General features: G+C 45.7%; 1 protein-coding gene across 2 annotated transcripts; it reads left to right on the plus strand.

The window, feature by feature from the left end:
- The first annotated feature begins 2,907 nt into the window (after positions 1–2,907).
- STMN1 (stathmin 1) lies at positions 2,908–33,541 on the plus strand. Of its 2 annotated transcripts, none has more exons than XM_019980896.2 (5): positions 2,908–3,050; positions 29,755–29,827; positions 30,330–30,502; positions 32,425–32,616; positions 33,018–33,541. In XM_019980896.2, exons 2-5 carry the CDS (start codon positions 29,815–29,817, stop codon positions 33,087–33,089), a joined length of 450 nt encoding a protein of 149 aa, XP_019836455.1. In that variant the 5' UTR covers positions 2,908–3,050; positions 29,755–29,814; the 3' UTR covers positions 33,090–33,541. The 2 variants fall into 2 exon arrangements, with proteins under 2 accessions (XP_019836455.1, XP_019836448.1); XM_019980889.2 differs by lacking the exon at positions 2,908–3,050 and adding an exon at positions 27,981–28,073.
- Positions 33,542–53,741: the final 20,200 nt, after the last annotated feature.

Consider the following 53,741-nt stretch of genomic DNA (forward strand, 5'->3'; position numbering starts at 1 on the left):
TTTAGAGAGGGGTACCATGAGCAACAATTAGAGCTAGAGAAGGTCCCCCAGTGGGAAGATGAAAAGGAAGCTACTAGAGTCGGGGGTGGAGGGGGATGTGCAGGGGAAACCAGATGCACAAGGCATGCGGGCGTATGTGAGTAGTTTAGCGCTTCCTACTCCAGGGGATCTTCTAGACCCAGGGATGGAACCTGCATCTCTGGAGTCTCCTGCATTGGCAGGCAGATTCCTGTCCTCTAGGAAGCTTATAGCCAGGGTATCAGAGCACAGATAGGAAAAGATATCTGTCTAATTAAACATGGCCTTGGGGGAAGCCAGGCAAATTAGGAAGTTAGGCAAATACTACTATGTCAAAGTGAAAGTCGCTCAGTCGTGTCCAACTCTTTGCAACCCCGTGGACTATAGAGTCCATGGACTTCTCCAGGCCAGAATACTGTAGTGGGTAGCCTTTCCCTTCTCCAGGGGATTTTCCCAACCTATGGATCGAACCCAGGTCTCCTGGATTGCAGGCGGATTCTTTACCAGCTGAGCCACAAGGGAAGCCCAAGAATATTGGAGTGGGTAGCCTATCCCTTCTTCAGCAGATCTATGTCAAAGGGAGAGGTCTATAAAGCTCTGAACACCTGCCTGACCCTCTGTGACCTTCTGAGAAAGGGTATCATCAAGATATTTTATATTTCAGTATTGTTAGAACTGGAAAGGCCATAGTAGGACTCCTGGATCCAGCCACAGGTCAGCAAAGAGCAGTGAGGAGCCTGAGGGAATGGAAAGGAGTAGGATGGGGGAAAACAACAGAATGGGAAAGACTAGCAAATTCTTCAAGAAAATTAGAGATACCAAGGGAACATTTCATGCAAAGATGGGCTCGATAAAGGACAGAAATGGTATGGACTAACAGAAGCAGAAGATAAGAAGAGGTGGCAAAAATACACAGAAGAACTATACAAAAAAGATCTTCACAACACAGATAACCATGATGGTGTGATCACTCACCTAGAGCCAGACATCCTGGAATGTGAAGTCAAGTAGGCCTTAGGAAGCATCACTATGAACAAAGCTAGTGGAGGTGATGGAATTCCAGCTGAGCTGTTTCAAATCCTAAAAGATGATGCTATGAAAGTGCTGCACTCAATATGTCAGCAAATTTGGAAAACTCAGCAGTGGCCACAGGACTGGAAAAGGGCAGTTTTCATTCCAATCCCAAAGAAAGGCAATGCCAAAGAATGTTCAAACTACTGCACAATAGCACTCATCTCACATGCTAGCAAAGTAATGTTCAAAATTCTCCAAGCCAGGCTTCAAGAGTAAGTGAATTGTTAACTTCCAGATGTTCAAGCTGGTTTTAGAAAAGAGAGGAACCAGATATCAAATTGCCAACACCTGTTGGATCATGGAAAAAGCAAGAGAGTTCCAGAAAAACATTTATTTTCTGCTTTGTTGACTATGCCAAAACCTTTGTGTGGATCACAAAAAACTGGAAAATTCTGAAAGAGATGGGAACACCGGACCACCTGACCTGTTTCTTGAGAAATCTTTATGCAGGTCAGGAAGCAGCAGTTAGGATTGGACATAGAACAGCAGACTGGTTCCAAATAGGGAAAGGAGTACATCAAGGCTGTATATTATCACCCTGCTTATTTGACTTATATGCAGAGTACATCATAAGAAACACTGGGCTGGAAGAAGCCCAAGCTGGAATCAAGATTGCTGGGAGAAATATCAATAACCTCAGATATGCAGATGACACCACTCTTATGGCAGAAAGTGAAGAAGAACTAAAGAGCCTCTTGATGAAAGTGAAAGAGGAGAGTGAAAACGTTGGCTTAAAACTCAACATTCAGAAAACTAAGATCATGGCATCTGGTCCCATCACTTCATGGCAAATAGATGGGGAAACAGTGGAAACAGTGAGAGACTTTATTTTTGGGGGCTCCAAAATCACTGCAGCCATGCAGTGCAGCCATGGTGACTGCAGCCATGAAACTAAAAGACGCTTACTCCTTGGAAGAAAAGTTATGACCAACCTAGACAGCATATTAAAAAGCAGAGATGTTACTTTGCCAACAAAGGTCTGTCTAGTCAAAGCTATGGTTTTTCCAGTAGTCACGTATGGATGTGAGAGTTGGACTATAAAGAAAGCTGAGCACTGAAAAATTGGTGCTTTTACTGTGGTGTTGGAGAAAAGTCTTGAAAGTCTCTTGGACTGCAAGGAGATCCAACCAGTCCATCCTAAAGGAAATCAGTCCTGAATATTCATTGGAAGGACTGATGCTGAAGCTGAAGCTCCAATATTTTGGCCACCTGATGCAAAGAACTGACTTATTTGAAAAGACTCTGATACTGGGAAAGATTGAAGGCAGGAGAGAAGGGGATAACAGAGGATGAAATGGTTGGATGGCATCACCGACTCAATGGATATGAGTTTGAGTAAACTCTGGGAGTTGGTGATGGACAGGGAGGCCTGGCATGCTGCAGTCCATGGGGTGGGAAAGAATCAGACTGAACTGAGTGACTGAACTGAACTGAGGATGGGGGAACCTCAGTGCAAGTGACCTGGCCCCCTAAGCCATCTGTTGCGAATCCCTACTAGCAGCCCAGGGCAACTAGGGAGAGGGACCGGGGCGTTTGAATGACAAATTACCAGCGATTACAAGGCCATTGGGCCTAAGGCTGCTTTTCCTCTCTCCAAGGGGATGAGGTTTATAAAGGATAAGTGGTGCGCTTTTTCTAGCTGGCCCAGGGTGCCTCCCACGCAATGGCTAGAGGATGCTGTTGGAGGCTCCTGGGAGTGTCAATGGACCGGCTTCCAGAAAGACGCATTAAAACCCAGCTCCGAGGTAAGCTCTAGAGCCTGGACACTGGCAAATCAGTCTTTGGCCTGGTTGCCATGGAGACAGACAGGCAGCAGCTGCGCGGGAAGAGGGAACAGCAGCTTCGCCGACATCCAGGATTGAGACAGCCCTGGTGGGGGAGGGGCTCGGCACCGCCCTTTCTCCCCCAGATACAGAGGCTCCTGTCTGCCCCCCAACGTCCGAGACTCCCAGGATCTGGTGAGTTGCCAGGGTCACAAAGGGAGACGTGGCAGTTCTGGCGCCTCAAGCCTCGATTTTCTGCTTCCAGGCCAGCGCCCTCCCGCTGCCCTGTTCAGCTTTTGGAGCAAACAGATCTTCCGGAGCTCCTGGGCCCCGGGAGGGTTCCCAAGCTCCCGCCTTGGAGGTGATAAGTCACTGGAGGTGAATCCCAGAGTGTTGGCCACCGGAGGCCAATTTGGCCCCGTGCTCTGTCGCGTCTCTCCGGAAAACCTGGCAGGGGCTCTGACCAGCCATTGTCTGGGAAGGGAGCTTGAAGCTGAGCCCAGAGACAACGCGGTAAATGATGGGGTTTATTGTTCCCGCATTTGATGCTACACTGATATCATTAATTTGTGGCTTCAAGCCCTGTCCTCCCTTGCCTGGCTCCTGTGGGTTATCTCTGGAGACTGAAGGTGGGAGAGAAGGGGCCTGGAATCCAGGTTGCCCGAGTCCCCTTTCGCAGCCGAGCTGCCAGAAGGCTGTGGCTCAGCATCTCGGGTTCCTCCTCTCTGGTAAGAGGAGAAACGAGGCTGAGGTCCTGGTGACATCCGGGGCTTTGGGCTACTGGGCGTTGCATGTCAACAAGGAGGTCACCTGAGAACACAGCCTTAGCGTGGAGGAAGAACAGAGAGCTGGGGAAATGCAGAGGCTACTGCCGAACAGACAGGCTTTTGATGTTGCTGCTATAATTATGAAGGTAGTTCACATGTGGGCGTAATTACAGAAAAAAACTCACTGTATATAGAGTAAATTGAGAAAATGACCCATCACCTTAAATCCCAGTCCCTCATCCCTGCTGGAAAGTACTGATAATTTTGTTGTGTATCTTTTCTGACTTTCTCTATGCTTGTACTTATCCTCCTATGTTATTACTGTTTTTTAACTACACAAATGATATAAAACATTTATAAAAGATGCAAATACCACAGATATACGTCGAGTCAAAAGCAAAGATAGTCTTTTAGTGTATTCCTTTTGCCAGAGAGAGCTATTGTTAACAATTTAATGCCCTTCATACATTAATGTCCAAACACACAGAGCTTCAGCTTTTCTTTTTTGTGCATAAATGCAGCCACAGCATCCATGTTGTTCTGCAAGTTGCTTTCCCTGCTATGATAATGTTAGTTACTCTGCAGGTTTTTGCATGTTGCTTTACCTACCCCATTCTCCATAACTGCTACTTCATATTCTGCATGATGGATGTTCTGTACTTGTTGAAGTCGTCTCCTTCCATAAACACTTGAGTTGTCTACCATCTTTTGTGATTAATAACACTTTGCAAACTTGTTCATCGATTTATGCAGGGTTTATTTCTAGAAGTAGAATTTGTGGGTTACTGTGTATGTCTTTAATTTTTCTAAGTACTAGGAGGTTTTATTCTTAAGTTTTTGTTTGTTTTTTTTTAAATGCCATTCAAGGCATAGATGCCCACTGCAAAAAACTGGAAAGGTATAAAAAGCTATCTGGGGAAACAAAATCACTTACAGTCCCTCCACACAGCAGTCCTGACTGTTCACTTTTTGGCAATTATTGTCTATGCCTGCTATTGTTACAGCGATCAGAGCATACTGCATAGATAATTTTCTACCTGGCTTTTTAAAAAAAACTTAACAGTATAAGCATCTTCCTACGTCACTAAGATATTTTTGTAGACATCCTTTTTATGATTTCACGATAGTATTATATGTACACACCATAATTTTTTCTCCATTGTTGGACTTCTAAGTTGCCTACATTTTTTCACTATGATAACCAGTGAATATCTTTCTGCATAAATCTTTGTCTGAAATCTGATAATTTCCTTAAGCTAGATTCTGAGAAGGAGAATTACTGGGTCTAGAGATAGAAATTTTGCTGAATCTGTTTAAGTTGAATTTTGAATTGCTAATATGTGCACATGATACAAAATTGCAAAAGCACTAAAGATTACACAGTGGAAAAAATGTGTCCCTCAGTTGTGGTTTTCCTTCTTACAAGCAACAATATCACCTGTCTTTTTGTGTATCTTTCCTAGGGAAAAAATATATGTACATGTATATATATATATATATATACACTCTTTTTTCATATAAAAACAGTAGTACATCATATACATACTTTTTTCTCTTTTCACTTAAAATTTCTTGATGATTGTTCCACATGTAAAATAGAAAACTGCCTTATTTTCTAGAAATAGTGCATAGAATTGCCTTAAATGGGTGTGCCGTGGTTAAACGAATCAATTCTATTGGTACATTTTTAGATGTCTCCCATCTGTTGCTATTCGAGCAGTGCAGTAATGAATGTCCTCACATATATGCCGTTTTGTCCATGTGTTACTGCATCCATCTGTAGAATACAGGCCTTTGGGTGGAACTGCTGGGTCCCAGGGAATATGCATTTTACATCTTGATAGCTATGGCTATCTCTATAGAGGGTGACCATTTCTTCCCTGAAGGGTGTGGACAGTTTTTTAAAGCTCTTGATTCAAATGGCCAAACTGCTCTCCGGAAAAGTGTTACCTGTTTCTACTCTCACCAGCAATACGGTGCCCTGTTCATTCCTCCCACTCAGTAGAAAGAGTATGGTGATGTTTGCAGTGTTCTCATTTTTTTTTTTTTTTTCCAAAAGGATCTGTGTAAGATCATCAAAAGTGAGCAAATAATTACTTTTTTAAATAAAAACACAGGATATGGAAGAAATTTCGAATCCCAGTGTTGCCCCTCTATAGGTGTGACCCCGGGGAAATTCCTCATCCCCTTTGAACCTGTCCTAAGAGTTGTCATGGGGAGGAAATGAGCTAATACACTTAGTACAGTGCTTGGCACATAGCAAGGTCTCAAAAGGTGGTAGCTAAGAAGAAAATTTTAAAGGGGAAAAAAAAAGAAAATGCCAGCCCTCTAAGTAATCCCAACCGGGAGAGGAAGGGAGCCTTCCAGGCTCTTGAAGTGACCTGGGCGGTGCCAGCTTTGTTCTTTTCCTCAAATTGTCCCACTGCTCTTTCCTGCCTTGGGGAGGAAAAGGGAAACCAGGCCACCAGGTCCTGGGGAGACACAACCCCACACCAGGACTGACCCTTAGGAAAGGCTTGGGGTCTGGGACCTCACCCAGCTTCACCGGACTCCACTCGGAGGGGCCCAGGCAGAGCTTAGTCGTCGCCCTCCCTGGAGGTCCCTGCTGCAGAGCTGACACCCTGATCGGAGGAGACTGGTTAGAGAGAAGTGTAGGTCCAGCCTTCCTCGTCTCCCGCAAAGCTAACGGCGGGCGGCGGCTGCCTGTGCTCCGGGATGGACCCTTTCGGAGCAGCCCCGGTGGGCGCGGCTGGGAGGTCCGCGAGAAATCGTCGTGCCGCTCTCGCCCCCTTCCAGCCCCTCCGGGCGCCGGCTGGAGGTGCTGCAAGGGGCTGGGAGGTGTCGCCAGGGCTGGTGCTGGATGCTGCGGTGCAGCTCGGATGCAGGGCGGCCACGGGGGGACCCCCACTCCCAGCGAGGCTCGGCCGCCCCCTCCTCCCAGAACAGAGCCGCTGCCTTGAAAAATCAGCTGCCAGAGACGCCATTTCTGGTCCCACCCTGAGTCGGCCGAGGAAGAGCCAATCACCACCCTGGGTGCAGCTCTGAAAGCCGCAGGTTGCAGCTGCTTTGGGTGGGAGCGCGGATCTGCGGGGTGAAGCCATTTTCTGGGAGGAATTTGCAGTCATTTCTACTCGCGGTCTAATCACCATGTTGAGAATTTTAGTCATCCTGCCCCACCCCCACCCCCACCCCCTTACACTGGGAGCTTTTCTGAATTTTCCATGGAGAGCTGACAAGGGGCAACGCAAAGTGATGCAAAACGTGTGTCTTGGGTGCCGGTTGAAGTGGGGTCTAAGCTTGGCCCTGTCCTTAACCTGCTCCGTGATTGCGAGAAAGCAGTACAGCCCCAGACTTCATTCTTCTCATTTTAAAAAATGCAGAGAAGGAATAAAAGCAGACCATATCAAGGACTGGTGAGGTTGTGGGGAAATGCATTCTCTCGATTTGCCCTTATCTAGTAAAACTGAAAATATTCATGCCCTGTGCCCCGACGATTCTCTTTCTTGGTTTCTACCCTGGAGAAATACTTGCACATGTATTCAAGAAGGCTGTCCATTGCAGGATCATACCTAGTAAGAAACCAGTGAAACAGCTCAATGGCCGTCAATAGGGAAAGTACAAATAAAATAGGGCCCGTATTCATAATGAGTAACTATATTGCAGTTAGAAGGAATAACTTAGATCCATACATGCAGAGACATGGATAGAGCTCAAAATCTATTAAATGAAAGCAAAGTTATAGGATAATGCATATAATGCAGTTTTTGCAACATATCAGAACTGTGGATTTTCTAGGATATCTTCAAACATATGTAAAAAAAATTTTTTTTTTAGTGAAAGGACTGTAAGATATACTCTTGGCTCAAGAGTGACTTTCTCTGGGGAGGAGGGGCAGGGAGTTGGGAGAGTGAGTAGAGGTGAACAGGAACTTCAACTTTCTTTGTAACTCCTAATTTTTTCTTTAAAAAAAAAATGACACTGCATTACTACCTTAAGGAATTTTAAACTGCACAGTCATAAAGAAAACACTGGAAACAAATGTCAAAATGTAAATGATGATTAATTCTAGGTGATGGGAAATATGAGTAACCGTTATTTTCTTCTTTGTACTTTTGGGGGTTTACTTTCGTGTTTTTTTTTTTTTTTTTAATGCAGGGATATTTGTACACAAGTGTCCATAGCACCATTATTCACAATAGCCAAAAGGTGGAAGCAGTCCAAATGTCCATCAATGGATGAATGGATAAACAAAATGTTGCAATGGAATATTTAACTCTGCCTTAAAAAGGAAGTAATTGCTGACATATGCTACAACATGGATGAGCCTTGAGGACATTATGCTTAGTGAAATCATGCAGCCACAAAAAGACAAATAGTGTATGATTTTGCTTATGTGAGGTACCAGGTAGTCAAAATCACAGAAACAGAAAATAGAATGATGGTTGCCAGGGGCTGGGGGAGAGGAGAGAGGTATTGTTTAATAGGGGTAGAGTTTCAGATGTACAAGAGTTTTGAGCATGGATGGTGCTGATGATGGTTTCCCAGGTGGCTCTGTGGTAAAGAATCTGCCTGCAATGCAGGAGAGGCAGGTTTGATCCCTGGGAGGGGGGAAGATCCCCTGGAGGAGGAAACAGCAACCCACTGCAGTGTTCTTTCCTGGAAAATCCCATGGACAGAGGAGCCTGGTGGGCTACAGTCCATGGGGTCACAAAAGAGTTGGACACGACTGAGCAACTAAACAACAGCAACAAATGGGGCCGATGCTTGCGCAACAGTTTACCTGTATTTATTTATTTATCGGCTGTGCCACAAGGCTTGCAGGGTCTTCGTTCCCTGACCAGGGATTCAACCCAGAGCCATGGCAGTGAAAGCACTTGGTCCTAAACACTGGACTGCCAGGGAATTCCAAATACACGTGTTTAGTACCACTGAACTGTACACTTAAAATGGGTTAAATGGTAAATTTTATGTTATGTGTATTTTAACAGAATAAAAAATTGTAAAAAAAAAATATAGTAGGAGACGATCCTATTTAACAAAACCCTGCTATTAGACAGTCCATCAATCTAGTACCATACATCACCAAATATAAGATGACGACTGCAGAATGCACCATTATTTTATGTAATACCAAGAAAGAAAAACTGGTACCAATTAAACTCTGATATCAACTGATTAAAAGACACTTTCTATTCCAAAGATGGTAATTTTTTAGATTCAAAAGAATATGGTAAGCAGTTTATACACTAAATGATCACCTTTAAAATCCACCCGCAAAGTTCAGATTGGTTGTTTTTTCTTCCATTTGGTTGTGCTGGGTCTTAGTTGTTGTGTGTGGGATCTAGTCTTAACCGCTTAACCAAGAGGGAAATCCCCAGATTGGTTTTTAATTGTAGCACACCTGTCCTTTGTTTTTTTAACAGATTGTGTTTGCATATCATCTCAGACAAATAAATGGTGATTTGTCTACCTAAAAAAGAGAAAAAAAAGCAGCAGTGGGGTTCAAGAGTGACTGTGTGTGTGTGTGTGTGTGTGTGTGTATGTGCGTGCGTGCGGGTTCATGCTAAGTGGCTTCAGTTGTGTCCCACTCTTTGCTACCCTATGGACTGTAGCTCTCCAGGCTCCTCTGTTCATGGGATTCTCCAGGCAAGAATACTGAAGTTGAGTTGCCATGCCCTTCTCCAGGGGATCTTCCCAACCCAGAGATTGAACCAATGTCTCTTATATCTCCCTGAATTGGCAGATGGGTTCTTTACCACTAGTGCCACCTGGGAAGCCCAAGAGTGACTGTGTGACCCATGAAATCCCCAAGGTCAGCCGTGGCAGGGATGATGAGAAAGTGGAGTTGCCCAGTGGGTGTGGTAATGTAGATGTCATTGGAGATCCTGGCAAGAACAGTGTCTGTAGACAGAGGTGGAGCGTGAGTCTGCATGAGGAGGATTTGAAGAGTCAGAGAAAGCAACAAAGACAGCCTTTTTGGAGAGCCTTGTTATAGGGGTGAGCAGAGAAATAGGGGATTCTGGAAGGAGTCATCAGACAGTTTAAGGCAGAATGAATTGCAGCCTGGAAACATACTAACGAAGGGAAGACTGATGCAGGAAAGAGATGTGACACAAGCGTGGGTCCCAGGTCCTCTTTTTTGTACCCCTACCCCTCCTCTTTCTCCGGCTTTGTTTCCCCGGGTTTTCTCTGACTTTCTTCTCCTTACCCCACTCTCTCTTCTTGTAATGAGCCATTATAATCAACCTTAAGATTATCAACCCTGAATATTCATTGGAAGGACTGATGCTGAAGCTGAAGCTTCAATACTTTGGCCACCTGATGCGAAGAGCCGATTCACTGGAAAAGACCCTGATGTTGGGCAAGATTGAAGGCAGGAGGAGAAGGGGGTGACAGGATGAGATGGTTGGATGGCATCACTGATTCAATGGACATGAGTTTGAACAAACTCTGAGAGATAGTGAAGGATGGGGAAGCCTGGCATGCTGCAGCCCTTGGGGTCACAAAGAGTTGGCCACGACTGAGCAACTGAACAGCAACATAGTCAACCTTATCTCTGTGAGCATGCAGCACAGCAATTTGCTCTTCCTGCAAAGATTTGCCAAGTTATCCTGACCTTTCTTCATATAAAGCAGTCCTTCAGGCCATTAAAATAGGATCTTTTCTGTCCCGGATGAGGATTTGTTGACTCAAGAAGACTCTTGACAGTCCCTTGGACTGCAAGGAGATCAAACCAGTCAATCCTAAAGGAAATCAACCCTGAATATTCACTTGAAGGACTGACACTGAAGCTGAAGCTCCAAACTTTGGCCTCCTAATGGGAAGAGCCGACTGACTCATTGGAAAAGACCCTGATGATGGGAAAGATTGAAGGCAGGAGGAGAAGGGGATGACAGAGGATGAGATGGTTGGATGGCATCACCGACTCAATGGACGTGAGTTTGAGCAAGGTCTGGGAGATGGTGAAGGACAGAGAAGCCTGACGTGATGCAGTCCATGGGGTCACATGACTTAGTGACTGAACAGCAACAATAACAATAGGCCCTAGTAGCCTCTTCTTCTGCTAGTTGTCAATACCACCAGTGTGGTTTGTCTTTTCTTTGGTGTGTATCTTATGAACCCAGCTGGACTGTAAGAACCTTAAGGACAGGGACTCCACATGATGTTTCTTCGGGTCCCCCATGATACTGATTGGCTGTGCAGAGTATTCATTTACTCCTTATTTACTGAGTACTTGCTGTGGGCTGGGATCTGTGCAAGGTGATCCAGATCAACAGTCCCTACCTTCAAAGAGTTCGTGGTCCAGACAGGAGGCAAACGGGTAATCAAATAATAGCAAATCAAATGTCAAGTGCTGTACTAGAGAAATGTAGGGTGCAGTGGAGGCTTAGAGAAGGAAGAGTATAACTCCTTGGGAATGAACAGGGAAGCTTTTGCTGGGGAAATGGGAGTGGGTGGCAATGACAGAGCACTTGAAAGACGGCCAGGAGTTTTCCGCTGGACTGGAGGAGAGAAGGCATCAGCAGAGGGAGGACGCAGAGTCGCAGAGGTGTGGAACAGCACGTGTGTTTGGAGAAGGGCAGGTCTTTTGATGTGGCGGTACGGTGGGTGGGGAAAACAATGGTAGGAGAAGATCCTGGAGAGACGGGAAAGAGTGGACTGGGGAGAGCCGCGTGTGCCAGGCTAGGGAACTTGGCTGTACACCCAGGGTTAAGGGGAAGGACGGGATCAGACTTTAGAGAGAACCCTGCGGTGACAGTGGACTAGAGGCTCACTTGCTTTTGGCAGTCATGGTTTTAGAAACAGTTTGAGTGTGAGCTAAGTCGCTTCAGTGGTGTCCGATTTTTTGTGACCCTATGGACTGTAGCCCTATAGGTTCCTCTGACTATGGGATTCTCTAGGCAAGAATAACTGGGGTGGGTTGCCACGCCCTCCTCCAGGGGATCTTCCTTGACCCAGGAATCCAACCGGCATCTCTTACATCTCCTGCATTGGTAGATGGGTTTTTTCTTTTATCCCTAGCACCACCTGGGAAACCCTAGAAACAGTTTGTGCCTGTGTGCATGCTAAATTGCTTTAGTCATGTCTGACTCTTTGCAACCCAGGCTCCTCTGTTCATGGGATTCTCCAGGCAAGAAGTCTGTTGCCATGCCCTCCTCCAGGGGATCTGCCTGACCCAGGGATCAAATTCATGTCTCTTACCTCTCCTGTGTTGGCAGGCAGGTTCTTTACCTAGGAAGCCCATAGAAACAGTTTACTTATATTTAATTAGGTGCTGATATTTTAAAATCAGGAAATTTCACAAGAAAGCCTAAATTCCAGCTTCTTGAGCCACACATTGTTCTAGGATAGACTTCAGCCAAAGCTATCTGTTAATGGAAGCTGTTATGAATTGAATTGGATCCCCGCCTCCCACCGAAATGTTGAAGTCCTACCTGTAACCTTGAACGTGACCTTATTTGTAAATTGGGTCTGTTCAGATAACCAGGAGAAGATAAGGTCATCAGGGTAGGCCCTCTTTTTTTTTGGCTGCACTGGTTCTTTGGTGCATAGCTCTGGCTTTCTTTTGTTGCCGGGGCATCTCTTGTTGCAGAGCGAGAGGCTCAGGCTTCAGTCATTGTGGCACCTGGCCTTGGTTGCCCTGCAGCACATGGGATCTTAGTCCCCAGACCAGGGATGGAACCCCTATCCCCTGCATTGGGAGGCGGATTCTTAACCACTGGACCACCAGGGAAGCCCCCAGGGGAGTCCTTAAGCCAGTACAACTGCTGTCCTTATATAAAGGGGAAGTTTGGACAGATAAATGCACAGAGAAGAAGATATGAGGATGTGGGCTCGGGGAGGGGGTTGCTATCTATAAGCCAAGCAACAGCTGAGGCTGCCAGAAGCTAGAAGAGAGCGTGGCGGATTCTCCCTCCCATCCCTCTGAAGTAACCTGCTGTCATCTAGATTTTGGGTTTCTGGGCCCTGGAACCATGAGAGAAGCATTTCTGTTGTTTGGGCCACCCGATTTATGGCACCTTGTTAAGGCAACCCCATGAAAGTAGTACACCCCATTCCTCCCCCTTAGATGGGGCCCCCATCCTCCAGTGGTTTGAGTTGTTAAATTTGAGTTGATGCCCTCGTTGGGAATGGATTCGAGGTAGGGGGCAGACTGAAGCCCATCTAGGCGGTGGTCTGTGGTGACCCAGTCAAGTGGTGGGAAGGGGGCAGTCATGAGCGCACCGCAGTGCTGGTGCTCACCGACTGATGTAAGGGCTTAGCAAGAAGCCCAGAAGGGCTGGAAATCAGCTCTGAGTTCCAGAGACACGGGCTTTTCTTTCACTTGTGTCTTTTCTCTTACACAGCATCCTCCTCCATCTGACACCCCAGCCACACCCTCCTCTTCCAGGCTTGAATGCTACTCCGTGAACATGTCCTCCTGGCCTCCGGGGTTGGGGGGGTGCGGTTCAGCAGCCTTGGTCTCAACTTCCTGTGACAGCTGTGACCTCTGTTCTCACTGAATTGCTAAGATTGCTGATAAGTGCCAACTGCTTGGAAGTTTTTATAAGTAACTGGGAACGTGTTTTGTGCCAGTCCACGGGAAAATGGGCTATGGAATGGCCCAGAAATTTAATGAATTAAAAGTAATGCTGTTTTTAGGCTCACGTGTGTCCATTCAAGAAAAAGACTAGGTCTCAGATGAAAATCATCCTTCCCTGTTCGAAACCCCAGCAGCCCAACAGAGGGCGAGTGCTGCTACCTCACCATCCCCATGCTCACATTTTGATTATTTGGAAAAGGATTCAAAGAAACATAGAAAGCAATCCAACCCTCCCATCCCCCCGGCCCCAGCCTCACCAGTAAAAGAAATGTCAATGGCTAAGGAAATAAGCAACCCCATGGTCTACAGCCTACCAGGCTCCTCCGTCCATGGGATTTTCCAGGCAAGAGTACTGGAGTGGGGTGCCATCGCCTTCTCCCTAAGGAAATAAGATGCTACATGCAAGGTGGTATCCTGAATAGGATCCTGGAACACAGAAAGAACCCCAATAGGCAACTGGGGAATCCAGGTAAAGCCAGTCACTTAGTTAATAGTATTGTGCCAGATTTAATCTTTTGGTGTGGATAAATGTACCATGATTATGTAAGATGTTAGCCTAGCAGGGAGCTGGCTGAAAGGTCTGTGGGAACTAGGTGTACTACCTTTGCAACTCTCTGGAAATCTAAAATGATTTCAAATTTAAAAGTTTAAAAAGAAGTTAAATATATATATTTTATAAATATATTTAAATGTCTCTGTGATAGTTGGTGCAGAATATATATATATATATACTTAGATTTATGCTGTTTGTCCCTCAGCCCTAAGTGTGGTTTAATGGCCAAAAAGACATCAACCAGATGGTTAACATTTGGTGAGTTCATGGCACTGTAGGGATACAAAGACAAAACCACATAGAATCCTGCCCTGAAGACGCTTACTCTCTACTGAGGAGAACAAACATACTTATGGATAGCTACAATACAGGACAGTGGATGGGGATCAGAAAGATTGATCAAGACCTTGAAGGTGGAAAGAATTTCAGTACACACAAAAACCAAGGGCTCAAGGCTGAGAGTTGCTGTCAGCAAAACACACAGGAGTGTGACTTTATAGGAAGTGACTCCATGGACTGTAACCTGCCAGGCCCCTCTGTCCGTGGGATTCTCCAGGCAAGAATACTGGAGTGGGTTGCCATTCCCTTCTCCAGGGGATCTTCCTGACCCAGGGATTGAATCTGGGTGTCCTGCATTACAGGCAGATTCTTTACTGTCTGAGCCACCAGGGGAGCCCTACAACAAGAGAGACCACAACAATGAGAACCCCATCTAGGACTAACCCTCCCCCACCTACCCTCCACCCCTGCGACTGGAGAAAATCCATGCACAGTCGCAAAGACCCAGTGAAGCAAAAAATAAATATTTTTAAAAAGTAAAGCACAGCTTCAGATTTTTGCTGTGACTTGAGTTAGTTGTGTGATCTTGGACAAATGTCTAAAGTTCTCTGTATGGCTTTTCTCCCCCATTGTAAAATAATAGGGTTAGGCTAATAAAACAGTTTAGAGTGATAGCTAAAAGCCTAGACTTGGAACCAGACTGCAAAACCTCTGTGCTCCCCTGTGGCATGGTTACTCACATGACTTAAATCTCTTTTCAGGCCTGCTGCTAGCATTTGTTAGACCTAAGGCAGGAGTATAAAAGGGAAGCCCACATATCTTATGTCTAAGTATTTAAGAGTTATAAGTCAAGCTAACAAACAGTTTTTTAAAAAATACGTGTTTTACCCTTGTACTGAGTTGGCCAGTACAATTTGGTATAGCACAATTGCCTGGTGTAACAGACAAATTTGGCCTTGGAGTACAGAATGAAGCAGGGCAGAGGCTAATAGAGTTTTGCCAAGAGAACACACTGGTCATAGCCAACACCCTCTTCCAACAACACAAGAGAAGACTCTACACATGGACATCACCAGATGGTCAACACTGAAACCAGACTGATTATATTCTTTGCAGCCAAAGGTGGAGAAGCTCTACAGTCAGCAAAAACAAGACCAGGAGCTGACTGTGGTTCAGATCATGAACTCTTTATTGCCAAATTCAGACTTAAATTGAGGAAAGTAGGGAAAACCACTAGACCATTCAGGTATGACCTAAATCAAATGTCTTATGATTGATTATACAGTGGAAGTGAGAAATAGATTTAAGGGACTAGATCTGATAGACAGAGTGCCTGATGAACTATGGATGGAGGTTTGTGACATTATGAAGGAGACAGGGATCAAGACCATCCCCAAGACAAAGAAATGGAAAACAGCAAAATGGCTGTCTGAGGAGCCTTTACAAATAGCTGTGAAAAGAAGAGAAGCGAAAAGCAAAGGAAAAAAGGAAAGATATACCCATCTGAATGCAGAGTTCCAAAGAAGAGCAAGAAGAGATTTAAAAAAGCCTTCCTCAGTGATCAATGCAAAGAAATAGAGGAAAACAATAGAATGGGAAAGACTAGGGATCTCTTCAAGAAAATTAGGGATACCAAGGGAACATTTCATGCAAAGATGGGCTCAATAAAGGACAGAAATGGTATGGACCTAACAGAAGCAGAAGATATTAAGAAGAGGTGGCAAGAATATACAGAAGAACTATACAAAAAAAGGTCTTCACAACCCAGATAACCATGATGGTGTGATCACTCACCTAGAGCCAGACATCCTGGAATGTGAAGTCAAGTAGGCCTTAGGAAGCATCACTATGAACAAAGCTAGTGGAGGTGATGGAATTCCAGCTGAGCTGTTTCAAATCCTAAAAGATGATGCTATGAAAGTGCTGCACTCAATATGTCAGCAAATTTAGAAAACTCAGCAGTGGCCACAGGGCTGGAAAAGGTCAGTTTTCATTCCAATCCCAAAGAAAGGCAATGCCAAAGAATGCTCAAACTACTGCACAATTGCACTCATCTCACACACTAGTAAAGTAATGTTCAAAATTCTCCAAGCCAGGCTTCAAGAGTAAGTAAATTGTTAACTTCCAGATGTTCAAGCTGGTTTTAGAAAAGAGAGGAACCAGATATCAAATTGCCAACATCCGTTGGATCATTGAAAAAGCAAGAGTTCCAGAAAAACATTTATTTCTGCTTTGTTGACTATGCCAAAGCCTTTGACTGTGTGGATCACAAAAAACTGGAAAATTCTGAAAGAGATGGGAATACCAGACCACCTGACCTGCAACTTGAGAAATCTGTATGCAGGTCAGGAAACAACAGTTAGAACTGGACATGGAACAACAGACTAGTTCCAAATAGTAAAAGGAGTTCGTCAAGGCTGTATATTGTCACCCTGCTCATTTGACTTATATGCAGAGTACATCATGAGAAATGCTGGGCTGGATGAAGATTGCTGGGAGAAATATCAATAACCTCAGATATGCAGATGACACCACCTTTATGGCAGAAAGTGAAGAAGAACTAAAGAGACTCTTGATGAAAGTGAAAGAGGAGAGTGAAAGAGTTGGCTTAAAACTCAACATTCAGAAAACAAAGATCACGGCATCCAGTCCCATCACTTCATGGCAAATAGATGGGGAAACAGTGCCATACTTCATTTTTTTAAATGGCTCCAAAATCACTGCAGATGGTGACTGCAGCCATGAAATTAAAAGACGCTTACTCCTTGGAAGGAAAGTTATGACCAACCTAGACAGCATATTAAAAAACAGAGGCATTACTTTGCCAACAAAGGTCCATCTAGTCAAAGCTATGGCTTTTCCAGTAGTCTTGTATGGATGTGAGAGTTGGACTATAAAGAAAGCTGAGCACCAAAGAATTGATGCTTTTGAACTGTGGTGTTGGAGAAGACTCTTGAGAGTCCCTTGGACTGCAAGGAGATCCAACCAGTCCATCCTAAAGGAAATAAGTCCTGAATATTCATTGGAAGGATTGATGCTGAAGCTGAAACTCCAATCTTTGGCCACCTGATGCAAAGAGCTGACTCATTGGAAAACACCCTGATACTGGGAAAGATGGAAGGCAGGAGGAGAAGGGGACGACAGAGGATGAGATGGTTGGATAACATCACCAACTCAATGGACATGAGTTTGAGTAAACTCCAGGAGTTGGCGATGGACAGGGAGGCCTGGTGTGCTGCAGTTCATGGGGTCTAAAAGAGTCAGACACGACTGAGTGATTCAACTGAACTGAACTGAGTTGGCCAAAAATTTCATTCGAGTTTTCCCATAAGGTGGTATGGAAAGACCCAACCGAACTTTTTGGCCAACCCAATACTTTGACAAATATACTTGCAAAGTAACCTAGAAACTGGGTTTTGAGTTGAGAATCCTTGAGTTCCTTGGAGTTCCAGGTCAGAATGTGGCTGAGCTAGATCCCTTCTCTTCCTATTTATGGCTCCTGTATGTACCTTCCACACCCCAGACCTCATGGCCAGAGTGTATCCACACCCGTTATGAGTAGCCAGCCCTGGGTATAGGGTGTACTCAATGGCAGGGAAGTTTGCCCTTGGGAGGACAGAGCCAGGGAAGAGGTTGGTACAGTTGCTGAAAGTGGACCCTGGCTATTTGGACAGGGCGTTCTGGAGTCCTGGTTCTCACAGTGTAGTCTAGACCCATTCTCAGGGTGGGCATGGCTCCTTGGACCCAGGGGACTCCTTGCCTATGAAAATGTGCACAGCAGGAAATGGGTCAGAGTGAATCCCTTGGAAGTGCAGAGCCTAGGACAAGGACCCTGTTGACATGTCTAGGAAGATGCTGTCTCTTTGGGCCTCAGTTATTTTTAGAGGGACCCACTCACTAGGGTTTACCCAAGGCTTTCATGGTTGTGGCACCGAAAGTCCTGAATTCTAGGAAAAACCCTTAGTCCCAGGCAAACTGGGACAACTGGTTACCCTCACTTCCTCATCTTTACAATTCAAGTTAATAAATCTCATAAGATTGTTGTGGGGTTAGCATGAGTTAACAAACTTGGAGTGTTCAGACCAGTACCTGCCATGTGGTCAGTGGTCTATGACTATGTTAAGGCTATTAACATATTTTTTCAGATTTTTTTATTGTAGTAAAACATACATAACATAAAAAGTACCATCATGACCATTTTATACAGTTCAGTGATATTAAATACATTCATAATGTTGTGCAACCATCACCACCATCCATCTCCATAACTCTTTTCATCTTAGGAGACTGAAACTCTATCCTCATTAAACAGTATCCCTCATTCGCTCTTCTCCACCAGCTCCTGGCAGAGGTATTCCCAGAACTGTACTTGCTGGAACATAGACTATGTCTGCTTTTGTTTTTGGTTTTTGGCTGTGCTGGGTCTTCGTTGCTGAGCATGGGCTTTCTCTAGTTGCTGTGAGCAGGGGTTATTCTTCATTGCAGTGCACAGGCTTCTCACTGAGGTGGTTTCTCTTGTGGAGCACAGGCTCTAAAGCACAAGCTTCAGTAGTTGCTGCAAATGGGCTCAGTAGTTGTGGAGCATGGGCTTTCGTTGCTCTGCGGCACGTGGAATCTTCCTGGACCAGGGATCAGACCTGCGTCCTCTGCGCTGGCAGGCGGATTCCTATCCGCTGTACCACCAGTCCATGATAGTTCCCTTTTTAATTTTAGGGTGAACCTCCATACTGTTTTCCACAGCAACTGTGCCATCTTACATTCTCACCAACAGTGCACAAAGGCTTCAATTTCTCTACACCCTAACCAACACTTGCTATGTACTGGATTTTTGATAGTAGTCATCCTCATTTTGATTTGCATTTACCCAATGACTAGTAAACCGTGAACTTCCTGATGTTCAAGCTGGTTTTAGAAAAGGCAGAGGAACCAGAGATCAATTTGCCAGCATCCGCTGGATCATAGAAAAAGCAAGAGAGTTCCAGAAAAACATCTATTTCTGCTTTATTGACTATGCCAAAGCCTTTGACTGTGTGGATCACAATAAACTGTGGAAAATTCTGAAAGAGATGGGAATACCAGACCACCTGATCTGCCTCTTGAGAAATTTGTATGCAGGTCAGGAAGCAACAGTTAGAACTGGACATGGAACAGACTGGTTCCAAATAGGAAAAGGAGTTCGTCAAGGCTGTATATTGTCACCCTGTTTATTTAACTTATATGCAGAGTACATCATGAGAAACGCTGGACTGGAAGAAACACAAACTGGAATCAAGATTGCCGGGAGAAATATCAATAACCTCAGATATGCAGATGACACCACCCTTATGGCAGAAAGTGAAGAGGAACTCAAAAGCCTCTTGATGAAAGTGAAAGTGGAGAGTGAAAAAGTTGGCTTAAAGCTCAACATTCAGAAAACTAAGATCATGGCATCTGGTCCCACCACTTCATGGGAAATAGATGGGGAAACAGTGGAAACAGTGTCAGACTTTATTTTTCTGGGCTCCAAAATCACTGCAGATGGTGACTGCAGCCATGAAATTAAAAGACACTTACTCCTTGGAAGGAAAGTTATGACCAACCTAGATAGCATATTCAAAAGCAGAGACATTACTTTGCCAACAAAGGTCCATCTAGTCAAGGCTATGGTTTTTCCTGTGGTCATGTATGGATGTGAGAGTTGGACTGTGAAGAAGGCTGAGCACCGAAGAATTGATGCTTTTGAACTGTGGTGTTGGAGAAGACTCTTGAGAGTCCCTTGGACTGCAAGGAGATCCAACCAGTCCATTCTGAAGGAGATCAGCCCTGGGATTTCTTTGGAGGGAATGATGCTAAAGCTGAAACTCCAGTACTTTGGCCACCTCATGCGAAGAGTTGACTCATTGGAAAAGAGTCTGATGCTGGGAGGGATTGGGGGCAGGAGGAGAAGGGGACGACAGAGGATGAGATGGCTGTATGGCATCACTGACTCGATGGACGTGAGTCTGGGTGAACTCCGGGAGTTGGTGATGGACAGGGAGGCCTGGCGTGCTGCGATTCATGGGGTCACAAAGAGTCGGACACGACTGAGCGACTGATCTCTGATCTGATCTGATGTAGCAAAATCATTACCAGAATAACATCTAATTAATATCTGTCACTCTGTATGTCACAAAATTTTGTCTTCTTGTGATGAAGACTTTTTAAGATTTACTTTCTTAGCAACTTTCAAGTGTGCAATGCAATATTATTAACTCTAGGCTCCATGCCGTACATTACATCTCCATGACTCATTTATTTTACGACTGAAAGTTTATATCTTTTGACCCCTTTCACCCGTTTCACCCACTCACCCCACCCCCTCTACTCCAGCAACTACCAGGCTTTTTCTGTATCTATGAGCTTGTTTCTTTTTTGGGGGGAGTGGTTGTTTTAGATTCTACATACAAGTAGGGAATTTGTCTTTCTTTGTCTGACTTATTTCACTTAGCATAATGCCCTCAGTGTGATATTAATGCCTTATCAGATATATAATTTGAAAATATTTTCTTACATTCTATGGGTTGCCTTTTTACTCTGTTGATAATGTATTTTGACACACAAAATTTTTAATTTTCCCGAAGTTCAATTTGTCTGTGTTTTCCTTTTGCTGGCTGGTGTCACATCTAAGAAATCATTGCTAAATCCAGTGTTATGAAGCTTTTTTCCTATGTTTTCTTCTAAGAGTTTTATAGTTTTAGTTTTTATATTTAGATCTTTGATTGATTTTGAGTTAATTTTTTTGTATATGGTGTGAGGTAAGAGTTCAGCTTCATTTCTTTGCATGAGGCCATCCAGCTTCCCAGCACTATCATTTGAAAAGACTGTCCTTTCCCCCACTGAATGGATCTTAGCGCTCTTGTCAAAAATCATTTGACCATATATGCAAGTGTTTATTTCTAGGCTCGACACTCTGTTCTATTGGTCTGTATGTCTATCTTTATGCCAGTACCTCATTGTGCTGACTCCTGTAACTTTGCGGCAAGTTTCAAAATCAAGCTTCATTCTTTTAGTTACTATCATTTTAAATGTTCCATTGTATTAGAAGGGCTTCTCTTGTGGCTCAACTGGGTAAACAATCTGCCTGCAATGAGGGAGACCTGGGTTCAATCCCTGGGTTGGGAAGATCCCCTGGAGAAGGGAAAGGCTACCCACTCCAGTAATCTGGCCTGGGGAGTTCCATGGTCCAGGGGGTCACAAAGAGTCAGACACAACTATTATGCCAGTACCACACGTTTTGATTCCTGTAACTTTGCTGCAAGTTTCAAAATCAAGAAGTATGAGTCCTCCAGCTCCATTCTTTTAGTTACTATCATTTTAAATGTTCCATTGTATTAGAAAATGCTGTTTCTATAAGTGGAAGCTTACAGAACGAGGGAAGAGTTGACTGTCTTTTTGAGGGCCCTGGGTTTCGTTGCTGGGCACAGGCTTTCTATAGTTGGGGAAAGCAGGGGCTACTCTCTAGTTAGTGTGTGGGCTTCTCACTGTGCTGGCGTCTCCTGTTGCAGAGCTTGGGCTCTATGTGCAGGGGCTTCAGTAGTTGTGGTGCACAGGCTTTACTGCCTCGAGGCACGTGGGATCTTCCCGGACCAGGGATCAAATCCTTGTCCCTTGCATTGGCAGGTGGATTCCCAACCACTGAACCACCAGGGAAGTCCATTTGTGTGTCTGTTTTTAAAAAATTTTGGTTGTGCTGGGTCTTTATTGTGGTACATGGGCTTTCTCTAGTGGTGGCATCTGGGAGCTTCTCTTTAGTTGCAGTGTGTAGGCTTAGTTGCTCTGCTGCATGTGGGATCTTAATTCTTTGACCAGGGTTCAAACCTCCATCCCCTGCATTGGGAGGCGAATTCTTAATGGACCATCAGGGAAGTTCTGGAAGAGTTGAATTTGACTGAAGTTTTAGGCCTGAAGGGTGAGAGCCTACCAAAGCCTCTAACAGAATGGAGAAATGAGATATGGGTGATGGGAAGATATTAGTTCAGTGTGGGGGTCATATCAAATTTGAGGGCTTTATGGAGCATCCATGAGGAGGTGTCCTTTAGGTAGCTGGAAATGTTTTTTTAGAGTTCAGGGGAGAGATGGCAGCTCAAGAAGGCATCCCCATAAAAAGGAATCATTAGAAGACGGCATGGACTTAGATAAGAGGGATGAAGGTTAGAACACAGAGTGAGAAGATGGCAGGGGCAGTGACATCTTGGCCCCATTCCACTCACATTTAATGTGTGTTCAGTTTAGTTCAGTATCTCAGTCATGTCCGACTCTTTGCATACCCATGAATCGCAGCATGCCAGGCCTCCCTGTCCATCACCAACTCCCGGAGTTCACTCAAACTCACGTCCATCGAGTTGGTGATGCCATCCAGCCATCTCCTCCTCTGTCGTCCCCTTCTCCTCTTGCCCCCAATCCCTCCCAGCATTAGAGTCTTTTCCAATGAGTCGACTCTTCGCATGAGGTGGCCAAAGTACTGGAGTTTCAGCTTTAGCATCATTCCTTCCAAAGAACACCCAGGGCTGATCTCCTTTAGAATGGACTGGTTGGATCTCCTTGCAGTCCAAGGGACTCTCAAGAGTCTTCTCCAAAACCACAGTTCAAAAGCATCAATTCTTCAGCGCTCAGCTTTCTTCACAGTCCAACTCTCACATCCATACATGACCACTGGAAAAACCATAGCCTTGACTAGATGGATCTTTGTTGGCAAAGCAATGTCTCTGCTTTTGAATATGCTATCTAGGTTGGTCATAACTTTCCTTCCAAGGAGTAAGCGTCTTTTAATTTCATGGCTGCAGTCACCATTTGCAGTGATTTTGGAGCCCAGAATAATAAAGTCTGACACTGTTTCCCCATCTATTTCCCATGAAGTGATGGGACCAGATGCCACGATCTTCGTTTTCTGAATGTTGAGCTTTAAGCCAACTTTTTCACTCTCCACTTTCACTTTCATCAAGAGGCTTTTGAGTTCCTCTTCACTTTCTGCCATAAGGGTGGTGTCATCTGCATATCTGAGGTTATTGATATTTCTCCCGGCAATCTTGATTCCAGTTTGTGTTTCTTCCAGTCCAGCGTTTCTCATGATGTACTCTGCATATAAGTTAAATAAGCAGGGTGACAATATACAGCCTTGATGTACTCCTTTTCGTATTTGGCACAAGTCTGTTGTTCCATGTCCAGTTCTAACTGTTGCTTCCTGACCTGCATGCAGGTCTCTCAAGAGGCAGGTCAGGTGGTCTGGTATTCCCATGTCTTTCAGAATTTTCCCCAGTTGATTGTGATCCACACAGTCAAAGGCTTTGGTGTAGTCAATATGTATGTACTTTACCATATTTTGTTGAGTCAGAAATCCCATTTATTTTTAAGATGTTATTTTATGTGCCACTAAGAAAATATGCTGTTGGCAATTATGAAATGGTATTCATGGACTTGAGCACACTGATTTTAAAGACACACAAATCCGGGGACAACATACATCTTAGAACTGATTAAATACGATATGTGCCAGCCACTGTGTCAGGCATCATGGAGGGGGGAGTGGGATACAGCTATGAAAAAGACTCTGCCTTCAAAAAGCTTCCAATCTCATGATGACACTTGCAGATACTTCTCCCACAAGACTGAGACACTGATACAGTGTAGGCAGGCACCGAGCTGCTCTAAGATCAGGTGCTGCTTATCAAGTGTTTATAGGCATTATTAACACAGACAAAACTGACAGCGTGTCTTTCTCGGAATTTCTAGTCCTCCCCCTCCTTTTCCCTAATGCCTGAAATTTCTGGGGACAAAACCTTTCAAATCATTTTTGAATGAACTGAGATAATGAACTAAAATACCACATGGTAGGTGTTGAACTGGTACAACTCCTATGAAAGGCAGTTTGGCACTATCCAAATTACAAATGTGTTTGTCCTTTGACTTAGCAATACTACTCTAGGAATATATCTTTCAGATATACTTCAGTCGCTCAATCGTGTCCAACTCTTTGTGACCCCATGGACTGTGGCTCATCAGACTTCCCTGTTCATCACCAACTCCCAGAGCTTACTCAAATTCATGTCCACTGAGCTGGTGATGCCATCCAACCATCTCATCCTCTGTCGTCCCCTTCTCCTCCCACCTTCAATCTTTCCCAGCATCAGGGTCTTTTCCAATGAGTCAGTTCTTCGCATCAGGTGGCCACAGTGTTGGAGTTTCAGCTATACTTACCCCTCGGATATACTTACCCAGATGGAAAACACCATCTATATTAGCTTGTTCATTACAGCATTGTTTGAAATAGCAAATATTAACCTAAGGGCCATAGACAGGGCACTGGTTAACTGGATTATGGAGCGTTCATACATTGGATCCCAGATCCAAGAAATGCTTGATATATGAATATGGAAAAGATCCCTGATATGTGTTCTGAAGTGAAAAAACGCTAAGTGCAGAACAGTTACAGTAGACTGACATTTTCTTATGAAGGGGGATTAAGACTATGTGGCCACACATTTGCTACCATACATGTAAGCAAAACTGCTTACGAGAAGAAAACCCTAGACACACAAGAAACTAGTAACAAAGGTTAAAGTAGGGGAAGGGTAAGTAGAGGATTTGGCAGATGGGGATAGATGAGGGAGGGAAGGAGAAGGAATTTTCATACTTTATTTCTCAACTGTGTGAATGTGTTTATTTATTCAAAATGTTAAATTAATTGAATTTTAAAAAATACTCCATGGGAAAAGAGTTAACCCAGAGACTATGATTTCCACCCAAAGGAGAAAGTCTACTAGTCATCATTCATTCATTTATTCAGTAACCTATAGCAATCAAGAAACTTCTCTAGCAATAATGGTTAACAAATCAGCACTGAGAGGGGCCAGGCATCGTGCTAAGCACTTTCACATACATTATCTGACTTAATCCTCACCACCTCTGCTAGTGCAGGTGTCAAGCATCACAGAAGTGGAAGCTGAGGATGGGTGAGGTGGTTCTTGCCTAAAGTCATCTGCAACCAACCAGGCCCCACCCTCCAGGGCCAGCTTCCGTTCTGGGCAGGTACAACGGATACCAGAGACACAACTCCTGCCTTCTTAGGCTTAGTTGTCTAGTGAGGGAGACAAGCAAGTAAAATAGCAGATTCACAGAGAGGTTTTGAACAGGGAAGGGAGTGTTAGAGCATGATGCCTAAGGATTAGGGGACAAAGGGAACAGCGAGGCTGGGGACAAGGAGAAAACCTCTCCCACGACACCTTCGGCCAAGGACAGGCCCTGTAAACAGCAGTGGAACTCAGTGGCGCCTCTGTGGGAGACAACCCTGCAGCCTCAGAACCAACAATGAACAAAGGCAGCCGGTGCTCTGTAAGAACAGAGCAGATCTGACAACAGCCCGACTTGTTTGATCAGCGTAGACATCCTTTTGGACTTTGAAGCCTGAAGGGCTCTCCTTTAGCTGTCTACACAGATCAAATAAGCTGGATGGCTGCCATATCTCAACTTCACTTTGTGTTAATCCATAGTCACAGCCAGCTCCCCAGCAATTCGACCAAACCATCTGAGCAGAGGCAAAAATAATTCTCATCGGCAAAGACAGATAATCCCAAGATGCAAATGTTAACTCCTTGCTGCCACTTCAGGAGGGAGTGGATTTTGAAGTTAGTTCTTGGAACCTTCCAAGAAAGGAGCTTCTGCCCCTTTCCAAAGTGAGATGGCAAAGCTGTTTTCTCTCTCACAGTTGAAAGCCATTCCGATTCCAAAGCTCATTCATGAACACTCAGAAGAACTGACAATACATAGCTGTGGTCTAGCTCTCAGAAAGGCAGCCCCACCCCAAAGCCCCACCAAACCCTTTTTTATTCATAGGATCATTCTTGGGGAAACCCGACTCCAGTCTCCTCAGTCCTCAAGCAGCAGTGGGGATCTCAGGAAATCCTCGTCACAGAGACTGTCAGGACCAAGCATCTAACAACAAACCCAGAAGCCAAGTGGCATCGTTAAAAAAGATGAAAAATCTACATGAGTTCTAACATCTTCGTTCCTAGCCATGGTTTCCATGGAAATAGACATCTGCTCTAGGGAGAAAGAAAAGGTGGGGGGGGGGGGGGCGGGTGCGGTGGGAAGCAGTATAAGTGCTTTAAAATAATCAGTGTTTTGAAAGATTTATTTTTTTTTTCTGTCATAACATTAATAGTCAGAAAGGTGAGATTTTTGTGGCAATTTCTTGTATTAAAAAAAAAAAATGCATCAAATGGGTGGGACCTTCCTCTGCAAACCTCCAGATCAAGTACAAAGACTTCTAGATAAAGCATGGTTCAGGGTATAACAGACTTCTCAGCCTTGAGTTTCTTGCTCGTGTGTGTTGCCTATTAATCTGTCACTTTTCAGTGAGGTCTTATCCCGACTCCCCTCCAGTCTTCCTGACGAATTCTGAGATTTCGCTCAGAAAACTGACAGATGGAAACACCGGATTGTTTGGTGGCTAAGTTTGGTCTGAGAAGGAGAAGGTTCTCAGGGCTCAGAATCTGAATTATTGCTGGTCCCGCTCACATGCTAAGGGAAAACCACTTAGATTGGGGGCGGGGGAGAGGCCGACCCCACACAAGGGCAATTGTTGGAGAAAATGCTGCAACAAGCATATCTCAGGCAACAGTGTATTGCTAATTGTTTGCTTTGTGTGGTGTGTCTGCTGCCTGTATAATCCAGTTTTCCTTGTCTCAAGCACCTATGAATTATATTTAACTCCTGCATATCCATAGTAAATAGCAGAACATGGGGAGTCTTTAAATGAGGACTCCTGCTCCATCAAAGAAGGTCATGTTTGTTTCTTGGTTTTGGGGAGGTGGAGCCCATCGAGCAGTAAAATGACCGTGTCCTTCTACCTTGTCAGTATCTCAAGGCAGGTGCTTTGGTGTAATGACCACCACCAAGGACAGAGCTTTGACTGGGGGAATGGGAGAAGGGGCTTGGGAACCATGTTCATTTTATTTATTTTTCCTCTGGCCTTTCTGTGTTTAAGAATGAGGCCAGCTGTTCTAAGATAGCCAGGGTCAGAGCAATTTTCTTTGTGTTTCTGCTGTGCATCCCATCTATCCAGGGCAGGGGGAACCGTGACCTTGTGGCTTCTTTTGTTTTGATTCTTTATAATGACCCAGCACCGATGTGGGAGCACGTGCTTCAAGAACAAAAGCAACACTTAACTGCAGTCTGTGTAGTCTAGAACTGCAATTGAGCTTCCTTCCCTATCGTCCGGTAAAAGGCTTGGCAGAACAGATGGAGTCTGCATTTAAGCCCAGTGACTTTGTTAGACCAGAGGAGATCAAATTCCAGATCCTTTTGCTTTTCCCCCACAGGTCTCTATAGAGGGTCACCAGCTGGGGGACCCTAAGACGGTAGGGAGAACGCACACAATGAGTTAAGGGCCACGCCCGTGCCCTGTTGGGCAGAATGGGTTAGATTATGATGATGTCACAATACAGGTGACAGGTGGAGGCATGAAGTGGCATTGTCCCGTCACAAGGGCTTGGGCGTCTTAGGTGGCTGCACCGAGGGGGCTCCGGAAGGGCAATGCGCTGTCCCAAGGGAGGGCTGCCCTTGGGGTGTGATGTGGGGCAAGGGGCTCCACAGAGGTGGAGTCCAGGGGGACCACTGTCTTGAGAGGTGGAAAGGGACCTTGCCCCACCCTTTTCCTAAGAAGGGGAGAACTGGTTCAAACCCAGGCGGGGGCTCACCGCATCACCCCCTTCCCCTGCCAGATGACCGTCCCGGCCCCCCGGCTCATACCTGGAGAACCCCCCGCCCCAAATCAGCCCTCACCCCTGGCATTGTCCGCTGGTCCCACCAGCCTGAACTACACTTCCCGAGGTGCTCCGGGGTCCCCAGAGGCGGGGTCCACTTGGGCTGTGGTTGGGGGGGGTGGGAAGGGGTCGGCACGTGCCGCCGCTCCCAGCCAATGCGGAGCCCGGCGGGGAGGTCACGTGTCGCTGTTTGGCGCTTTTGTGCGCGCCCGGGTCTGTTGGTGCTCAGAGTGTGGCCAGGCGGCTCGGACGGAGCAGGTGGGTGTGGGACTCTCGGGAGGAGGCGGCGGCGGTCGGCCGGGGGCAGTGAGAGGGACGCGGCGAGCGGGAGGGGCCGGCCCTGGGGCAGCGACCCCCTGCTGGAGGCCGGCGGGCGGGGCAGCGGGCCGTAAAGGGGCTGGAGGGCGGGGTGGGGGGTCGCTCCGCTTTGTGTGTGGCTCGGGCGGAGCCTGGCTTTGTCCCTGGCTCCCTGGGGGCGCGGCTGTGGTGGGGAGGGGGTGCGGCCAGCTGGGCGAGCCCGCCGAGGTAGCCCCGAGATACCTTCGAGGAGACAATAGGGGGCGTAGGCCCACCCTCCCCCGCCTCCCTGCAGGCGCGGCCCCCGCTGGGGTCCCCATTGTTTGAAGGGGCGGGGCGGCGCCCCCAGGGAGCGACCTGAGGGCCAGACTGCGGGGCCGGAAAGGGCAGCGCCCCCGCTCAGTGTTCGTGAGGCTGCCCACGGAAGGCTGACACCCCCACGAGAGCTGTCCTCTCGGCTCAGGGGCGCGGACGGCTTTGGGTGGCGGAAGACTGGGAGCGAAGGAAAGAGGTGGCGAGCCGATGGCGGGTACCCCACGGTTTCCTCCCGAGTACTAGCGCCTCCCGGCCAGCTGCGGCGGGGCTGGGGGCGAGGGGGGCGGGGGCCCGCCTCAAGGTGTTTTTGGCGGGAGTTGATGGGGGGCTACTCCGCGCGGGGAGAGCCCGGGGTGGGCGGAGTTACCCGGATGGGACCGTTAGCCCCGCCCACCCCTCCCCTTCCCACGCGCGCGGGCTCCGGGGTGTTGAGAGTTCGGGGAGATTCGAAAAGGCGCGGGGAGGAAGGGGCGGGGCCCGGGGCCGGAGTGCAGGGCGGGCTCTGATTGGCCGGGGGGCGGCCTGCCGCTATTCCTCGCCCGGACCAGGGCCACGCCCATCCTGGTTCTGGTGCGGGGAGTCCCATGCTCGTCCGACGGGCTTAGACAGTTTCCCTGTTTCCGATTTTAAGTTCCCGCTGTTGAGAACTTGTATTCCTACGTGTTTGACACTAGACTTGGGCCTGCAGGAATCATGACCTTTGAAAAGATCAAGGAATGTAGTTTTTTTTTCGTGGAAAAATACTGCACAAGGTAGCAAATAGGTGTAACCTGAGACCTAAAGCTTCATAAAATTGTTGATAATTCATGTTAACCCGCTGTTGAATGAGGACCTTAAACCGCAGGAACAATAGGAGTGAGACATTATTGGTTAATACTAGTTTGGGCGTTTTGTTTTCCACATGGCAGACACAGACAAAGCAGGGGTGGGTATTTCTCGTTTGCACAATGAGTGGTAGGCAGTGTTAAGATGGCTCCGGTCTCACTAGGCGTTGAATCTGCACTATCTTCTCACCAGGAGGAGACTATACTGAGGGGCGGGGACCTTGTGATTTAAATCCCTGTCTAATTTTAAAAATCTTAAGTATATTTTGAACGGGCAAGCTCACTTAACCTCTTCTACAACCAACATTCTATTCAATTCAGGTTTCCCAGTGTTTGAGTATTTTATGATTTTTAAATAATTTTCTAACTAATGATGTCATTTAATTCCACAGTAGTGGGGTTTTTTTGACATTGATTTATATGGATGTGATTTGAGATCCCTTTGAATCAATGACATGGAAATGCAAAGAAATTGATTGCATGCTTTTGAAAATCGTTTTCAGGGTTTTCCTTGCCAGTGAATCGTGTAGAGTACACTGCCAGTCTCTTGTCTTCTCTTCACCATGGCTTCTTCTGGTAGGTGATCTATGTGGAAAAGCTAAAATTGTGACGGGCTTCTAATTTTAGATAGGAGATGGCTCAGGTCTTAAGCCATCTTAATTTGGCACTTGTGTTTTGGTCTTACCAAAAAAAATCTTACTTTATAAATTGGAGAGCAACTAAAGCAGAAAAATTACCACTTGAATGTACTGAGAGTACATAGTTAATTGTTTCATTATTAGACGATTTGGTTTGGTCTAAAGCAAAATGTGGAGTTTTGCATGTTTTTGTTCTGTTCAGGGAAATGATTGTCAAATACTGATGTCTCAGAATGGTATTTATCAATCCAAAAATGTTGAGCTTTGCTTTTCTGGGACATGGTATTTAGATAATAATTTCTTGCCTGTAAACACAGCTGCTTCACCAGCCCTCATTCTATTCATTAAATTGATTTGGTTTTTAGAAAACGATAGAACAGTTTATTAGAATAGGAAAAACTCCATTTTTCTGAATATATTATAAATATGATCAAATCCAGATATCCAGGTGAAGGAACTGGAGAAGCGTGCCTCAGGCCAGGCTTTTGAGCTGATTCTCAGCCCTCGATCAAAAGAATCTGTCCCAGAATTTCCCCTTTCCCCTCCTAAGAAGAAGGATCTTTCCCTGGAGGAAATTCAGAAGAAATTAGAAGCTGCAGAAGAAAGACGCAAGGTAAACACCAATTTACAGAAAACCAGATATTTATTAATGTAACATGGCCAGTCTGCTTTGTAAGAGGAGGAAAACAGAATTGTAGCTAGGTGGTGACTATAACTATGAAAATTACAGCGCCAGTGGTGGGGAGAGAATACCAGCCATCATTTATTGAGCTCCTATTGTGTACCATCTCCTTTAACTTATATAGTTCTCCTTTCTACTTTGACCCTAGAGGGTAGGTGTTGTCTGAGATACTGGATTAGAAAATGTTCTCAGGAAAGTTAAATCATTTTCCTGAGTCATACAGTTAGTGAGTACTGGAGCTAGAGTTTAAGCCCAGTTCTGTCTGAAACCAAAATTCATACTTTTCATGCTTTCTCTTTGGAAAATAGATTGTTGTTGATTCATTTTTTTGTCTCTTAAGGTTTTGGGGTTTGGTTTTTTAAGTTTGTGTGTAAGTCTGTGGTTTTTTAGTTTTTGTTTTGTTTTTTGAGAGCGGTACAATAAAAACATTTTAAATTGCTAGTGACATGATTGTGTTGCTCAGCTGTCATACTGGTATTATGGTAGCTTTTATCTAGTACTTCTATATTGAAGTAGGTATCTTTAAAAAAAACTAATCAGAAAAGTCAGCAAATATTAATATGCTTGTTATAGAAAAACTGAGAACCACAGAAGTTTATAAATAAATTAGAAAATTCATATCCTACTTCGCAGAAATAACTATTGGTAACATTTTGGTGTATTTCTCTCTTCAGCGTCCTTCTAGTTGTTAAGAATGATACATAAATTCTCATTTAGTCCCTCTTTCTAGCAACTCTTGATTGGGGTGCATGGGTCTAATTTTAAAATTAGAGAAATGAAGGCACAAAAAGGTGAAGTGGTCAACGTGCCTGCAACCAGCACAGTTTGGTGCTTTGAAGTCTGGTACCTTTAACCCCACACATGCATTTTGGGGCCCTGTTGAGCTGCCGTAGCGTGTGCTGGGCACGTTTCAGTGCCACGAGTGTTCTGTGTGTGCGCTGACCCACTGTCAACAGTGAATTACCTCCCCAGGAAGAGTGGCTGTATTTGCAACAGTTTTTCATCTGCTACCTGCTCTTCTATTTAGTCCAAGTTGATGCATTCCATGTAGTTTGAGTTTGTGGAAGAGATGCAGCTGAAGGCAGGACAGAATTTTTTTTTAAGGAATCAACACTGGCCCTGTAGTCATTAGCCAGAGCTTTACATAGTTATTGGCTAAATATAGTGAAACTCTTATCATGACTGGGATTTTGAAGAAGAGAATTAACAGAACCAATGGCAGATGCTCTGAAGTTTTCCTGCAAGTTGATGCTTCCAAAGACATCGGAATCTGGTAATAAGCTATTCTGAGTCTGTTGAAGGAGGCACACCATGGTAACAGAGCTCCACTGGTCTCGGAAGTTAACGCAGTGTCCATAGAAAAACGCTAATAAGCTTTTCCTTAAAACAAATCCTTTGGCTTAAATAGTAATCTGGAGGTTTAATCTTAAATTTTCTATGATATCTGTGGATTTTCTTTTTATCAATACGGTTACATTTTTTACAAGGAACTCATTTTCTTTAGGTAGCCTTTGAAGTTAAAAAATCAAAATTCTTTACAATAAAGTGCCATTTCTAAGTATATATCACTCAAATCATCTTGATACCATTATGCGGTAAATCTTACAAAGATTTCCTTAAGGAGTAATTGGGCAAGAATCTCTGAACAAATATGAGCAGTTTTCCAAAGTAAATAAAAACACTAGAAAATATAATTTTTACAGTATTCTGATACGGATAATTCAGGTCCTGACTTCAGTATTATTTAAAGGGATCTAACTTTCTATCTTCAGTCCTCTCAATAATTTCTTCTGTGATTTGACCTAATTCTGTATAACATTTCAGAGAGCCTAGCCTATTAAACTTTTTTCCAGTCCCATGAAGCTGAGGTCTTGAAGCAGCTTGCTGAGAAACGGGAGCACGAGAAAGAAGTGCTTCAGAAGGCGATAGAGGAGAACAACAACTTCAGTAAGATGGCGGAAGAGAAGCTGACCCACAAGATGGAGGCCAACAAAGAGAACCGAGAGGCGCAGATGGCCGCCAAGCTGGAGCGCTTGCGGGAGAAGGTCGGTGCCGAGGCGCGGGAGCCGGGGTGTGATGCGCCACTGAGACGGCGTGAGCTCTGCCTTGATCACGAGTGCTTGGTGTCTTTGTCATTCATTTTGTGGTTAACAAGTTAAATCAGAGATGTCTTATTTTTAAGTAAGGAATATTCACTAATTTGCAGCAGAGTTGCATGTTCTTGGGAAGAGCAGTAGAAGGCTGAATCATTAGGTTCAATGAGTGACCTAGGAAGTTTGAAGATGATGACTTTGAACTCTAATTACGTGATTCCCATAATATATATAATAATAGTATATTATTACACATGTCATATAATGTATGTACTAATGCTGATTTGGGCCTCTTGGGGGCATGACCTTGTAGGCTTTTTCACTTGACTGGTGGATATACTATTTCTTTACAGGACAAGCACATTGAAGAAGTGCGGAAGAACAAAGAATCCAAAGATCCTGCTGATGAGACTGAAGCCGACTAATTTGCTCTGAGAACTGACTTTCTCCCCCTCCCCTTCCTAAATATCCAAAGACTGTACTGGCCAGTGTCATTTTACTTTTGCCCTCCTGACAAATATTCTAGAAGCTGATGTAGGACTGTATAGGTAGATCCAGACGGTATGATGTTGTTTTAGGGGCTGAAGGGGAGAAACGCAAAGTGTTTTACTCTTTTTCTAAAGTGTTGAAGTCTTTCTAATGTAGCTATTTTTCTTGTTGCATCTTTTCTACTTCAGTACACCTGGTGTGCTGGGTTAATGGCTAGTACTGTATTGGCTCCGTGGAAACATGTCTGTGAAAAGAGTATGTAGTGGCTTCTTTCAAATTGTTAGATGCTGAATATGTTCACTTTTAAATCCCAATTCTGTCCCGATCTTACAGACGCTACTGTACTTGAATGGTTAATAAAACTGCACAGTGCTGTTGGTGGCAGTGACTTCTTTCTGTCCAGGTGATAAGTTGTCCAGTGACAGAGACCCTCTAGTTTGTATTTGCTCCAGATGGGGCCTCGAGGGGGCCTCGAGGCTGCTGGAAACACCCCGCGCACACACCACCGGAGTTCTCTGCCCTGGAGTTTCTTGCTCCGGAGTTGTTTGCATTGTCCTCTTCCACAATCCTCACTTTGTTGTGATGCCTCAGCCCAGATCAGCTGTTATGATAGTCTTTCAGATGTTTATTTGCAAACAAGCATTTTTTGTTTTCTGTGTCCCCATTAAAAAGGCAGACTGAAAGGCGCAAACGCTGTTTCTAGAGAATAGTTTAGAGAAACCTTAAGATCCTAGTTAGAGATATCGGATGCTTTATTTGCTTTACGTTACAGGCTGGGGTTGGGGGTGAATCCTAACACTTGCCTGCCTTAGGAACCGTTTCTCAAGAATCAAAAGATTAGTAAAACTTTCTGTACCCCTCTAGCAAGCTCTGTAACTGATGGAGGGAACCTGTTTTCTGGAGCAGCACTGACTTGGGCGGTGAAGGTTGTGGTTGCTTCGTCTCGCGTCCAGAGGCTACAGGGTTACGGTTTTCACCGGCTTGCCTCTGAATTCCGGGAAAGCCTTTGGCAGCTCTCCTAGGCTATTTGGGAAATAGCCTTAATTACATATGATTATTTGCTTCTCAGACTATCTGCAGAAAAGCTCTTGGAAGCCACACACTTCCAGTGAAAGAGTTTCCAGGATGACTGCTAATACTGCAGTGGGGTCAGCATGTTGCCACACTTATGCCTCTGCAGCTCTTGATTTGGGTTTTATCAAACTTATAAGGATAGCCTATCAACCTTCCTATGTTGCTAGGATTAAAGGAATATGTGTGTGTGTGTGTGTCTGTACAGTAGAGCACACTTAAAACTATTTAGTATATATATATATCACTAATAATGATAACCGTTTTTAACCAAAGGCTAGTGAGGGAGCTAATAAGTTTATATTGAGTTGCAAATGACTGCAGCTTTTAAGTGGCTTGAACTGACTTAGAAATTTATAAGGTGATCAATTGTAGGGGTTCTGAAAGAAGATCGAATTTAAAGAGTCATGGCTGTATAGGGCAAACAGGAAAAAGATCAAGTGTAGTTAAGTATAATGATGGCAATACCTAAACACATAGGCCGAAGTGAAGCTTGTGTGCAGAAATGCACCACTGTCCATCTTTGATCTGTCCTATAGTAGGTATTAGAGGTTTGCGTGGGTGAGATGGTACCCATGGGAACCTTTAAAGCACCAGTTGTGAGTAGCTTGGATATAAAGATGGCCTGAAAGTAGAAATTCATCAGAGTTACGATACTAGATGTCCTACAGAGAGCAGTAGGTTTTTGTTCCTGTGGGACATGTGGGGAACGGAACAGAGATCAGGAAAAAGAAGAGGGTCTAAGATATGCCTGAGGAGGGATCCCCCAGTTGGTTACAGCCAACCCCATGGTGGCCCTGACAGTGTCAAAAGTTCCCACCTTGTGATAGCAGTTGTCACAGGGAACTGAAGGAGATCCATCTTGCCCATAAAATCAGACGCCCTGGCTTTTCTATTTTACCTCTGACCTTCGGAGAGGTACTAGTCCTGGGCCTCAGTTTTCTCAAACATAAAAAGAGAAGATTGAATTAGGTTAAATAATTGCCACTTAAATTCTTTGCCTATGACTTGGAAGGAGGGCTTCCCAGATGGCTTAGTGGTAAAGAATCCACCTGCCAATGCAGGAGACTCAGGTTTGATCCCCTGGAGGAGAAAATGGTAACCCACTCCAGTATGCCCGCCTGGAGAATCCCATGGACAGAGGAACCTGTCCTCTGGGGGTCTCAAAGAGTTGGGCATGACTGAGCAACTGAGCATACACACATGTGCACAGCTTGGAGGAAAGGAAGAGTGGGTGTCCAGGAGCTCCTGGGGATTGTCAGAGCCCTGGGCCGAAGGACTCGGTCCTGTCTTGAGTGAGCCAGGTCAGCCTCTCCTGGCAGCTCTTCTGTCAGAGGTCAGAAGTGGTTTGACTGCAGCCTGGGGGCTGTCGCCATAGAACACACTCTTTCCTTTGACTTGAGTGGAAAATGAGGTGCATCCCTTCCTCTTGAGGCTTTTGTACTTGGACATGGTGATTGGCCTCGGCAGAAAGGAGGGGCTTGAGGGATGGGAAGAAAGCCCTTAAATCCACATTTAACAAACAGCTAGAACGTGCCCAACTTTGAGCTATGTGCTAGGGACGCAAAGATGAAATGGGGTCCCCGCGCATCTTGTGTTTATGCCTGAAGCAGGCAGGGGGTTGTGGAACGCCTTGGTGAGAATATGGCCTCAACCCCATGCTTGTACTCGGCCAAGTGTGTTTCGGTGGAGGGTGTAACCACAGGATTCAGTGGTCTGGGAAGCTTAACAGCGGAGAGAAGACTTGAGCCAGTCCTCTGAGAAATCAGATATGGACTTGATAACACTTCACTGGGAGGCTTTTGCAGAAACTAATCTGCGATTTGTTATATGAGTGAATTTTTAAACTGGTCAATAACGTTCGGGTAACAAAGGACATTAATATGTCTCTGGTGAGTAGGTTGTTAACATGTACTTAATGAGGACCTTTCATGGTTACTGGATCACGGCAGGCTCTCATAGAGATGCCCTCTCCATTCCCTTTATCCTGAGCAGTGGGGGCTTCAGAACACGGAACAGGCGTGTTCTGTGAACAAAGCCATTCTGAGGGAGAGAATGGAGGCGTGGGGCAGGGTGAATTGGAGAGAAGGTCACTGAGACCACAGTGTGAGGCTGTGGAAGCACCACGGGGGTGAGGTGATGAGCCTCTGAGCTGGATGGGGCCACTGGGCTCTGGAGACACCGTACCAAGGAACTGGGAGACTACTGACAGTGGGCAACGGGAAGAGAAATAAAGCACTCCAGGGCTGGCTGGGGAGTGGTGCTGCCCATCTGAGGCTACTGTGGGGTGAGCAGTTCCTTTCGGGCATTGTGACGTCTCCTCGGGTCCAAACGTGTGAGGTGGGTGCTGCTACAGGACAGAGAAGTAAACAGGTCTAGGAAGGTGAGGGAACGGCCACAGGTCTCAGCTGGTCAGGGTCTAACGGGCACTGAGTCCAGGCGCTTCCTGGGAAGGCGGCTGCTCTGGCATTTCGGCATCCCCTCTGCCCCAGATTCAGCCAGTGCTGCCGCCCTCAAAAAGGCCACGAGTGACCATCTTCTGTTACTCTAAGGAAGAAAGATCTCACCCCCACCGCCAGGCCTTTATAGAGGTGTTGCTTGCTTCTGTGTTTTCTTCCCTATGAAGAGTTCGGATTTCCAGCAACGTGTTAGCACTGCTTTGCCCTCCCAGATAACCGCTTGGCCCCCTTACTGTTAGTTGGGTTTCTGAATCACTGTTGAAAGTGATTTGCTTGTGAACAAGAAGATAAGGCCAGGCTCCTTAGAGAGGAGCTTCCCGCTTTGAATAGGAGGTTGGAATAGGTACCCTGGAAATTACCGTCCACGTTCAAGCCTAATTCCAGGTCTTCTCTACCCGATTAGATCAGGGATCCTATCTTGGCTATTGAGGGTTCCTCCACTGAGCTGAACTTGAAGGCACCAGAGGCATTACTGGCACTTAAGTCTCTTGCCATCTGCCTTCCTCTTTGCCCAGGTCAAGTATAAGGTCCACAGTGTCCCAGTGACTGAGGTCCCTGCCAGTGGAAGCTAGCATTCTGCACTTTGGTGGCACAAGGAAGGTTTTCTACCTCATTTTATACAGGCACCCAAATTTGTAATACTTAATTGTAGAATTTGATGAGCTCTGAGATGCGGCAGTCTCAGTGGGAGGGGCTCTGGCCAATGGTGGGAAAGGCCTAGCCTTCTCCCAGTGAGATCAAGGGCAGTACCTTCCTTGGGCACCAAATCCTACCAGGGGCAAGTGCGGGAGATTACCCAGATGCCCATGGCTGCCACAGCAGAATGGAGAGCACACGGGCGACTAAGCCCTGGGGGTGCAGCAGTCCCTGGGCCCAGGCTTCCAACCTGTGGCCTCACACCTATCGGGGGAGAAGCTTCTGGGATTGGGGAGGGGCCTGATGGGGTTCTCTGAGAAGCCTATGCTCCCTCTTAATGCTCTTTACAGCTCTCTCTACTTTGTGGCCATGACTAATAATTATTTGCATGATCTCATGGGATTCCCCAAGACAACCCTGTGACAGTATCATGCCCATTTCACAGGTAGGAAAGGAGGCCACTGAGACAGATTAGGGTATTTGCCAGAAGTGACATAGCTGACCAAGGGTGGAATCAGGAATCCAACCCCAACCTTGTGCTATACCGCAGCTCCTCATGTTTCACAGTGAATTTATTGTCGTGATTATTTGTTTCAACCGTGTGTCTCCAGTTAGAAGGAAGTGTTCCCCCAGAGCAGGAGCTGTGCCTGTCACGTCACTGGGTCTCCAGCACTGAGCCTGGCACATAGTGGGAGCTTAATATGTGCTGAATTATATGACTATGAGTGGGTGGTGACTCCTCTGGGCACCTGAGTTGTTCCTGTCCTGTGTGGACCTGTGGGGAGTCAACCCGATTTTCTAGAAGCAAAGGCTGGCTCTGTCCTGGCTTTGCAGACGGGCCTTGAAGGTACGCAGTCCTTAACATCATTCTCAGATTCAAGATTCGAACGCACCAACTGCTGGCCTTCTGCCAGAGTCAGTCCACAGGCTTGTTGGCTTCACTCTGTGCCGTGCTTTAAATTTTTTACAATTAGTTGACAATTAATTACAGTTGAAAATGTGATTTCAGTCTTATCTTCAAACCCAGAAAATCCTGCAAGCCTGTGCTCAGTCCCACCCAGAGGCGATCAGCAAGCTCTGAGCAGCTGCTGCCCCCGTGAGGTGGTGCTTGCACACTGCAGCGCTTCTGTGCCTCTGGCCCACCCACTTCTGTCCTTACGATGCCGGCCCCAGATACAAATACAGGCCAGAGTTCGCAGGGGTTTTTTTTGGGCACCGTGGCATGTGGGAGCTTTGTTCCCCAACCAGGGATTGAACCTGTGCCCCGCGCATTGGAAGCACAGAATCTTAACCAATGGACAGCCAGGGAAGTCCCTGCAGTTCTTGACATAAATGATAGCCATTTTATCAGTCCATCAGATTTTTTTTTTTAAGTCAAAAGTCCAATTGGTACAAAAGGATAGATAAAAGTGACACTCCCTTCTAACGTCCTCCAGGCTGGAGGTCCCTGTGTTCCCTTCTTCAGGCGTGCTGCATTACGGCCACCAAACCACTCACTGGTACCTCTCACGGGCCAGACACCAACTGGGCATCAGAGTCACACGGCACTTTTTCAAAATACAGAGACTCAGGAGGCTCATCAGACCTTTGCAGGTAGACTTTCTAAACTGGAGCCCAGGTGTCCAGATGTTTCAAAAACCCACCATGATTTCTTTTGCTCCGCCAAGCAGAGACCACTGTATTCAGACACAAACACAAGTCCCACTCTGCAGTCCCCACAGCCTGGTGGAGATTGTGCCCAGAGTCCCAGCCATCAAGGCAGCTTCTCAGAGCTGTGCAGACTATACCCTGTGCACAGGAGCACCTAACCAAGACCTGAAATCTAGCCAAGCCCTCAAACTAAGGCCCACCCCACCCCACCCCACCCCAGAGGAGTAGGCACTACTTTCAGATTTTCCATGTCAACCATTCAATGAGATTACGTGCAGGAAGACTGTGCAGGGACACAGATAGGGGCTCCTCAGTTCTGCTGTGAGCCCAGGATGACTTCCTGTAGCAGGTGATGCTTGGGCCAAGTTGGCTGTAGGAGTTAGAAGCAAAGAAGGCCAACTTTACTTCTCTCGTGTAGTTCACCCCACTCCTTCCCCTACCTCACAACTCCCTATGCCTATCAGGGGCCCCCAACAGGGGCACTTTATTTGTAATGCACATCAAGAAGACCCTGTGAGACAGACTAGGGTGGAAGGAGGGGTCCAGGCATGAGTCAGATCAGTGGCCTGGGGCTGCTTGGGGTTGGCTGGCTTGGTATCCAGAAGTTTCTGCTTGAGAAGCAGCGTGTACAGAAATGTTCCTTCTGGAAGGTCTCCTGAGAGACTGCAAAACCAGAGTCCACCTCTGAGCAGCCTGAATCAGTTCTATCAAAGAGCAGCCCTGGGACTGCTACCAGTCCATAAAACGTTACTGGTCTGCAATGAGATAAGAACAGAAATTGAAAGTAAGCATTTAGGAACTTTTATAACAGCCTTACAAGGTCTGTTGAAGACTATCCAAGTTGAGGCCAGCATTTTTTTTTTTTATTTCATCAAAAAATGTTTATTGTAAAATATACATAACATAAAATGTACCATACTAATCATTTTAATCATTAAGAACATTCACAATGTTCTGTAACCATTACCACTATTGAGTATATTTAATTTTATAAAAAATCTAAGTTCTTAGATTAAAAACCTTTTTTTTTAGTTGGAGAAGCCCTGATCTAAATCTTGACCTGTGGGCTCCCCAAAGCCTTAAAGATTTGGGGCAAATTGAAGGGCTTAATTCATTGTTTGGTTTTGTTTCCCCAGACCGTTGAGATTTGCCCCGGAGAGTGATGGGGGCTGAGGCCCAGGCTCCCTGGGCTGGAGGTGGGGGGGATGGGCCCCACCCTGGGAGGGAGAGGAGGTGGCATTGTGCTGCCCGGGCCAGGGCAGGACGAGGGGCTCTCCCTGGGCAGGGCTGCCCAGTGCTCCGGGGCAGGAAGGCCAGAGGAGAGCTGCGGGGTGTGTGGCAGGCCTTCCTCCTGCCTCAGCCGGGGGAGGCTGTTGTTCAGAATTCTAAGAATGTCAGCTCCAGCTGGAAGGGCCCTCAGTGACCAGTGCCTACCCTCCTTGTTTAGAGGAAGAGCTTGAGGCTGAAGAGAAAGGATTGCCCAAGGTTACAGCCTTAGTTTTGGTCCCACATCCCAGGCAGAAGCGCTGTGCAGCTTTTTGGAATCGCACAGTATGGAGCCCTGTTAGCTCTTCAGGGGCCGGGGGCTTCTGTGCCCTCACCTGTGAAATGAGGGTAATCCCTCGCAGGATGGATGAGTATTGAGTCTGTGCTGGGTTAAGTGAAGCGCCTAGCGCAGGGCATGGGCAGGATCAAGTCAGTCCCCTGCCCCTCCCCGTCCCTTCTTGCCCAGTGACCCTCTTCTCAGTCTGCCATTTTCTCTCGCTGTGGCCGAGGGGACAGAGGAGGCCTGGCCCTCTCCCTCTGGACGTCGGAGAACAGGAAACATAAACCACTGCCCCGGCCCCCCTGCGCGACTCCTCCCCAGCTTGCTGTCCCTCCGCGCAGGGTTCTTCTGCTGACTCTCTGGGCATCTTAGAGACATTTTTGTTCCTTCTGGGGCTCAGAACATTTGTAAAAGGAGAGTGTTTAACCAGAAGGACTCAAGTCAGTTTCGGAGAGTGGGTACTCCAGTTTTGGGTGCTTTATATTTCTGTATCTTTTGTGGGAGAGTCAAACTCCCAGCGGGCCAGATTGGGCTGTCCCTGGTTTACAGCTGCCTGCCTCTTTTGATTGTCATCTCTTTCTTTTTGGATTTTCTGACCCTTTCTGACTCTTTCCTATCTCTCTTTCCTCCTTTTGTGGTTAAGGAGTTTTGAGCGCGTACTATTTGCTCCACACTGTATAAGCGTTTTGCATTTTCCATTTTACTGAATCCTTAATAATAAATATTATTATTCCATTTCCATGGGAGGAAACTGAGGTTCAGGGGGCTTCCAGTCACCGACCCAAGAGCTGGTTAGTGGCTGAGCCAGCAGGGGGCGCTCTCAACATTATTCCCCAGATGGTGAGGTCATCTGGCCAGAATAGAGCAGGCTCCACATGGTGTCTGCTGCTGCTGCTGCTAAGTCGCTTCAGTCATGTCTGACTCTGTGCGACCCCATAGACGGCAGCCCACCAGGCTCCCCCGTCCCTGGGATTCTCCAGGCAAGAACAATGGAGTGGGTTGCCATTTCCTTTTGTGCTCATCTCCCTCCCGTTTTCCCCAAACAGGCTCTCACTCCCACCCCAGAGACACTGCCTGGCAGGATCACTTGGGCAGTCAGTTCAGTTCAATCGCTCAGTCATGTCCAACTCTTTGCAACCCCATGGACTGTAGCACGTCAAGCTTCCCTGTCCATCGCCAACTCCTGGAGTTTACTCAAACTCATGTCCATTGAGTCGGTGATGCCATCCAGCCATCTCATCCTCTGTCATTCCCTTTTCCTCCTGCCCTCAATCTTTCCCAGCATCAGGGTCTTTTCCAGTGAGTCAGTTCTTTGTAACAAGTGGCCAAAGTATTGGAGTTTCAGCTTCAACATCAGTCCTTCCAATGAATATTCAGGACTGATTTCCTTTAGGTTAGACTGGGATCTCCTTGCAGTCCAAGAGATTCTCAAGAGTCTTCTCCAACACCACAGTTCAAAAGCATCAATTCTTTGGTGCTCAGCTTTCTTTATAGTCCAACACTCACATCCATATATGACTACTGGAAAATCATAGCCTTGACTAGACGGACCTTTGTTAGGAAAGTAATGTCTCTGCTTTTTAATATGCTGTCTAAGTTGGAAGTCAGCGGGAAGGGTTTGGATGTTGGTGGAAAGATGGTCACTCATTGGTTCCTGTTTCTGACTTGAATCTCAGGTTATCACGTTCCCTACCCTCAATCTCCTTCCTCTCCTTATTATTTAGATGTCTAAGAGCCGAAATGTCCTCTAAGGGAACACCCAAACAAACCTCTCCATTTATTCATTCATTCATTCATTTATTCACTGAACAAATACTGAATCCTCTGCCATGCCAGGCAGTCTTAGGCCTTAGGGATATGGCTGTGCAGAAGGCAGACGGGGTCCCTGCCCTCAAGAGCTTACATTCTGGTGGAGGAGAAAGACAATAGGAGAGCTTATGAGGGGTGCATAGAGAAAATGAAAGGGGTGATGTCATAGGCAGTGACCCGTGGCAGAGGGTGAGGAGCCTCCTCGTATGGATGGGCAGGGGATAGTGCATTCCTGGCACATGAAACAGCTCGTGCAAAGGTCCAAAGGCAAGAGCCCGCAGGTGTGAGGAAAGGGCGTGCAAAAGGCCTGCTCAGCTAGATAGGGTGAGCAAGAGGGTCTGCTGCAGGGAGGCAGTCAGGGCCCAGCCATGCAAGCCTGTGGGCCAGGGTGTAGGGGTGCAGTATATATATTCTGCATAATGTGAAGCCTCTAGGGGCTCTAGGGATGTGATGGGGTTATGTCTGTAAAAGAGCCTTGAACCACTGTGAAGAAGAGAATGGATGTAGAGTGATCAGGAGTGCAGGAGAGAGAGAGGAGGGAAGTTTGGCCTAAGGTGGGGTCAACAGGCTGGAGAGAGGCAAAGTTGGGTTCAGGATCCATGTCACAGTGGAGACAGAAGGACCCTGATGGGCTGGATGCGGGCTGTGGAGTAAGGGATGGCCCCTGAGATTTTCACCTGGGCAGCTGAGTGGAGGTGTCATCTACTCCAGTGAAGAAGTCTGGAGATGGAACATACGTGGGGGCTGTGGGCTGGGAAGAACCAACGATTCCGTCTAGCCATCATAGCAGACCTTGCTGACTGCCTGTCAGTACCCATTCTCTCTTTCCTTGTAACAGAAACCTGATGAACTTTTCTTTAAGTACCGATCTTTTGCCCTTTTCCCATCCTCCTCCTTCCTGCCTGGAATGGAAACATCACACTAGAGATACAATATCCACCTTGTGACCATGAGGGTAAAAGCCACATGATAAGATGGCTGGAGCCAAGTGGTAGATGGAGCCCGAGTCTGTGGTTATACTCATGAGCTGACATACCAGTTTTGGACTGTCCGCCCCCGAGTTCTTAGTCTGTGAAATAAGTTAATCCTTTTACTAGTTCAAGCCACTGTTTTGTGGCTTTTCACTGTGTGTCACTGAATACAACTAGAGCTAATGGAGTCAGGTTGAGTTTGAACACACCCAGCCCAGGAGGAGGACAGGTAATTAATATGCATCACAGTGTGATGGATGTTAGTTATCCGAGGAGTCAACAAAAGCGCAGAAAAGGGAACCAAGTCAGACTGGTGTAATCTGTCTGGGGATCAGTCAGGGAGGGCTTCCTGGAAGAGTTCACATCTGAGCTGAGGATCAGAGAAGTAGGAGTTGGGCAGGGTAAAAAAAAAAAAGCAGCAATGAGTGTTTCAGACAAAGGAGCAGCACATGGAGGACTGAGTGAGATGGCAATGTGAGGGTGATTGGACTGTAGATGGAGGGGCACTAGGGAGGCAGGGGTCTGGGAGGCCGTGCAAGGTGTTGTCAGTCGGGACATGGGGTTTGGGCTTGACTGGGGAGCCACTGATGGATGGCAAGTAGGGTGGGTCCAGGTCAGACTTGTCTGGGCACCCCATAAACACTTGTTGATGGAATGAACCAGGGGAAGAAGGAATGAACCAGGGGAAGAAGGAATGACGACTGTGGGCTTCCATGCAGGGAGGGAGCGGTTGAATGGCCTGACAGCGGAAGGACAAGCCAGGCAGACACCTGGATGCCAGACCACCACTTCTCTCACCTCCTCTTCCACGACTCCCCGACCAGACCAGCACCATCAGTCTCCAGGATCCTTCGGGGAGCCTCCACACCAGCCCCCTACAACTACTGCCCCAGCCCCTCTACAGAGTGCCCTCCAGGGCAGCCCCATGACCCCTGGAGTCAGATTCTTCATCCCGGCGCCTTTGCCACCTCAGTTGCATCCACATGGAAGAAGCCACTGCTGTCTGGCCCTTCACCCTCACATGCAAAGCTGGCTTTAGCAGGAATGATGCCCCAGAGTGTTGCGATGAACATGGGACAGAACGGATATATGAGCGATGAACTCAGAGCAGGAGAATCGTCCTGACCCTGAAGGGCTCCCTCGACCTGGGCTGACAAAGAGGAAGATCCGGCATCATCCCCTGTCCCGTGGCTTCACATTGCTCTCAAGCTCTGAGACCAAGAGAGAAAATGACCCAGGTCAGGCATGAGATGTCCAACATCCCCTCGCAGGTGCTACTGCCCAGGTGGTGCCCTGCCAGGAGCCTCTGTCCAGGCCACCAGGATGGCCGCGGGCTCCGGAGCAGTGCCAACCACATGGGGCCCAGAGTGAGAGCTAGTCCCGCCCCCGCCAGTGTCTGGGCTTGATTGGCAGTGACTCGGGAGATACCTCATAGAGGTTCGACAAGAAGAGGCTACGACTTCACTCCCTCAGCTGGGAGGGAACTGGTGCTTGATGTTGGGGGGAGCAGGGGGTGGGGGCACTGAGTTGGACCCGGGGCAGGAGAAGGCCTGCTGTGTCCTCAGTCTCCTTCCTGGAGAAGGGCTGAGCTTCTGATGGAAAGGAGGTCGCCCTTGGTAACGTGAGGTCCAGTTGTTTAGCAGGAAACCCTCTGATCCCATCACCTACTCTTCTCCTGCTGTCCTCAACATGCCAGCCAAGGCCCTGCTTCAGGGATTTTGTACCGAAGTCCCCTCTTATCTGTGGGGGATATGTCCCAAGACCCCCAGTGGATGCTTGAAATCTCAGTATGGAACCCTATCTACACAGTTGATGTTTTATCTTTTATCCTACATATACATACAGACATATGATAAAGTATAACTTATCAGTTAGGCATCGTAAGAGATTAACAACAATAAAAATAAAATAGAACAATTATGGGCTTCCTGGGTGGCTTAGTGGTGAACAATCCGCATGCCAAAATAAGAGCACCCAGTTTGCTCCCTGGGTGAGGAATATCCACCGGAGGAGGAAATGGCAACCTATCCTAATATTCTGGCCTGGGAAATCCCATGGAGAGGAGAGCTTGGCGGGCTACAGTCCATGGGGTCCCAAAGAGTCAGACATGACTTAGCTTCTAAACAATAACAAGAACAATCGTAACAATATATGGTAATAAGTTATGTGAATGTTGTTTCTCTGTCTCAAAAGTTCCTTTTGTACAAATTCAATGCCTTTTCCATGTTTTGTGGCTGTGCCATGGGGTATGTAGGATCTCAGTTCCCCGACAAGGGATCAAACCTGTGCCCCTTGCACTGGAAGTGCAGAGTCTTAACCTCTGGGCTGCCAGGCAAGTCCCATGCCTTTTTCCTATTAATTAAGCATTTATCACGCCCAGTACCCGTAACGTTTGCAATTTGAGGCACGATGGCAGAACTAGCACAAATTTATTCACCTTCTTCACAATTTCATGGAGAGAAGATCCAGTCGGCCTCAGCATAGAATTTTTTTTTCTTTCCTTAAGCCCACAACTTTTACCCTTTCAGTTAAAGGAAGCACTTGTCTCTCTGGCATATCTGAATTGTCAGCATCACTACTCTTGCGCTTTGGGGCCATTACTACGTAAAATAATGGTGACTTGAACACAAACACTGCATCACCCAACAATCTTTCTATAACCCAAATGGCTACTGAGTGAGTAACTGGCGGGATGTGCTGGACAAAGGGATGATTCTAGGCCTGGCCAGGACCAAACTGGACCGCACAAGGATTTCGTCATGTGACCCAGAACCTCACATGATTTAAAACGTATGAGTTGTTTATTTTTGTAATTTGTTATTAAAAAAAATTATTTACAAATTTATCTGGTTGGTCGTGGTTGTGATGGGTAACTGAAACAGGAAAGGGAAACCGTGGATAATTGGCAACTGTTGTACTTGCTGTTCCCTTGGTAATCTCACAAATGTTGCTTCACCCACAGCAAGGCCTTCTCTGTCACCCTCCCTAAAACAGCCGCCTCCCTGCCCCCAGAACCACAGTCTTTTCTTTACCTTCCCTCATTGTATTCACAACATTCATGCCTATTATTGTCCCCCTGTTAGGAGACAGGTGTCTGTCCTGTCCTGAGTCTGTCCTGTCCTAAGTCCCTGGCTCCTGGAATAGGGCCCAGAACATAGTAGGTTTTGCTGTTCAGTCACTCAGTCATGTAACAACTTTTTGTGACCCCATGGAGTACAGCACACCAGGCTTCCCCATTCTTCACTATCTCCTGGAGCTTGCTCAAACTCATGTCCATTGAGTCAATGATGCCATCCAACCACCTCGTCTTCTGTCATCCTCTTCTGCCTTCAGTCTTTCCCAGCATCAGGGTCTTTTTCAGTGAGTCAGTCTTCACATCAGGTGGCCAAAGATTTGGAGTTTCAGCTTCAGCATCAGTCCTTCCAATGAATATTCAGCACTGATTTCCTTTAGGATTGACTGGTTTGACCTCCTTGCTACCCAAGGGACTCTCAAGAGTTTTCTCCAACACCACAGTTCAAAAGCATCGATTCTTTGGCGATCAACCTTCTTTATGGTCCAGCTCTCACATCCATACATGACTACTGGGAAAACCGTAGCTTTGATTACATGGACCTTTGTTGGCAAAGTAATGTTTCTGCTTTATAATATTCTGTCTAGGTTTGTCATAGCTTTTCCTCTAAGGAGCAAGCATTTTTTTAATTTCATGGCTGCAGTCACCATCTGCAGTGATTTTGGAGCCCAAGGAAATAAAGTCTGTCACTGTTTCCATTGTTTTCCCATCCATTTGCCATGGAGTGATGGGACTGGATGCCATGATCTTCATTTTTTTAATGTCAAGTTTTAAGCCAGCTTTTTTACTCTCCTCTTGCACCTTCATCAAGAGGATCTTTGGTCTGTCTCCACTTTCTGCCATGGTGGTGTCATCTGCATATATAAGGTTATTGATATTTCTCCTAGAAATCTTGGTTCCAGCTTGTCCTTCATACAGCCCAGCATTTCACATGATGTACTCTACATATAAGTTAAATAAGTAGGGTGATTGAAGGCAGGGGAAAATGGGACGACAGAGGATGATATGGTTGGATGGCATTGCCGACTCGATGGACATGAGTTCGAGCAAGCTCTGGGAGTTGGTGATAGATAAGGAAGCCTGGCATGCTGCAGTCCACGGGGTAGCAAAGAGTCGGATATGACTGAGCAACTGAACTGACTGAACTGAAGCAGGGTGACAATATACAGCCTTGACATACTCCTTTCCCAATTTGGAACCAGTTCATTGTTCCGTGTCTAGTTCTAACTGTTGCTTCTTGACCTGCATACAGGTTTCTCAGGAGGCAGGTAAGGTGGTCTGGTATTCCCATCTCTTTAAGAATTTTCCACAGTTTGTTGTGATTCACACAGTCAAAGGCTTTAACATAGTCAATGAAGCAGCAGTAGATGTTTTTCTGGAATTCTCTAGCTTTTTCTATGATTGAATGGATGTTGGCGATTTGCTCTCTGGTTTCTCTGCCTTTTCTAAATCCAGCTCAAACATCTGGAAATTCTTGGTTCACATACTGTTGAAGCCTAGTTTGGAGAATTTTGAGCACTACTTTGCTAGCGTGTGAGATGAGTGCAGTTGTGTGGGAGTTTGAACATTCTTTGGCAGTATGGTGAATGCTGTAGGTGAGTTACTCCATAAACACTAGTTGACGGAAGACGCCTGGGCCACTGACGAAGCCCGCGTGGCCTATAACCAGATGTGTCCCTCCCCCCACCGTCATTGCCATGACCTCTGTGTGTCTCCAGCTCCAATGCACATGTCTCCCACCAGCTGTCAGAGGGAGAGTGGAAATTTCCATTTGACACTGAGCCACGTTCCCTGAGCTAGAGGGGCTGAGAGGAAATTTCCATGAACCACCTCTAGCAGCCTGATGGAGTGGTCAGGGAGTCCAGGGAGGGGCCGTGGAGGACCTGTCTCATGGACCTCGTACCTGCCCAGGCCCAACCTAGTATGCAGCAGCATCCTCTAAGATCTGCAGATTGGGACTCTATCTGGGCTTATCTCTGGAGCCAGAGGGACCCTTAGCCATCATCAAGTTCAAGTTCATCATCAAGTTCATCATCCCCACCTTTTCAAGATGGAGACACTGAGGCCCAGAGAGGGGAAACAATTTGTCTGAGGTCACACAGAAAGTTCATGGACTCAAACTCAGTTCTCTGACTGCATTTTTGCTTCTTTTCTCTTTTGTCCCTCTCCTCCCTCCCAGAGTCCTCCAGCTAATCTTTCCCAAGGGCCACTTTGGGTCAGCCCAGTGCCCTGGGCCCTGAACTCCCTACCCTAGAACCCCAGGCCTTGAGGCCATAATATTGCCACTTCCTCCGGAGAGACCTCCAGTTGCCCCTGCCCCTCCACCCCACATATCCTGTCCCTGCCACCAACTTTACAACCCATTTGAACATCCTGTTGCCCTAATTGCTTCTCATATCAATTCAATTAGAATGTCTGGGGGTGGGGTCCAGTCATCAGAATTTTTTTTTTAGTCCCTGCAGCAAAGTTTGGAAACCACTGTTTTGGCCTTGATTAATATCACCTCCTCCTCCTGTCCCTGGGTCCCTAGGTTGCAGATTACACGGTGGTATTTATTTTTTCGATCCAGATCTACTCTGGGCACAGGGACCTGGGCCTCAGGCCAGATTTCAGCTGAGCAAACCTCTCCCGCTTCTGCTCCTGTTCTTTGCCCTGCTCTGGGCTTCCAGTCTGACTAAACCGTGTGGTCTGACTTGTCTCACCACCAAGTACTCATTAAATATTTACTGTTAATGATGGCAGTGACCTCAGTCTGGCCAATAGGAACTTTGGTGTGGAAGAAAGAAAATGATTTTGGTGTCAGGCAAACTTGGGTTCTAATTCTGGATCTGTTCGCTCTTTCTCCGTCTTAGTTTACTTAGCTATGAGGCTGAGCGGGGGGTGTGAAATGCCTACCGTGTCGTTTCTGTAAAGCTCAAAGATCCTGCCTGATATATGGAGAGGGCCCAGCAGCTCTGCATCCCAGTTCCTCTGGGGCTAGGCTGCTCTTGCCCAGATGGTAGGGAAGCATAATGGTTTCTGTGGGTGGGAAGTGGAAAGGAAGGTGGCTGTGACCCTGCCCAGGGGCGCTTCCTCCCAGGGCGAGGCACCCACAGTGGAGAGGTGCAGGGGGTGCAGAAACAGAAGCGGGGGGTTCGAAGGGATCCACTGGACAGGGCCACCACCCTGCCTGGGATGCAGCATGAAGCTTTGGTAGGGCTGTCTCTTGGGAACCCACAAAACCACCCCGTAAGGACAGAATCTGCATTTGGGTACCAGCTGCCCGGAAGCGCTAAACCCCAATCACAGCCACACTAGACAAAGAATACCTCTTCTACTTCTATCTCCTCCTCTGACTTATCAGAGAGGGGATGCTTTGGGCCCAAAAGAACATGATAACGTTAATGGACAACAGGACTGGACTTTGGGGGACCCATAAGTTGGGACTGTTCTTGTACACCTGAGAGGAAAATGCTAGAGAAGCATCTCAGGCTGGGGCAAGATCTTCAGAAAGATTAAAGGGGCGCTGGCAAGAACACACGATGGGGCTGCCTGTGCCAGGCTGAAGCCAGATCGGTTGTTCAGTGACTGGTGTTTGTATTATGAAATCAGTCTTCTGCTGGTCATTGATGGAGTTGTTGCCAAGTTTCTATGCTGCCGTGGGAAGAGCCTTTATTTCTCTGAACCTCAGTTTCTCTAGCTGTGAAATGCCCCTGATTTTAAGGGCCCTGCAAGACTTTGCCAGTTTGTGTAAAAGACCTGAGTTGTCTTATTTCCAAGCAGGAAAATTAAATATGTCCTGAGCACAAAGTCTGAAACAACCACAGGAGGTCAGGTAGCAAGCTGAAAAATGATCTCTCACACGAGAAAATTAAAGAAAAAATTAATTTGTTGTTTAGAGGTTAATTGAGACATTATTTTTAACAGTTTTATTGAGACATAATTTACATCCCATAAAATGTACCTCTTTTAAGCATATAATTCAATGGCTTAGCGAGTTTACAGAGTTGTACAACCACCATCACAATCTAATTTTAGGATATTCAATCATCCTAAAGAGATCTCTCATGCCAGTTCCCACCCTCAGCCCTGGAAACCACTAATCTGCTTTCTGTCTAGAGATTTGCCTTATCTGGACACGTCATGCAAATGGAACCATGCAGTGTGTGTTTTTGGTATCTGGCTTCTTTGACTGAGCGAAGCATTTCTGAGCTTCATCCATGTTGTACTGTGTATCAGGCCTTCATTCTTTTTTATGGCCAAATGATATTCTATTGTATGGATATACCACATTTTACTTATCTCATCATCAATAGATGTTTGGGTTGTTTCCACTTTGGGAAAATGCTTCTTTGAACATTTATCTATAAGTCTTTTTTTTTTTTTCCCTCTCTCTCTCTTCTCTTTTCTTTCCTTCTCTTGGCCAGGCTGTAGGGCTTGCAGGATCTTACTTCACTGACCAGGGATTGAACCTTTACCCTCAGCAGTGAAAGCGCTGAGTCTTGAGCACTGGGCCACCAGGTAATTCCCATTTGTCTTTGGAAATTCCCATTTCCACATAAGTCTTTGTGTGGATGTGTGTTTTCAGTTCTTTTGGACATAGCCTGTTTCTCTAGCTGTGAAATGCTCCTGTTTCTGAAGGGCCCTGCCAGACTTTGCTAGTTTGTAAAAGATACCTGAGGTCTCTTAGTTCCAAGTAGGAAAATTAAACGTGTCCTGAGCACCAAGTCCTTGTGTGGACGTGTGTTTTCGGTTCTTTCAGGCAGACTCCTAGGAATGGAATTGCTAGGTCATATGTAGATGGCTCCACGTGAAATTCTTTGAGGAACTGCCACATTGTTTACCAAAGTGGCTGGATGTTTCTACATTCCCATCAGTAGTGTATGAACAGTGTTCCAATTACTTCTCATCCTTGACACTTGTTTTCTTTCTTTTAAATTATAGCCGTTCTAGTGGGTGTGAAGTGATAACTCACTGTGGTTTGGATTTGCATTCCTACAATGACTAAAGATCCTGAGCGTTTTCTCAAGTGCTTACTGGCCATTGGTAAATCCTCTTTGGTGAAATATCTATTCAAACACTTTGCCCATTTAAAAATTGAATTATCTATTGTTTTATTAGTTTTAAGAGTCCTTTATATATCCTAGATACAAGTTCTTGAGCAGATACATGATATTTAGGAATATTTTTCTCCCAGTCTTGACTTATCTTCTTTGTAGTTAGTTATCATAAATGTAAGAGTTTATTTCGGAACTCTCAATGCTATTCTATTGATCTATATATCTGTTGTTATGCCAGCACCACGGTGTTTTGGTTATGTGGTTTGATACTATATTTTGAAATCATGAAGTCTAAATCCTCTACTTCATTCTTCTTTTTCAGAATTGTTTCACTTATTTTGCATTCAATGTATTTTCATATTTTAGGAACAGCTTTGGAGGTTGGATGAGGATCCAACTTGGATCCAGCTTGCCAATTTCTGAAAAAGAAAAAAAAAAAAGTTTTCTGGGAGTTTCACAGAGATTGAAGTGAATATATAGATCAATTTGGGGAGAACTACTGTCTTAACAATACTTAGTTTTCCAATCCATGAACATAGATTGTCTTTCCATATATTCATATCTTTTAAAATCTCTTTCAGCAACATTTTATAGATTTCATTGTACAAGTCTTGCACTATTTTTTTCATGATAATTTCTATTTATTGTTGAGAACAGAAAATATGGTTTTATTTAGACTCTCCTTTAAAATATTCTTTTTTCTTTTTTGGAGAATCTGAACAGATCTTTTTATTTTATTTTTACAGAACAAAATTATCTATAGTTCCACTATATACTGCAATTATTTTTTAAGTAGATAAATTAAGATTTTTAGTTGGAGTTTCAACATCAGATTCTCAAAAACTCTTAACATTCATTAATAGAATGAGTATACAGAGAAGTAGAAGGATATAGTAGACCTGAAAAGCACTATGAACCTATTCAACATAATTAAGATTTATACAATTTTCACATAACAGTAGGATACAAAGTTCCCATAGATTATAAACTAGGAGACACTGGAACATTCCAGGGACATAAAATAAGGTGCAAAAATTTCATGGTCTAAAAGTATTGAAATCATACACAGTCTGTTCTCTTATCACTATGGAATTATGTTAGATATGAATATCAAAAGATATTTGAAAATAACCCACATATTTTCAAGCTTGAACTATTTTTATTCCTCAGTGTTTACTTATTTTTGATGTGATTATGTGCAATGTTACTTTATTTATTTTTTATTGAGATATTATTGACATCTAACATTATATTAGTTTTAGGCATACAACATAATGGTTCAACATTTGCATATATTGTAAACTGATCATCACAAGTCTAGTTAACATCTGTCACAATACATAGCATACATTTTTTTTTTCTTATGATGAGAACTTTAAAGATTTTTTCTTTTGGCAACTTTCAAATAGGCAATACATTATTACTAACTATAGTCACCATGCTCTATATTATATCACTTCAGTCAAGTTCAGTTGCTCAGTTGTGGCTGACTCTTTGTGACCCCATGGACTGCAGCGCGCCAGGATATATTATATCCCTATGAGTAATTTATTTTGTACCCAGATGTTGTACCTTTTGACCTGATTCACCCATTTCATCCATTCCCTATGCCTATTTCTGACAACCACCACTCTTTTCTCTGTGTCTATGAGCTTGTTGTTTTTTTTTTTGGTTGTTGTTGTTTGCTGTTGTTCACATAAGTGAGATCATACAGTATTTGTCTTTCTCTGTCTGACTTATTTTACTGAGCATAACGCCTTAAGGTCCGTTTATATTGTTGCAAATGGCAAGATTTCATTCCTTTTTATGGCTAAATAGCATTCCATGCTGTGTGTGTATGTGTGTCTGTATATAGATATATGCCACATTTTCTTTATCCATTCATCCATCGATACTTAGGTTGTTATTTTAATGCTGAAAGCAAAGGAGAAAGAAAGGAAAATACAATTATCCTGAGTAGGCTTTTGATAAATGATTAAGCCCATTATGGACTGTTCTACCAGTGAGATATTCTGGGATTATTAAAAGTGGTTGTTGTGTGTTTCCCCCAGAAATATCACTCTGACTATGGAGAATGTTGAGTATAGGAACAACACGGAATTCATCTCCCTTTTCCCGAGACTGAGCGGATAGCCCGACACAGACTAGATGCTGCATGTGGTAGCAACTCATGCTGACCACCAAATATTTGTTTCTTCTCCTACTGCACTTCCTTACCCCTTGGAGTTAGTTGTGGCCATGTGACTTGCTTTAACCAATGAAACATGAAAGAATGTGCTATATGTCACTCCTGAGCAGAAACTTTAATAGCCAGTGTGCAACCTTCCATACTTT

The sequence above is a fragment of the Bos indicus genome, chromosome 2 (assembly GCF_029378745.1).
Source record: "Bos indicus isolate NIAB-ARS_2022 breed Sahiwal x Tharparkar chromosome 2, NIAB-ARS_B.indTharparkar_mat_pri_1.0, whole genome shotgun sequence".
In the NCBI taxonomy this organism is placed as follows: Eukaryota; Metazoa; Chordata; class Mammalia; order Artiodactyla; family Bovidae; genus Bos; species Bos indicus.

What these genes read in the sequence shown, in the direction of transcription:
- STMN1 (XM_019980896.2), top strand. An exon ending in CTGCAGAAGAAAGACGCAAG is followed by an intron (nt 30,503 to 32,424) that starts GTAAACACCAAT and finishes ACTTTTTTCCAG; the next exon opens with TCCCATGAAGCTGAGGTCTT. An exon ending in TGGAGCGCTTGCGGGAGAAG is followed by an intron (nt 32,617 to 33,017) that starts GTCGGTGCCGAG and finishes ATTTCTTTACAG; the next exon opens with GACAAGCACATTGAAGAAGT.